The sequence below is a fragment of the Medicago truncatula genome, chromosome 2 (genome assembly GCF_003473485.1).
Source record: "Medicago truncatula cultivar Jemalong A17 chromosome 2, MtrunA17r5.0-ANR, whole genome shotgun sequence".
In the NCBI taxonomy this organism is placed as follows: Eukaryota; Viridiplantae; Streptophyta; class Magnoliopsida; order Fabales; family Fabaceae; genus Medicago; species Medicago truncatula.
Window position 1 is genome coordinate 10,531,834 of NC_053043.1, and position 71,362 is coordinate 10,603,195.

The 71,362-nt window shown below is 33.3% G+C and overlaps 5 protein-coding genes across 7 annotated transcripts in view; all 5 read right to left on the bottom strand.

The window, feature by feature from the left end:
- LOC11408019 (elongation factor G-2, mitochondrial) overlaps positions 1-1,944 on the bottom strand; it is an 8,710-nt gene extending 6,766 nt beyond the window's left edge. Inside the window, exons 1-5 of the mRNA XM_024776325.2 lie at positions 1,378-1,944; positions 999-1,220; positions 490-611; positions 267-417; positions 1-35 (exon numbers count right to left, since the gene is read on the bottom strand). The exon at positions 1-35 is cut by the window's left edge and continues 37 nt beyond it. Coding sequence (XP_024632093.1) covers positions 1-35; positions 267-417; positions 490-611; positions 999-1,220; positions 1,378-1,887 — 1,040 coding nt within the window. The 5' untranslated portion in view covers positions 1,888-1,944. The remainder of the gene's footprint in view (positions 36-266; positions 418-489; positions 612-998; positions 1,221-1,377) is intronic.
- A 1,376-nt stretch (positions 1,945-3,320) lies between these two features.
- LOC11416670 (elongation factor G-2, mitochondrial) lies at positions 3,321-13,377 on the bottom strand. The gene is made up of 16 exons (XM_024776190.2): positions 12,881-13,377; positions 12,277-12,498; positions 11,688-11,809; positions 11,463-11,613; positions 10,539-10,610; positions 7,694-7,789; positions 6,672-6,733; positions 6,035-6,101; positions 5,355-5,393; positions 5,054-5,092; positions 4,784-4,813; positions 4,527-4,565; positions 4,235-4,267; positions 4,036-4,096; positions 3,670-3,755; positions 3,321-3,576 (listed from the first exon to the last, which is right to left on the bottom strand). The coding sequence occupies exons 1-16, from the start codon at positions 13,238-13,240 to the stop codon at positions 3,562-3,564; spliced, it is 1,494 nt and encodes a 497-aa protein (XP_024631958.1). The 5' UTR covers positions 13,241-13,377; the 3' UTR covers positions 3,321-3,561.
- A 5,103-nt stretch (positions 13,378-18,480) lies between these two features.
- On the bottom strand, positions 18,481-31,765 carry LOC11416910 (elongation factor G-2, mitochondrial). Of its 2 annotated transcripts, XM_024776330.2 has the most exons (22): positions 31,330-31,765; positions 30,618-30,839; positions 30,016-30,137; positions 29,790-29,940; positions 29,171-29,242; positions 27,774-27,845; positions 26,547-26,771; positions 25,940-26,061; positions 25,717-25,867; positions 25,103-25,174; positions 23,302-23,397; positions 22,799-22,860; positions 22,015-22,081; positions 21,232-21,270; positions 20,931-20,969; positions 20,634-20,663; positions 20,330-20,368; positions 20,064-20,096; positions 19,866-19,926; positions 19,129-19,214; positions 18,858-18,939; positions 18,481-18,759 (listed from the first exon to the last, which is right to left on the bottom strand). In XM_024776330.2, the coding sequence occupies exons 1-21, from the start codon at positions 31,630-31,632 to the stop codon at positions 18,907-18,909; spliced, it is 2,097 nt and encodes a 698-aa protein (XP_024632098.1). In that variant the 5' UTR covers positions 31,633-31,765; the 3' UTR covers positions 18,481-18,759; positions 18,858-18,906. The 2 variants fall into 2 exon arrangements, with proteins under 2 accessions (XP_024632098.1, XP_039686319.1); XM_039830385.1 differs by lacking the exon at positions 18,858-18,939.
- A 5,216-nt stretch (positions 31,766-36,981) lies between these two features.
- Positions 36,982-45,951, bottom strand: LOC11409545 (elongation factor G-2, mitochondrial). The gene is made up of 16 exons (XM_003594367.4): positions 45,527-45,951; positions 45,227-45,448; positions 44,576-44,697; positions 44,350-44,500; positions 43,751-43,822; positions 41,870-41,965; positions 41,308-41,369; positions 39,918-39,984; positions 39,205-39,243; positions 38,910-38,948; positions 38,613-38,642; positions 38,309-38,347; positions 38,031-38,063; positions 37,833-37,893; positions 37,295-37,380; positions 36,982-37,199 (listed from the first exon to the last, which is right to left on the bottom strand). Exons 1-16 carry the CDS (start codon positions 45,836-45,838, stop codon positions 37,194-37,196), a joined length of 1,437 nt encoding a protein of 478 aa, XP_003594415.2. The 5' UTR covers positions 45,839-45,951; the 3' UTR covers positions 36,982-37,193.
- A 2,377-nt stretch (positions 45,952-48,328) lies between these two features.
- On the bottom strand, positions 48,329-56,965 carry LOC11408020 (elongation factor G-2, mitochondrial). 2 transcript variants are annotated; one of them, XM_003594369.4, is made up of 15 exons: positions 56,449-56,965; positions 55,896-56,117; positions 55,458-55,579; positions 55,233-55,383; positions 54,924-54,995; positions 53,012-53,107; positions 51,674-51,735; positions 50,926-50,992; positions 50,236-50,277; positions 49,951-49,989; positions 49,658-49,696; positions 49,367-49,399; positions 49,170-49,230; positions 48,654-48,739; positions 48,330-48,556 (listed from the first exon to the last, which is right to left on the bottom strand). In XM_003594369.4, exons 1-15 carry the CDS (start codon positions 56,833-56,835, stop codon positions 48,542-48,544), a joined length of 1,494 nt encoding a protein of 497 aa, XP_003594417.2. In that variant the 5' UTR covers positions 56,836-56,965; the 3' UTR covers positions 48,330-48,541. The 2 variants fall into 2 exon arrangements, 1 of the variants encoding a protein (XP_003594417.2); XR_005644079.1 differs by lacking the exon at positions 50,926-50,992 and having other exon boundaries at positions 48,329-48,556.
- Positions 56,966-71,362: the final 14,397 nt, after the last annotated feature.

Genomic DNA, 71,362 nt, shown 5'->3' on the forward strand with positions numbered 1-71,362 from the left:
AATTTCCGTGCTATCGTGGCTCTACGAATTGCTTCCTACAAACACAATAATAACAAAAAGAAAATTATTTACAAAATAAGATTTGGAAATGGGGGAGAAGTAACAGCTGGTTTTCGTATATCATGCTATATCTGAAAATGCATCTGCTGCTATGTTGATAAACTATTAGTCAAAACAAAAACATGAGAAAAACTTTGCTAAATGTAAAACCAAATAATTAGTATGAAAAAGTGCGATGAATAAACAAGACACTGTTACCCACACACCTGAAGATCAGCTGCTGATATGGGCTTGCCACTGCAAAAAGCCTCAGCAAGTTTATCATCCACGTCTGACACAGTTTTTATGAGTTCATGCCTTTTTTCTAACACCAAAGCTTCCATATCTGCAGGAACTTCTTCAATGACAACCATTATTCTGCAATAAGAAACAATTGAGTAATTTGAAGAATAAACACCGGCATAAAATGAAAAAGTTTCAGAAACAGACCCATTTGGACCATGAAAATAGTAGGACTTTAATTGCACGAGATCAACAAGTCCCTTAAAATTATATTCCAAGCCTATTGGAACTTGAACTGCAGCAATATGATGTTGAAGCTTTAATCTTGCCTGAAAAATGTAACAAAACGATCTATAGTTTAAAAACAAGTAAACAACAATTTAAATTTGAGTATTACAGTAACAATGAGAAATAATTATAAAATCACCAATGTCAATAATAATTAGATATTATAGGTTTCTAATTTCTAAATCTAAATTTGAATTCAATTTTTTGCTACAATGATGTTACTGAATTTCTCATTATAAACTAAAAAAAAATTGTTCAAGTAGCAATAAAACTACAAAAATCCATGTTAACGATAGCAGTATGAAGCAACATGCGATGCACAACACAAAATAGAAATAGAAACGGCTCAACTCTGCTCCACTATCCTAGATTGACAACATAGTACAAAACCTAGAATCTATCCAATCCATTAATCTAAGTAAGTTTACCTGATTCACAACTTCCCACGGATTTGCTCCCTTCTGGTCAAGATTGTTGATGAATACAAGTCTTGGAAGTTGATATGTTACCATTTGCTTATTGACAACAATGGAGTGGCTCTGCACCCCATCAACACTATCAAGAACAAATACAGCACCGTCAAAGGCACGCAGCGCATTCTGAACCTCAGGAGTGAAATCAACATGATCAGGTGTGTCAATTACAGTCATCTGCAAGGACAGACAAATATTAAATTTATATTCCATTTCATGAATAATGCAAACCAAGAACATTATTGAGTTTTGTATAAACAGCTTATAGTGTTTTTGCAGCTTATCATGATAAGTGCTTATGCAGAAGCTATTTTTATAGCAAATGATGCAGTACCTTATAGTTATCCCTCCAGTCAAAGAAAGTGAGATCTGCGGGGATAGAATCGGACTTGGGATTGAACACCCAGTTGAGAACTGTGCGGCTAATAACTCCTTTTCCCAAACCTAGCTTCAGCCATGACTCTTGTTTAATATAAGACTCAGTGTTGTTGTCTTTCTTCTCAATTTCACACCTAGCATCCTCCATCTTATCGATCTCACCAGTGTATAACAGTCTTCTCTCGGTTAAAAGAAGCTTGGAAGGGTCAAGGAGTCCTGAGATCCAGACATTGCGTAGCCGCTCAGGTGAGAGGCGGTGGAAAGTGGCAGTGGACGAACTCTTATAGGTATGACGAATCATGCACGGCATTAACTTCTCAGTCGGGTCGATGGACCCTGAAGTAACCCAGATGTTGCGCGGCAGCTCCGTTGAGAGGTGACGGAGGTGGAAAGACGGAGTGGAGTAGTAGAGGAGGCGCTGCATTGAAGACCTAGAGAAATGTGCCATGATCATGATCATGATCATGGTGGTAGCATGAGGGTTTTTGAGGCTAGCTAGCTAAAACCCTTGGGGGTTTAAATCGTATCATCATCTTCCGTACTGTACTACACTTTGATGATTCATTTTCCCGCTTCTTCTTCATTCTTTCTGTCGTTTTCTTCAAACGCTGCCGTATACAACACGCTTTGCAAAAGTTACTTCTTTATTTTTATTTTTTGTTGAGAGGTTTTATATATATTTCTCAATATAATAATTTATTTTCCTCTTTTATTTCTTACTTTATTAATTTAAATAACTGATTTCACATAGATTTATAAATTTTATTTTATTTTGTCGTCTCTGTTTTTTTTTAATATTATCAAATATTTAAATATTATGAGTTTTTTTTACTATGCGAACACAAAGTGGGTTCGTTCAACTGACTGTTTATATTAAGCAGAATATTTGACCACTTATTTAATATGTTCAAATCACATATATTTGTATTTTGCAATGATAATAAATAAAAATTATTATAGTCTTTTTCAAAGGTTTGTTTGTATCTACCATGACCGATATTTATAAAAGGTTTGATTTGATGTTGTTAATTTTAAAAGAGAGTAGTGATATATGTACATCTGTTTCAAGACAACTTTCATGACAACTTTGTTTTTCTCTTTTCTTATTAGTCAAAAACAATGGAGAGAGAAAAACGAAGAGAGAGGAAAAAAAACATCATGTAAATGAGAGTAAATGAGAGAGTAAGTTGTCCAAAAAGTTGTCACTAATGGCGTAATTTGTAGTGTTCATTAGTGTAGTTCTATATAATATAGGTTTTGATGCAACAAATAGCAAGTGACATTGCAGTGAATGATTATATCAAGTAGCAAATAACTTTTAGAAAGTTCAAAACCATTTTCCTCAATGCAGGTTCTATGACTTCGATTGATGATCCACACCATGTTATCCAATTTTGCAATTCCTTATGTAACTTGTTCTTATCTAATTTACCTTTTGGACTTGTGACACTAGTTTGGATGTTTATCCCACTGTCATATGTTCTGCTAATTACCAACAGCCATAAACTAAGATTGATGTACATGACTATATACGTAACATTAATACTGAACTTCTTGTAACTGTTTGACATTATTATCTGATGTCAAACGAAAAATCATAGTTTAATTTGGGGTCAATTTTGTTAATGAAGTGTGCAATGCTCAGTTTATTGGTTTTTTTACATAACTGGTTAATGAGTATTTATTTTTGTTTTGAGGTATTTAAGAAATGCGTCCCTTATGGAGGCCTAAAGCACATGATTGAGTCGCCTTATGCTTAGTCGGGTAAATCTTTCTAACTTTGTCACGGTCCAAAATCGCGAACTATTACATCCTAGTCTGGCAAGCCTAATGACCAAACTTCACAGACAATAAATAAGCAATTCCCAAACTAACTTTCAGTTCACAATAATATTTACTGAAATTTCAAGCGAGTGCCTTCTATAATTTCAACGTTTCCAAAATCATAATCATGTTCATAAACCTATATCATCAGCCAGAATCTAAAAAATGGCATATCTAGATTTTGTACAACTCAAAATATAACATTCCTAGACTCCCAAATATCTGCAGATACACCAACTCAACATATACATAAACAAAAGCCATCCATCAAGGAGGCCTATCAAAAGAGCAGTGACGCTGCCAAAACTCAAGTCTGCTAAACTTCTGAAACCTAAAGCAATGCACAAAACAAGACAGTTAGGAGATAAATTGCCATTAAAGCCAAGGTAGGGAAGTTAATTTGTCATATAAAGAAAATACTAACTTGCACTCCAGAATCTCTTGAGATCAGCTCAGAAACATCAACAGAAGACTTTGTATATCTTACCAACCCATCGGTAAAAGTATCACCTAATTAAATAATGAACACGAAAAAATAGGCCATCGCATTAACATTTGTTTCACCTAACCTATTTTATTTGAGAGGAATGCCCATAAATTTGTATGAGATGCAGTTTTCAGTATTTTCGAACCCTCATGAAGTTTACTCTCCAATAAAAAATAAAATAACCACAATTTCGAACAACAAAAACCACCAACAGATTCAAAAATAACTCAATCTTACAAAAAAGAGAGCTATGTAGAGTTCAGGAAATGTGGCATATGCTTTGAGAGTAGAGAAAAGTAGAACCTGGTGCACTAAGGGGATCATGTACAGCGACTATTTCTCCAGCACGAGCCACTTGGATCGCCTGTCGATTTTGGAGAAGAATCCCAATTAGAATTTAAAAAGAGATCTTGCAGAACAATTATATGAAGGTCCTCCAACAACATTCAATATAATGAGAAGACCCAGAAATCATGGTGAAAATCTAAAAACTGAGCCTTACCTCATGATAACTCAACCCAATCAAAAGAGGAACCTGCATTTGCAGAAAAGAAAGGCTTCAGCCACAGAATCACTAGTCTCAAATATGCAATAAATGAAGGCAGTGACAGGAAAATGATCTTAAGAGTGCACACCACCGCATAGTGTTCAATCATGTTTCATGCCTCATTAAACTAATAAAAGTAAAAATTAGATTTTAAATAGACAAGGCAGAACAATAATACAAAAGTTCCCCAAAGACATTCAATTTAATGGGAAGATCCAGAAATCACAATGAACATCTAAAAACTAACCCCCAAATCATCCTTCCGCGGCTCAGTTGAATAAGGAACCTGCATTCGAAGACAAGAAAGGCTTCAGCCACAAAATCACTAGTCTCAAAACAATATAAATGAAAACAGAGACATGAAAGTTATCTTATGAGTGCACACCACTGCATATTGTCATGCCTCATTAAACTAGTAAAAGCTGAAATTAGAATTTAAATAGATATGAAAGAACAATTATCCAAAAGTTCTCCAAAGACATTCGATTTAATGGAAATATCCACCTCATTACGCAACCCAATCACATAAGGAACCTGCATTTTCAAAGAAGAAAGACTTTAGCCACAAAATCACTAGTCTCAAAATGCAATAAATGAAAGCAGAGACTTGAAAATGATCTTATGAGTCCATTGTTTTCAATCATGTTTCATGCTTCGTTAAACTAGTAAAAGCTAAAATTAGAATTTAAATGGATATGGAAGAACATTTATACAAAAGTTCTCCAAAAACATTTAATTTAATGAGAAGTTCATGGTGAATATCTACAAACTAACCCCCTTCTTATCCACTCGCAGTTGAAGCGGATGAGGAACCTGCATTTGCAGAGAAAAAGGGCTTCAGTCACACAATCACTAGTCTCAATATGCAATAAGCGAAAGCAGAGAAGTGAAAATGATTTTATGAGGGCACACCACTGCATAATGTTTTCGGTCATTTTTCATGCCTCATTAAACTAGAAAATGCTAAAATAAGAATTTAGAAATAGATATGGCAGAACAATTAGACAAAAGTTCTCCATAGGAATTCGATTTAATGAGGATATCAACAAATCAAGGTGAAAATCTAAAAACTAACCCCGATCTCATCTTTTCGCATTTCAATTGAATCAGGAACCTGCATTTGCAGAGAAGAAAAGCTTCAACAACAAAATCACTAGTTTCAAATGCAATAAATTAAAGCAGAGACATGAAAATGATCTTATGAGTACACACCACTGCATATTGTTTTCAGTCATTTTCCATGCCTCTTTAAACTGGTAAAAGCAAAAACTAGTACTACTCTTTGTCGTAGCAATATTTTTAGAAAAAAGTACAAAATGAGGGGACAATACCTGGTAATGCAAGAGGATAATAATTCTTAGATATTTCTTTGTAGAATAAGTTTCTTGAAAAAAGAGTCAATATTGCTAGTAGGAAGTATCAATTAAGAAATTGAATATATGCACTGTTTAGAGACTTGAATCCATGGACTAGTAAGAAATGGATAATGTGAGGGTAAATAGTATTAAGAGATCCTATCATTTGGTATATCTTTTTTATTCCTTCATCGTAAGATAGAACTTAAATACAATAACTATAATTGTAGATTATCAAAAATGTCATCTTGAATTGAGTCATATATCTATAAAAAATGAACTACCCGAGTTGCAAAAAACCAAGATTGTAGCAAAAAATAAAAGTAGATCCACAACACAAAACACCATGCGCACAAGACCAATGCTATCAAAGTAGAACAGTGGCGAACCTTAAACTTACCTTGAACGTCTTGCCAGTGTCAACGTTTGTGATAAAATCCCCTTTCCTAACGATGCCGTCGTAGATTCTTCACACAATAAAAAAAGCAATACATATATTATAAATTATGAGTCAGGATCCATCAACACGATAAGTCAAATTTAACTTAAACCTTCAACATCTCTTTGTAGAAGGTGAATTAAATCAATCCAACCATTAAAGTAAAAATTCTAATTCTCGTTAAGTAGATATAACCTATAAAAATTCATAGATCTTTAAAACGATATGGCCATCACATCATCTTATATTATAAAAAAAATTGTCACAGTGATTAAGAATTTCAGTTAAGTGCGGCTAATTTTCTAGATTTCATGTTAAAATGTGAGTCAAATTTATTAAATTGTCCTTTTTGATAGTTAGTTGAAAAACTAAAGTTAAATACCCACGTTATTTTTTTTTAATTATATGAAGGGTATATTAGAAGTAATACCATTAAATAGTGTAAACGTAGTGAAATTGTACTATAATATTGACCAAGACAAAACAAACAAACAATTTTTTCTAGATTTCATGTTAATATACTTATGTATATTAGTATATATATAAGACAAAACAAACAATTTATAATAGGATTATCGACGTGTAAAGGTTACGGTACCTTAGATATGTTAGTAGATCATACTTTCTCTTTAAAGTGAAAGCCAGCGCCACAAGTGTACCCTGTTAAAATAGCCAAATAATATTCTTTTTTAGCATGTTAAAAAATAGCACAACACCACCATGTTTATCAAGATTTGTTGGAACAGTGTGGTCTTTGCTATTATGTGGTGCCTAGGATTAGAGAGTGAATTAGCTTATGTAGAATTGTGCAGTCTTTTTTACTAAGAACCTTATGTTTGTCTTTGAGATTAAAAAATTGAACATTTGTCATTGGCTTTGTGAGAATGCGATCAATCTAAGCCTGAGCAGGAATATAAGTCACAACTAGAAATTTGGCAAGGACTTTTTCTCGAACAAACAACAAATCAAGGTCTAGGTGTTTGGTTCTAGAATGCCAAATGTGATTATGACTCTAAGCGTAAGTGCTGCTACTAATGCAATAAATGATTGCCGTGGAGATGGGAACTTGCAGCTCATGAAGTAAGCATAACACCTTGAAGTAGCTAGGGCTATGAACAACCAAGTTAGGACAAAGACATGAGAATGCCTCAAAAGTAGACTTCACGTTATCTACATTAGAGGCTGAATCAACATCACAATATGCCATAACTGTTGCCCGAGCAACTGCAACTGTCCCCAGAACTTCAATCACCGGCAAGGCAATCGCAGAGGTCGGAGGGTCGACGCGAACTTCAGATACCTTATAAAGATTCTAGAGTAACTGAATTCATAGAGAAAATTGTAGAATTTCTAAACTGAATTTCTTTGATTATGAATTGTGATTACTATAAACAATGTGGAATCATCTATTTATACTGCATCCTATGACTGGCTACTGCCAGTTACACCTGGGCAGTGAGTTATGCTTGTAACTGATTCAATCGATTCGGTTAGAGGTGGTGTACTAATCGATTCAGTTAGCTAGCCTAGGTTCTTTCCTCTATTAATAACAAAGGCTAAGAGCATTTTCTCTCGAGCAATATAAATAATCTCATTCAATTGTTTCTTTGAATTTGGTACCTTTTCCTCATTCTTAGATTGGACGAGAGCATAATTACTAGCTTCAGTTGGACACGGCAAATAATTAAGTACACCATCCAAAAGTAGTTGTAGCCCCTGGATCAGAAACAACAAAATATAAAAATATAAGCTTGTATGTATTGTTTATGCCAAAATCAATGCTATCAAATGTGAAGGATGGTAGCACGATGGCGTTTTATGGTGGAAATAGCGGCTAAAAAATGGAGGATTTTAAGCCTTCTTTTATGGTTCACCATCCGTAATCATTAACTCCATCCAAAATAGCGTTAGCGCTTACAAAGAAGGGACCCTTAGTAAAGCTAGAAAGCTCCTTTGATTCTTTGTCAACAAACTAATGACACAACTATGTCCCTCACTCTCTCCCACTCCTAACTACCCATAGCGAGGCATAACTAACTGGCCAACCAACACAACCTAACAACTAACTCTCCACCCTAGCCGACCTTTCTCCGTTCTAGTATATATCTACCACATAAAAGGTATATTTAGGATTGAATCTAACATATGATCCAAGTCATGTTCAACCTCATTGTCTCACTTTGGCCAAGAGCATAGGATGGGTGCATCACATTGGGATTTTAAAAAGACTTGTCTGTGATAAAAAAAATTGTTAAGACTTTTAATTAAGTAAATAACCAAAGTACTGAGGTATTCAATCACAACAATTAGGAATTTTCAAACGGGCGTCTAAATCTAGTGGCATTCAAAGACTTTTTATAAAGAGTGGTGTTATTTGAATATCAATTTGTTTGACAACCAAATGAAAGTAAAAATATGTATTGGCATGAAAAACAAAGTAATAGAGAGAGAAAGTAAAAATATAATGTGAGTATGAGAGAGAAAGTTGTTAGAAAATGGTTATACAAATATATTTCTCTTTTACAAATTACAAAGAGTCGTGTGGTATTTAAAAACTTTTTAATATCAGTGATTTATTTTATAAATTAGATTATGTTGGACATTTGTAGTGACTTTTTAATTTCTTGTCATAAAAAAGTCTTACTTTATAACATGAAATTTCTTACGATTTTCGATTCTTATGGGTCATTTTTCGGAGACAAATTGTTGGTCTTAATCACAATAAATGGAATGAAATAAATAAACTTTCAAAATCATAACAAATTCATCACTATTTTAAAGCAAAATTTATTTAGTGAATAAATTTCATTCACAAGTTGTAAAATGGGCTGGTGAATAAGTTTCTTGATATAATTCATGTTCTTAATTGATCTAGAAAACCTGGCCAATATCTCTTTTACACAACCATTTGAAATCAAAATCCACCATTCTTTCTTTATGGCCTGGATCTGAATTGAATAAAAGAATTGAATATATCGGTTGACTCCTTTTGAAACAAACAAACCATAATCCTTTCATTAAATATTTTAGCCATTTGCATCAAAATGCACCAAATATATCCTCTCCAAGTTGAGTTGACCATATAAATATTACCAAAATAATGATTGAAACAATCAAAATCAATAAATACTAATAATGATTTTCCGCGGCAATAAACTACCGAAGGGGTATTTCGGTATTTTACTGGTGTGTTTCAGCTTAAACATATGTGAACAACAATTTTCTTACTTAAAAAATTCTTATAAAAGTGATAAGGATGCAATGATATTGGGCCAGCAAAGTGGGCCTAAGGCGTGGAATGTCTATGTGAGGAGAAACAGGAAGCAGCACTACTGATGTGGCAGCAGTGTCAGTATGAGAAAGTGTGGTTTAGTTATGATTTCTGTTATTAAGGAGTGATCCAAAAAAGGGGGGAGGTTATGCAGTAGTTTGTTTGCTGTTTGTTAGGCAGAGAATTGTAATCTCTCTGCGGAGCTCAACTCTAGGGTGGATTGGGAGTGTGTTCCCATCTGCATTTCCAATTTCTAACTCAATAATACCAACACCTTTTAGTCATTTGTCTTTATTGTTTGTTTTACTACTCTGTTTTGAGGTCTGCATCAATAAGGCATTACATTCAACAGTCGTTTAAAATTCACAAGACTTATTTTATGCCAAAATAGTCTTTTAAAATCACAATCAATACAATGAGCATGCATGAAATATAGAATGTTCAAGTTTGGATCATATTAGTGTTCGGGCATGCCCAAGTATGTGCACACATGTGAGAGAATATTATGAGAGATTGATGGCTAAAAAAATCATTATTAAGATAATTAATATCAAGAATATAAAGAATATAATGTTTCAGATTAGGAGTCCAAAGATCCCTTAAACTCTAAACTAATGGTTGGACAATTGTTCTTAATAGGATAGGATCCCATAAGTGCAAACCTCTTGGTGCTTTGTCTCCTAATATACGTGTCAGCCTAGTGTAACAAAGCCTAACAGTATAAAGTTTCCAACTTTTCAAAAGAATGGTAGATCATAAATTAGATTTCCCCCTACATAACAATAGTAAGGGAATGGAAAAGATATAAACAATACCAGTAGATAGCTTTTAGAACAGCAGGATTCTTACTAGATTTTATTAGACAGATATTGCTCATTTATTGTTTAATGAACAGCATTATTCTAAGTAGATTTATATGAGAATGATTGGTCTTTTATTAATTATATGACATAAGATTTGACCAGACCCAGAATTTATGTATAGTGTCATGTACCACTAGTAGCCATCATCCTACTAAGAATGCTACAAGTGAATTCAATTTCCAAAGTGAAGTGTCTGGAAAACCAAATCTAAATTAAATCATAATCATAGTAATGAGTCGAGATTAAAGAAAGTGAGTCTACCTAAGAAAGAAAGTGGAGAAATGAAGGTCAAGACCATACAACAAAGAATTCAAGTTAATTTAACACTTACCTTATACTTGAAAGCACTGCCCATGAATATTGGTATAAACTTCCGTGCTATGGTGGCCCTACGAACTGCTTCCTACACACACACACAATAATAACAAAAAGAAAACTGTTTACAAGATAAGATCTGTAGATGGGAGGTGGGGGCGAAGTAACAACTGGTTTTCGTATATCACACTATATCTAAAAATACATCTGGCTTCAAAGGCACCTGAACAAAAAGTGGGTTTTCCAATGGATCTAAGCCTAAAACGAAATACATGCATAAAATGGATTTGAATCAGGCATTTGTTTTTCAACTTCGTCTCAAAACAAAATGGATAATACTGACATATCCTCTCCATGAAAGAAAACAGCAGCAACTTTCGTCGATGAGTTTGCTCTTTCATGTTTTCCTTTTGGCAACATTGTCTGATACGATAAGAGGCACATTTTTTTTCTCCCATTTGTTGGGCCCTACTTGAAGCTTCTCTTCCAAGTGATAATATTGGTCAATATTAGAGTATACATGCCTCATCAGTGTTGTTGATTGTGAAATATGGCTGCGAGCCGAGAATCCTCCAGAAACATATGGCAATGTCATAATCACCTAACAACCACTTTTTATCCACTTTTTGTATTGGAAAACAATATGCGGATAAACTTCATTATATCTTAAAATATTTATATTATGTTTCACATACTATATTATGCTATCTTATTCGAGACCCATGCAACATTCTATACCATTAGAAAATGACATGTATGTGCTATTTTTAGTTGAGACACGTTTAGGATGCTCAAACTTCAACATCCTCAACACTTGAAGACAATATGTTGATAAACTATTTATCAAAACAAAAACATAGGACACATCTATGCTAAACGTAAAACCAAATAATTAGTATGCAAAACTGCGATGAAAAAAAGAAAGACATTGTTCCCACACCTCAAGATCAGCTGCTGAGATGGGCTTGTCACCACTGAAAGCTTCTGCAAGTTTATCGTCCACCTCGGACACAGTTTTTATAAGTTCACGCCTTTTCTGTGACACCAAGGCTTCCATATATCCAGGAACTTCTTCAACGAAAACCTTTTGTCTGCAATAAGAAACAACTCAGTAATATGAAGAATAATCACGGGCATAACCAATGCAAAAGTTTCAGAAACAGACCCATTTGAATCATGAAAAAAGTAGGCCTTTAAGTGCACAAGATCAACAAGTCCCTTAAAATTATATTCCAAGCCTATTGGAACTTGGACTGCAGCAATATGATGTTGAAGCTTGGATCTTGCCTGAAAAATAAAACAAAATGTTCTACAAATAAAAACAACAGTATGAATTTGAATTATAAGTAAAACTGAGAAATAATTATAAAAATGCCCAAGGTCGATAATAATTAAATATTATAAGTTTATAAATCTGAATTGAAGTTTTTTTTTTTGAAGAATCTGAATTGAAGTTAGACTCTATTTGTATAAAATATAGATAAACTCACTGAAGATTATTATTAAAGACAAGTAAGTAGCATTTGAAGAATTTTGAATTCAATTTTATTGTACTTGTTGAAGTTCTCTTTATCATCTAAACAGATTTGTTCAATTAAAACTACAAAAACCCATGTTATCGATAGCAGTGTGAAGCAACACAATCGCGATCTACGGCACAAAATAGAAACAACGCTCAACTCTGCTCCACTATCCTAGATTGACAACATAGTACGAAATTTAGAATCTATCCAATCCATTTAGCTCAAGTTTACCTGATATAAAACTCCCCATGGATTTGCTCCCTTATGGTCAAGATTGTTGATAAAAACAAGTCTTGGAAGTTCATATCCCATCATTTGTTTATCAACAGAAATGGAGTGGCTGTTCACCCCATCAACACCAGAAAGAACAAGAATGGCACCGTCAAAGGCACGCAGAGCATTCTGAACCTCAGCAGTGAAATCAACATTATCAGGTGTGTCAAGCACACTCATCTGCAATGACAAATTTTAAATAAAGTCAATAGTATATAAAACGTTAACTGAATAATATATGAGTTTAGTGCCATTCCATGAATAAATGCAAGCACGGAACTAAGAATATTACTGACTTTTGTATAAGCAGCTTATAGTGTTTTTGCAGCTTATCATGATAAGCGCTTATGTATATGTTAATATGTTGTTTTCATAAACTTAAACGAAAACTGTGATAAGTTATCCAAAACAGTCTTAGAAAACATATATGAGTAGATAAGTTGAAATAGGTTAATCCAAATCAGTTTATTACTACTAACATTCCATCCATATAATGATGCAATGAAAGAAAGAAACAAAAAACTGGATTAAACTTAAATATGATATGCAACATTATTACTACCTTATATTGTTTCCTCCAGTTGAAGAAAGTGAGATCTGCGGAAGTAGAATCGGAAGTTGGACCATTCATAAGCCATTTAAAATGTCTACGGCTATCTCGTTTTTTACCCTGATTCAACCACGACTCTTCTTTTACAATAGACTCATAGTACTTGTCTCTTTTCTCGGTTTCTTTCCTAGCTTCTATCATCTTATCAATATCCCCCGTGTATAACCAGTACCTCTCCGTCACCCTCACCTTGGAAGGGTCAAGGAGCCCCGAGATCCAGACGTTGCGCAGCTGCTGTTGCATTGAGTCGGACGAGAAGCGACGGGAAGTGGCGGTGGAGTAAAGGAGGACCGGCAAGGAGAAACGAGCCATGTGGTGGTGGTGGTGGTGGTTGCTATGTTTCTAGGATTTTTTATGATAGAGAAGGGAATGGCGATTATTATATATAGCGTGAAGCTAAATCGTACTATCATCATCGTCGTCATCATCTTCGTACTACACTACACTCACTCAATCGATCATTTTATATTCCCGCTTCTTCTTCATTCTTTCCGTCGTTTTCTGTCAAACGCTGCCGTATCCAACACGCTTTGCAAATTACTACACTACCTTTTTATTTTCCCAACAAATTACAATCAATAAAATAATAATGTTAATTTCCAAAAAATAAAAACTATTTTGAATTTAAAACTTTTTAAGTCATTTTTTATTCCTTAAAAAAAGTCATTTTTTTTATTAGAATTACATATTTGTTGTATCTTTTATTTTTTATCTTTTAAGGTAAATAACTGATTTCATATAAGAAAAAAAGTGATCCTTAAAAAAACTTATTTCATGTAAAAAAAAAAAGTTTAATACATGCTTTGCTTTGGTCTCTTAACTTATTTTTGGATTTCATTTTGGTCTCTTAATTATAAAGTGTCTCAATTTGGTCTCTTATATTTACTTCCGTCAATCAAATTAGTCATCTTCGTTAATTTTTTGCAAAATATGTTAAACACTTTCCACATATCATTTAGGATTTGTGATCAATGGCTGAATTTAAAAAACACACATGGTATACAATGGAGACACGAACATATGATAACTTCGTAAGGGACCAAAATAAAATTCAAAAATAAGTTAAGGGACCAAAACATGTATTAAGCCAAAAAAAATTATTACTTTAATCAAATTTTTCATTGGTTCTTTTTGTAATTTCATCGTCTCGGTGTGACATTGATTTGTATATTGTGTTGGTGTGCAGATGTCTAATATTTCTTCACGTCAACGTCCCAGATTTATGAGCATGAGAATTTCCGTCACTTTGATTTTTTCATATTACTAGCATAAGCATTTTACCGATTTATACTATTGACTTGAATGTTATGAATTTGTTCATAAATTCTTTCTTTTTGGTTTTTAGTGATGTTGAATTTATGTTTGCTTCAATAAATGAATATTGTTTGTAACAAAAAAAAAATGAATATTGTTTCTTATCGGGAAAATCCATCACAGTACCAAAAAAAACACCTATTTATACTATATAAAATACAAATGGAATTGTGATATTATATAATTTATTTTTCTTGTTTTCCTCCGTTATAAAATATAAGCAAAAAAATCTCATTTTTTTTGTCTCAAAATATAAGCAAAAAAAAAACCAATTTTTATGCTATTTTTATGTTTTTTTCAAACAAATGATCTTTTCCAATGTAAAATTAAATGCAAGTTGCATTTAATTTGTTCTCCTTTTTATTTTCTCCATAATTTTTAACCAATGAGAATTATTTTTACATCTTTCCATGAAACTTATTTCAAGGAGAACACAAAAAATTATATCTCAACTCACTAAGTGTTAGTTTTCTTAATAAGTGTGAATTAATGTTTTTTGCTTATAAATTAGGACGGAGGGAGTATGTTTACCCTCTTTTTGTCCAGTTTCCATATTATAGAAAAAAATTCCCTTCTCAACTGACTTTTTTCGATCCGCAAGTCAAAGTTCAAATCCTTGCACATTTGTTTAAGAGTTTTAAATCTCTAATCACTTGGACCAATATATTATAGGTGTTTAAATTTAAGTTTTAATATTCATATCCTGTGTTTTAAATTAGATTTAAATATGATAAAAAAAAAAAACGTGTTGTTAATAGTAAATTTGTACACATTGTTCGTTGACAAGGCCACGCTCTAAGACTTTGACGAGTTGCGCAAGAGAGCAACAAGCTACATCTTCATAGAAGAAATAGTATCTCCAAAGCAAAGGTGAATACATGGTCTCCCCCATGAACAACGATTGACATTGAGACGGGGGACTTGCTTTTAATTATCACACATGATGGTTTAATTCCCTCTTATGTTTGAGAGTTAATCTTCAGTTTCATTTACTTCCTATCTCTTTTTTTGTGATTCTAAGCGAATTTGCATTATGGCTTAAGGAGTTAAGGCTTAGCTTTTTTGGTAAACTGTTGTAACAGATATTTTTCTTTCTTGGTTATGCTTTGGCCCTTCTTGTGCTTGAGATGATGCTATGTGAATAATATTATAATTTTTTTTACCTTTCCTTCTATTATAAAAATAAAAAGTAATGCATAGGTTAATGAGCAAATAAAATTTCTATACGTTTATCGATTTGGCTTGTTAATTCTTTTTTTTGGTAGTGATTTGGCTTGTTAATTCTACTTAACGGTCATAAGCACATGGGACGCCTTCTTAAAAAATGAGTAATGTTTTTGAAGGAAAAAAATGAGTAATGTTATACCGCAAAATTGTGGAGCATGCACTTTTAAAAACCGGTTTTGTCTGATATACACAAGTAAAAATCCAATTTGGCATCATGTAAATTTATTGATTCAATTGTGAAAACTAACTTATGCATGATGTAAGTCTTATCCTTATCTACCATCGAATTGGCCTCAAGAAACACATGTGAAAATTTGAAAATTCTTAACTAATTCGATAGTTTATCACTGTTGTTGTTCACGATTCACCAGTGTTAATGCAGTAATCAAATGATAGAGGGATTAAGAGAAAAAGAATAGCATTTATTCGAGGTTGAAACTGATTATTTAATTGAGTTAAATGGTCTCAATACAACAATCTCATTTATACTAGTTAGCTGTATTAACAGTTTAACAAACTGACCCAAAAAATAGAAGTCTGTAATTTCATAATCGACTTCTATATTACCATGCTGAATTGTGCATTAACCACAATAACTAGTTGTTTTTGGAGAGATAGATAGTTCAACTGATTTGAGTTAAAAGATTAAAAGAGTGGAGGTGTTAATGTGTCCCGGGCTTAAGTCCTCGCAATGAGAAAAATACCAACATAATAATTAACGTACTAACATTTGTTTTTTTTAAAAAAAAAAGTTGTTTATGGATTATGAAAAAAATGTTTTGAAAAAGAATTTTCAAAACCGAATATATTATTGGATTAGGTCGTAGACTACGTGTTCACACTGATTTTTGGTAAACAACCGCTAGTTTAAAAATTAATTACTTGCAAGATCAACTAGTAAATCTTAAGGACATATTGTGTTTTTTTATTTTCCAGAAATTTATTATTGTTCTCGAAGAACATAGAAAAAGTATGAAGATAACTGTCGAATCTAACCCAGTTAAATATGTCGAAGTTACTTTCAAATAAGACTAAGAGTGTGTTTGGATGGGGGAATGTTTTGAGGGAATGTAATGTTACGAGGGAATTCAAATACTTTGAGGTGAATTCCATTGTTTGGATGGGAGAATGTAATGTAATGTTGAGGAAATGTAATGCTATGAGAGAATTCAAATACTTTGAGGTAAATTGCCTAGAATTTTAAATTCTTTAAAATTTTCAAATTACCTCATCCAAGCACACTCTAAAGGAAATTGCTCGAAATAAACAAGTAAATTGCAAAGACATTTAAGAAAACAAACTTAAATTGCATTGATTGAATGTAAATTGGTACACATGTTCATACATTGCAACTTGCGACTTGTTTCTCTCTTGAATGCGGATAGTTCGAGTGTAAGTTTTGTGTATGATTGGATTGTGACCCTTTTCCCCTAAGGAAAAACTACTATTTATACTAATAGAAATAACTACCTACATTAAGATTTGAAACTACAACTACTATAAACGGACATCAGATATCCGTTCGATTCGAAATTCAAACATCTGTCTCTTGAAAACATATGTTGCTTGACTTTATCCAGAAACGAACTGCTCTTCGATATTTTTTCCGTCTGTCGAACTGAAATCTACGTTTCGAGCATTTCCAGCAAGTCCAACCTTCGATCAAATATCTAGATATGAAAGCCTCATTATTTCTTTCAATTTATAAGGTCAACCTTAGTTTGATTTCATTTAAGATAGCCTTAAAAATATAGGCTAACACTACGTCACTCTCTTTAAAACGTTGTCGCACATGTGGTAATTAATTTTTGCGTGCATTAGCACCCGTTTCACAAAATTGGGTACTCAAAGACAAAATCTTGGAGTCCAACTTCTACTATATAAACACTAATAGTTGGTGCTAATTTTCTGATGCAGGACTTTCACTATTTTCAATTGACACAGTAGTTTAAAGTTTTAAGACTCGGTGTCTCCTCTTCAATTTCCCATCAATTCAAAGTGAAGTTCCAACACTAGTTCATTTGCACATTATTACATCTATAATTAATTGAAATGTTTGAAGAAGATAAAATAATTGAACGTCTTCAAAAAAAAGAAAAAACACGAATAAGAACTTTAAAAGGCTAAATGAGTCGATGCCCATCAATGTTTATCTTGTTTTGGTTGATATTTATGGTATTTCATATTCAAATGCAATTGAGTGCATAATCTGTAAAGGAAATCAAATCACTTGGACGAGGAGCTGCCACCACATGAAGAGAGTAATACAACCCAGTTTTTAGCTTTTAATTTTGTTTCTCTCTTTAATTCATTTAGTTGTACGTTTCTTTGTACTTTAATGCATTAAAGTATATGAAACTTATATATTGCTGAAATATTAGAGACCAACATAAATGCGGCAAAATATTAGAGACTATTAAGTACGAGAGAATAATACTTGGGAGACTAAACCTTTGAATCTTAAGAGATCCACCACCATGTTTGCGTTACCTGGCAGTCTTAAACAAAAATCAATCCTTTTCATTTTTCTGTTTGATTCTTTATTTATTTATGTTGGATAGACTTATCTACTAGTAGAAATAACACTTTCCTATTAAATGGCTATAAAAAATAACACTTGTTTACTCAAATAAATAATAACTATCGCTAGGTTCAAATAAATAGAGTATTGTTTTGTCCAACCAATATTGCTCCCCAAACTCGTTCGGGCAATGAAAACATAAATTCTTGTTGGGTAAATTGAGTTGCAAGCAAATCATACCAAATATCAACCCACTCTTTAGGTACAGTAAATATTTTTTCTGTTTAAAATTCTCTATGTCTTGAAGAAGTATCCTTTCGGAGGCATAGAGCACATGATTAGGCTGCATTCTGTTTGGTGGGGTAAATCCTTTTAACTTTGTCACGACCCAAAATTCTAATCGTGACCGACATACAAACTAATGCAACCTAGTCCAGCAAGCCTAATGACCAAATTTGACAAACACTAAATAAGCATTTTCTAAACTAACTGAGTTCACAATAATAATTACTGAAATTTCAACCAAATATCCTCTGTAATTTCAATGTTTCCAAAAGAAGAATTCTGTTTATAAACCTGTATCATCAGCAAGAATCTCAAAGGACATATCTAGATTTTGGACAACTGAAAATAAGACATTCATAGACTCCCAAATAGTTGTAGATACACCAACTCAACATATACATAGACAAAAGAGCCATCCATCAAGGAGGCCTACCGAAAGAGCAGCGACACTGCTGAAACTTCGAGTCTACTAAACTTTTGAAACCTAAATATCAATACACAGAACAAGACAGTTAAGTGATATAAACTGCCATTAAGCCAAGGCAGAGAAGTTAATTTGTCATATATAGAGAAACTACTCACTTGCACTCCAGAAACTCTTGAGACCAACTCAGAAACATCAACAGAAGTCTTAGATATTCATCATTGCAAGCATTGGTATCGGCTGATTAAATAATGAACATGAAAAAACAGATTGTCACATTAATATTTGGTTCACCTAGCATATTTTGTTCGAGAGGAATGCTCAAAATTTCCTAAGAGATAGGATTATGTTGTTTAATAGGATATAGAACTAGAGTATTGCTTTTTTCAAACACAAATCGGAGTATTGTCATATAAAGAAACTACTTACTTGCTCAGAATCTCTTGAGAGCAACTCAGAAATATCAATTGAAGAAGCCTCTGTATATCTTACTAACCCATCGGTAAAAGTATCACCTGATTAAACATGAAAAAATATACTGTCACATAAGCATTTGTTTCACCTAGCATATTTTGTTCGAGAGGAATGCCCATAAATTTGTACGAGACTGGATTGTGTTTTTAAATGGGATACAGAACTAGAGTGTTGGTTTTTTCACACACAAAAACTGGAGTCCTAATAAAAGATGTTACAAGGCAATTTGAACATCCATTGTTGAAGAGACTTGCAGAAGGACTTCACATTTGTTTCATCTAATGTGAACAGACTGTCACACTAACATTTGTTTCACCTAGCATATTTTGTTGGAATGCCCATAAACTCGTCAGACTGGATTGTGTTGTTTAATGGGATATTATATAGAACTAAACTATTGGTTTTTTCACACACAAACTGGAATTCCAATAAAGGATGTTACAAGGCAACTGAAGTGACACACAGAAAGACTTCAGTGTTAAGCATTTTTTTCAGCCGTTATGGCTCCTTTCTTCTTTATAGGTTTATCAGATGCAGTTTTCAGTATTTTCGAGCCCTCAAATGAAATTTACTCACCAATAAAAAAATATATTAACATTTTCAAACAACTTATACCACCAACAACAGATTCATGAAAAAGAGCAATTTAGAATTCAGGAAATGTGGCATATGCTATGAGAGAAGAGTAGAACCTGGTGCATTAATGACATCATGTATAGCGACTATTTCTCCAGCATGAGCTTCTTGAATTACCTGTCAATTTGGGAGAAGAATCCCGATTAGAATTTAAAAAGAGATATTGCAGAACAATCATACAAAAGTTCTCCAACAACATTCAATATTAATGAAGATCCACAAATCATGGTGAAAATCTAAAAACTGACCCCCACCTCATCACAAGTCATCCCGATCATATGAGGAACCTGCATTTGCAGAAAAGAAAGGCTTCAGCTACAAAATCACTAGCCTAAATGTGCAATAAATGAAGTGCACACCACTGCGTATTGTTTTCAATCAAGTTTCATGCCTCATTAAAGAAGTAAAAGCTAAAATTAGAATTTTGAAGAGTTATGGGACACAGTTATACAAAAGTTCTCCAAAGATATTCAATTTAATGGGAATATCCACAACTAGTGATGAAAATCTAAAAACAAACCCCCAAATCATCCTTTCGTGGCTCAGTCGAATAAGGAACCTGCATTTGCAGAGAAGAAATGCGTCAGGCATAAAATCACTAATGTAAAATCAATACAAATGAAAGCAGAGACATGAAAATGATTTTATGAGTGCACACCGCTGCACATTGTTTTCAATCATATTTCTTGCTTCATTAAATTAGTAAAAGCTAAAATTAGAATTTAAAGAGATATGGCAGAACAATTATATAAATGTTCTCCAAAGACATTCGGTTTAATGGGAAGATCCACAATTCATGGTGAAAATGTAAAAACTAACCCCACCTCATTATTCAACCCAATCACATAAGGAACCTGCATTTTCAAAGAAGAAAGGCTTCAGCCACAAAATCACCAGTCTCAAAATGCTATAAATGAAAGCAGAAATACAAAAATGATCTTATGAGTGCACCGAGCACACCACTGCTTATTGTTTTCAATCATGTTTCGTGCCTCATTAAATAAGTAAAAGCTAAAATTAAAATTTATATAGATATGGATGAACATTTATACAAAAGTTCTGCAAAGACATTTGATTTAATGGGAAGATCCACAAATCATGGTGAAAATCTAAAAACTAACCCCCATCTCATCCTCTTTGAGTTCATACGAATATGGAACCTGCATTTGCAGAGAAGAAGGGTTTCAGTCAAACAATGACTAGCTCAAAATGCAATAAGCGAAAACAGAGAAATGTAAATGATCTTATGCGTGCACAACACTGTATATTGTTTTCAATCATGTTTCATGCCTCATTAAAACTAGTAAAGTCTAAAATCAGAATTTAAAAAGCGACATGGCAGAACAGATATACAAAAGTTCTCCAAAGACATTCAATTTTATAGGAAGATCCACAAATCATGGCGAAAATCTAAAAACTAACCCCGATCTCATCTTTTCGCACCTCAATCGAATCAGGAACCTGCATTTGCAAAGAAGAAAGACTTCAGCAACAAAATCACAAGTCTCAAAATACAATAAATGAAAGAAGATACATGAAAATGATCTTATGAGTGCACACCACCGCATATCGTTTACAATTATTTTTCATACCTCATTAAACTGGTATAAGCTAAAACAAGTAGAAGATTTTGTTGTAGCAATATTTAAACTTACCGATTCACGCACCAAGCCCAAAGAGTGTTGCTGGGCGTGACGGCCGATTCACGCACCAAAGCCCAAAGAGTGCTGGGCGTGACAGGGGTGTATTGGGAAAAATCCATGTCCCACATCGGATAGATAAGACTCTTGATAAATAAGACTCTTGATGAGAGTTTATATAGAGGAGACAATCCTCACCTTACGAACCGGTTTTTAAGGATGAGTTAGGCCTCCAATTTCATTATAAACTCATACTGTGTCAGGGACTTGAATTCATGGAATAGTCAAAAATGGATAATCTGAGGTAAATTACTATTAAAAGATCCCATCATTTGGTATATCTTTGTTATTCATTCTTCCTAAGACAGAACTTAATTACAACAACTATAATTGTAGGTTATCATGAATGTCATCTTAAATTGAGCCATAATTTATAAAAAATGAACTAATTGAGTAACAGAAAACCAAGATTGTAGTAAAAAAGAAAAGCAGATCTACAACATAAAACACCATGTGCACAAAACCAATGCAATGAAAGTAGAATAGTGAAGAGCCTTAAACTTACCTTGAACGTCTTGCCAGTCTTAATGTTTGTAAGGAAATCTCCCTTCCGGAGCACACCCTCATAGATCCTTCACACAGTTAAAAAAAAGGAAGCAATACATATATGTATAAATTATGAGTCAGGATATACTAGGATATACTGACATCACGGATCAAATCTAAATTAAACCTTCAATATCTCTTTGTAGAAGGCTAATTAAATCAATAAAACCGTGGAATTGAAAATTCTCATGAAGTACATTAAACCTATAAAAATTCATAGATCTTTAAGTGATATGACCATCACATCATCTTATTTTAAACGTATAATACATACGTAAAAGATATGAAAATATCTATTATTAAAACATATATACCAACAAATGTCTAAATTGTTTGAATTTTAGTATACATGACCATAAACAAGATATAAGATGATTCAATTGTTGGATTGATTTAATTTGCCTTCTACCAATAATTTGCCTTCTAGATTTTATGTTAAAATGCTTGTCCAATTTACTAAATTGTCCTTATCCGTAGTTGGTGGAAAACTCAATCAAACACCTACGTTGAATTTTTTGGAATTGAATGAATTGTGTATTAGAAATAATAGCATTAAATAGTGTAAAAGTAGTGAAATTATATTTACAACAGTAACTAAGATTTCAAGCATTATTTTCGCTTATAATAATGTCCGTAGGTAGTGTATATATATATATATATATATATATATATATATATATATATATATATAAGACAACAAATAATTTGAAATAGGATTTAATCACATGCAAAGGTCACCGTACCTTAGATAAGTTATTACATCATACTTTCTCCTTAGTGTGAAAGCCAATGCCACAAGTGTATCCTGTTAAAATAGCCAGATAATATTCTTTTTTAGTATGTTAAAAAATAGCACAACACCATGTTTATCAAGAGTTAGTTGAACAGTGTGGTCTTTGCTATTATGAGGTGCCTAGGATTAGAGAGTGAATTAGTTTGATTGTAGAATTGTGCAGTTGTTTTTACTAAGAAGCGTAAGTTTGACCCTGAGATTACAAATTTGAACATTAGTCAATGGCTTTGTGAGAATGCCAGAGATTTGGCAAGAGTTTTTTTCTCAAAAACACAACAATTCAAGGTCCATGTGTTTGGTTCTAGAATGCCAAATCTGAATACGACTCAGTGAAAGTGCTTTGACTAATGCTATAAATGATTGGCGTATGGTTAGCTAGCCTAGGTTCTTTCCTCTATTAATAACACAGGCAATTCAAATAATCTCAATCAATTCTTTCTTTAAATCTGGTACCTTTTCCTCATTCTTAGATTGGATGGGATCAGAATTACTAGCTTCAATTGGACACGAACAATACTTACGCATACCATCCAAAAGTAGTTGCACCCCCTGTATTAGGAAAAACAAAAAGTAAAAAAAATATCTGACTGTTAAAATACAATATTAAGCGTTGGCTTGTATGTACTATTTAAGCCATCAAGCCAAAATCAATGTTATCAAGTAGTGGACATGGGGAGATTGCAATGAAGGATTTTCTGCAAACAGCCACGGCCAACTTGTGAAGGACGGCGGCCAATTTCATTCTATGGGGGAAATAGTGGCTGAGAAAGGAGGACACTGAGCCTTCTTCAATGGCTCACCATCTTCAATCGTTAACTAATGGTTCGACTATGGCCCTCACTCCTCCCAACTACCCATAGCTGGGCGTAACTAACTGGCCAACCAACCTAACCTAACAACTAACTCTCCTCCCTAACATACCTTTATTCCGTCTAGTATATTTCTAACACATCAAAGGTATATTTAGGCTTGAATCCAACATATGAACCAAGTCATGTTTAACCTCATTACCTCACTTAGGCCTAGAACTTAGGACACATGTATCGCATCGGTATTTTAAAAGACTTTTTTGCGATAAAAAATATTTGTGTGGTTTAAGCCAGCGAAGTGCACCTAAGCTGTGGAAAGTCTATATGTGACAAGAAATAGGTAGGAGCAGTGCTGACGTGGCAGTAGGCTCAGTATGAGAAGGTATGGTTTAGTTATGATAAATGTTATTAAGGAGTGCTATGAAAAAGGCGGGAGATTATGCAGAAGTTTGTTTGCTGTTTGTTAGGCAGAGAATTGTAATTTCTCTGTGGAGCTCAGCTCTTGGGTGAAATGGGCGTGTGTTCCCATCTACATTTTCAATTCCTAATTCAATAATAACAACACCTTCTCTACTCATGAAATATAGAATGTTCAAGTTTGTATCATATTGATAATCAACTAACTATAGAATGTTCAAGTTTGAATCATATTAGTGTTCAGACAGCCTAGGAGTGTGCTTGCATGTGAAAGAATATTACGAGGGTACAAAACATGATAGCAAGGAGGATGATATCCAAGTGGGATTGATGTCTAAAAAAATCATTATTAAGATAATTAATATCAAGAAGTTTAATAAAGTATAAAGAATATTAGGTCTCAAATTAGGAGTCCAAAGATCCCTTAAAGTCTAAACTAATTTTTGGACTATTGTTCTTAATTGGATTAACACAAATGATATGCTGTAGAAGTGCAAACCTCTAGGTGCTTTGTATCCTAATATACGTGTCAGCATTATAACAGAAGAAAGTTTCCAACATTTCAAAAGAATGGTAAAGCATAAATTAGATACCTACCGACATAACTATTACTATAGTAAGGGAATGGAAAAGCTTATAAAGTACCAGTAGCTTAGCTTTCAAAACAGCGGGATTCTTACTAGATTTTATCAGACAGATCTTGCTCATTTAGTATTAATTTTTTATTAAACATTATTCTAAGTAGATTTATATGACAATGATTACTCTTTTATTATTTATTTGACATAAGATTTGACCAGACCCAAATTTTTCAGTGTCATGGACCACTAGTAGTCATCATTCTCCTAAAAGAATCATACAAGTGAATTCAGTTTCCAAAGTGAAGTCTCTGGATGACCCAAACTAAATTAAATCATAATCATATTGATGAGTCAAGATTAAAAAAAAAAGAGTCTGCCTGAGTAAGAAATGGAGGGAATGATGGTAAAGAACATACAACGGAGAATTCAAGGCAGATCAATGGTTACCTCCTTTCCGGAAGTACTACCCATGAAGACCGGTATAAATTTCCTCGCTCTAGTTGCTCTACATATTGCTTCCTACACACAATAATAACAGAAAGAAAACTAGTTACAAAATAAGATTTGAAGATGTAGAGTGGGGGCAAATAACATGTTTTCGTATATCACACTATATCTGAAAATCCTTCCAGCACATACAATAATAACAAAAGGAAAACTATATACAAAATAAAATTTATAGATGAGGGGTGGGAGTGAAGTAACAACTTGTTTTCGTATATCACACTATCCGAAAATGCAAGTGCCTACAGTGGTGCAAGGACAAAAAATGGGTTTTCCAAATGATTTATATTATGTTTCACATACTATAATATGGTATCTTATTCAAGACACGTGCAACATTCTATACCATTACAAAAGGACATGTATGTGCTTTTTTTAGTTGAGACACATTTAGGATGCTCAAACTTCAACATCCTCAACACTTTAAGACAATATGTTGATAAACTATTTGTCAAAACAAAAACATATTTGAAATCTTCGCTAAATGTAAAGCCAAATAATTAGCATGCCAAACTCCGATGAAAAAAGAAAAGAAAAGACATTGTTACTCAACACACCTGAAGATCAGCTGCTGATATAGGCTTGTCACCATTGAAAGCTTCAGCAAGTTTATCGTCCACCTCGGACACAGTTTTTATAAGTTCATGCCTTTTTTCTGACACCAAGGCTTCCATATATCCAGGAACTAGCTCAGCGACAAGCTTTTCTCTGCAATAAGAAATAATTGAGTACTATGAAGAATAATCACAGGCATAACCAAAGCAAAAGTTAGAAACAGACCTATTTGAAGCATGAAAAAAATAGGCCTTTGATTGCACGAGATCAACAAGTCCCTTAAAACTATATCCCAAACCTATTGGAACTTGTAGGGCAGCACTATGATGCGGGAGCTTGGATCTTGCCTGAAAAATAAATCAAAATGTTCTACGGATAAGAACAACAATATGAATTTGAATTATAAGTAAAACTGAGAAATAATTATAAAAATGCCCAAGGTCAATAAAAATTAAATGTTACACGTTTCTAAATCTGAACTGAAGTTAGAAGCTCTGCATAGAATATAGACAAACTCACAGAAGATAATGTTACAGAAGTTCTCTAACTCTCTTTATGAAATAAACAAAATTGTTCAACTAGCAATAAAACTAGAAAACACATGATATCAATAGCATTGTGAAGCATCGCGATTGAGATGTATAAAACAAAATAGAAACAACAGCTCAACTCTGCTCCACTATCCTAGATTGACAATAGTGGCTTTCTCGCTATCTACTATACCGCTATAGCATTTTTGAAGTTCGGCGCTACAGGCCGCTTGCTATCTGGGATTAATAACATAATAATCATCTATGATGACCTCCAATCCATTAATCCTAAGTAAGTTTACCCGAATTACAACTTGCCACGGATTTGCTCCCGGCTGGTTAAGATTTCTGATGAATACGAGTCTTGGGATTTGATTTGTTAACTTTTGATTATCATCAGCAGTGGGGTGGCTCTGCAACCCATCAACAGCATCACTATCAAGAATAAGAACCGAACCAAAGGCAGGCAGAGCGCTCTGAACCTCAGCAGTGAAATCAACATGAGCAGGTTTACCAATTACGCTCATCTGAAATGACATATTTTAATGAAAGTAAATAGTATAAAAAAAAAAAATTAACTGAAGAATATGAGTTTATTGCCATGAATAATTCAAGCAAGAAAACCAAGAATATTATTGACTTTTGTATAAACAGCTTATAGCATTTTTGCAGTTTATAGTACAAGTGCTTATCATGACAAGCGCTTGTCATGATAAGCGCTTATGTGGAAGTTTTGATAAGCAATTTTGATAGCAAATGGTAAAATAACGTTAAATTGTTTCTGTATATGCTATAAGGTGTTTTCATAAGTCATCTTCGAAAAGTTATCAAAATAAGTTGAAAAAAGGCTTATGAAAATTATTATACCAACAGTCACACACAAAAGTTAACTCAAACAGTCTCAAAAGACTTATACCAGCAGACAAGGTAAAATAAGTCAATCCAAATAGGCTTATATATCAGTTTACTACTACTAATGCAGGCAAGAAACCCAGGAAAAATATGTGAGTTCTGTTGTTATGCTTGCATACTTGAAAAGACAATTTAGTTACTAAGTTATTACATCATACTTTCTCCTTAGTGTGAAAGTCAATGCCACAAGTGTATCCTGTTAAAATAGCCAAATAATATTCTTTTACAGTAGATTAAAAAATAGCACAACACCATGTTTATCAAGAGTTGGTGGAACAGTGTAGTCCTTGCCTAGGATTAGAGAGTGAATTAGTTTGAGTGTAGAATTGTGCAATTGTTTTTACTAAGAAGTGTAAGTTCGTCTCTGAGATTACAAAATTGAACATTAGTCAATGGCTTTGTGAGAATGCCAGAGATTTGGCAAGAGTTTTTTTTTCTCAAAAACACAACAAATCAAGGTCCATGTGTTTGGTTCTAGAATTTCAAATCTGGTTATGACTCAGAGCAAAATTGCTTTGACCAATTTCATAAATGATTAGCTAGCCTAGGTTCTTTCCTCTATTAATAATATAGGCAATTGAAATAATCTCATTCAATTCTTTCTTTGTATTTGATACCTTTTCCTCATTAATAGCTTCAGTTGGACACGGCAAATAGTTAAGCACACCATCCAAAAGTAGTTGCAGCCCCTGTACCAGAAAAAACAAAAAGTAAAAAATATCAGACTGTTAAAATACAAAATTAAGAGTTGGCTTGTATATATTATTCAAGCCAAAATCAATGTTATCAAATAGTAGACATGGGGAGATTGCAATGAAGGATTTTTTGCAAACAGCTACGACCAACTTGTGAAGGATGGCGGCAAGATGGAGTTTTATGGGGAAAATAGTGGCTACAAATGGAGGACATTAAGCCTTCTTCTAGGGTTCACCATCTGCAATCGTTAACTCCATCTAAAATAGCAGAAGCACTTACAAAGAAAGGAGCCTCAGTACAGACACAGAACCCCTCTCAATCTTTGTCAACAAACTAATGGCTCGACTATGGCCCTCACTCCACCCTACTCCCAACTACTCATAGCGGGGCGTAACTAACTGACCATTCAACCCAACCTAACAACTAACTCTCCTCCCTAGCATACCTTTATTCCGTCTAGTATATTTCTCACTTGGCAGTAGGCTCAGTATGAGAAGGTGTGATTTAGTTATGATTCCTGTTATTAAGGAGTGCTAAAAAGGGGGGAGGTTATGCAGGAGTTTGTTTGCTGTTTGTTAGGAAGAGAATTGTAATTTCTCTGTGGAGCTCAGCTCTTGGGTGGGTTGGGTGTGAGTTCCCATCTGCATTTGCAATTCCTAATTCAATAATACCAACACCTTTTCTACTCATTTTTGAGGCCTGCATCAATTAATCATTACATTTCAACAAGTCTTTTAAAATTCACATGACTTTTATATGCGAAAATAGTTTTTTAAAATCTCAATCCAATACAATGAGCATTGATGAAATATAGAATGTTCAAGTTTGTATCATATTAGTCTTCAGACATGCCTAAGAGTGTGCGTGCATGTGACAGAATATAACAGGGGTTCAAAACATGATAGCAAGTAGGATGATTACTAGTGGGATTGATGTCTAAAAAAATCATTATTAAGATAATTAATATCAAGAACTTTAATAAAATATAATGAATATTATGTCTCAAATTAGGAGTCCAAAGATCACTTAAAGTCTAAATTAATGTTTGATTATTGTTCTTCATAGTATTAACACAAATGACACGCTCTAGATTTGACCAGATCCAAATTTTTCAGCGTCATGGACCACTACTAGTCATCATTGTACAAAAAATGATCCAGGTGAATTCAGATTCCAAAGTGAAGTCTCTAGAAGACCGAAACTAAATAAAATTGTAATCATATTAATGAGTCAATTAAAACAGTTTTCCTCAGAAAGAAATGGGGGGAATGATGGTCAAGAACATATAACAAAGAATTCAAGGCAATTCAACGGTTACCTTATACTTGAATGCACTACCCATGAAAACCGGTACAAATTTATGTGCTATGGTTGCCCTACGAATTGCTTCCTACACAACAATAACAAAAAGAAAACTAGTTACCAAATAAGATTTGAAGATGGGGGGGGGGGGGGGGGCAAAGTAACAACTGGTTTTCGTATATCACACTATATTTGAAAATGCTTCCTACACACACAATAATAATAAAGAGAAAACCTATATACAAAATAAAATTTATAGATGGGAGTGAGAGCGAAGTAACAACAGGTTTTCGTATATCACACTATCTGAAAATGCACGTGCCTACAGTGGTGCAAGGACAAAAAGTTGGTTTTCCAAAGGATTTATATTATGTTTCACATGCTATATTATGGTATCTTAGTTGAGACCCATGCAACATTCCATTCCATTACAAAATGAAATGTATGTGCTTTTTTTAGTTGAGACACATTTAGGAAGTTCAAACTTCAACATCCTCACTTCAAGACAATATGTTGATAAACTATTTGTCAAAACAAAAACATCTGATAAATCTTTGCTAAATGTAAAACCAAATAATATGCATGCAAAACTCCAATGGAAAAAAAAAAAAAAAAGACATTGTTTTTCAACACACCTCAAGATCAGCTGCTGAGATGGGATTGTCACTGCTAAAAGCTTCAGCAAGTTTATCGTCCACCTCGGACACAGTTTTTATAAGGTCACGCCTTTTTCTTGACACCAAGGATTCCATATTTCTAGGAACTTCTTCAACAACAACCTTTTCACTGCAATAAGAAATGGATTGAGTAATTTGAAGAATGACCACAAGCATAACCAATGCAAGAGATTCAGAAACAGACCCATTTGAAGCATGAAAAAAGTAGGCCTTTGATTGCACGAGATCAACAAGTCCCTTAAAACTATCTCCCAAGCCTATTGGAACTTGTAGTGCAGCACTGTGATGCTGAAGCTTGGATCTTGTCTGCAAAATAAATAAAATGTTATATGGATAAGAACAACAATATGAATTTGAATTATAAGTAAAACTGATAAATTATTATAAAAATGCCCAAGGTCAATAAAAATTAAATATTATACGTTTCTAAATCTGAACTGAAGTTAGATGGTCTGTGTATTGAATATAGAGAAACACACACAAGATTATGTTATTGAAGTTCTCTTTAAAAATAAACAAAATTGTTCAACTAGCAATGAAACTACAAAACACATGTTATCAATAGCAGTGTGAAGCATAGGGAATGTGACGTAGGTATGACACAAAATAGAAATAATAGCTCAACTTTGCTTCACTATCCTAGATTGACAATAGTGGCTTTCTTGCTATCTACTATACCGCTATAGCATTTTTGGGGTTCGGCGCTACATGCCGCTTGCTATCTAGGATTAACAACATAATAGTCATCTATAATGACCTCAAATCCATTAATCTAAGTAAGTTTACCTGATCTACAACTTCCCACGGATCTGCTCTCTTATGGTCAAGATTGTTGATGAACACAAGTCTTGGAAGTTGAAATTCCATCATTTGCTTATCAACAGAAATGGACTGGGTTTTCACTCCACCAACACTAGAAAGAACAAGAACTGCACCGTCAAAGGCACACAGAGCATTCTTAACCTCAGTAGTGAAATCAACACGAGCAGGTGTGTCAATCACGGTCATCTGCAAGGAGGACATATTTTAAATAAAGTCAATAGTATAAAAAAACATCAACTGAAGAATATACGAGTTTACTACGTAAGCAAGAAAACCAACAATATTATTATTATGGACTTTTGTATAAACAGCTTATAGTGTTTTTGCAGTTTATAGCACAAGAGCTTACCCAGAACATAAGGTTTGATAAGCAATTTTTACAGCAAATGATAAAATAAAGTGAAATTGTTTTTGTTTATGGTATAAGTTGTTTTCATAAGTTATGAGAATAAGTTGAAAAAGGCTTATGAAAATTTTGAAAAGTTATATACATACCAAACAGTCTCACAGAAAAGTTAACCCAGACAGTCTCAAAAAAACACGTTTAAGTTATGAAAATAATTTTATGAAAATTGTGATAAGCTATTGTCTAACACCGAAACAGTGTGAGAAAGTTATAGAAGCAGAGAAAATGTGAACTAATGCAGGAAAAGAAAGTGTATGATTAAATTAGTACCTTATAGTTTTGTCTGTTGAAGAAGGTGATATCTGCAGGGATAGAATGGGAAATGGGATTAGACATCCAGTTCATTCGAACATGGTGTCGACCTCCCTGATTCTGATTGAAAAGATTCCGCCATGACTGATTTTTATGATAAGACTTATAGAACTTTTCAATTTTCTTTGTTTCTTTTTGAGCTTCCTTGCTCTTTTGAATATCACCGGCGTATAGCCAGTATCTCTCAGTCATCCTCATTTCGGAAGGATCCAAGAGACCAGATATCCAGACGTTGCGAATCTGCTCCATTGGTTCAGACATGGTTGCTGCTGCTGCGTTTCAACTTCTTTTGTTGATAGAAAACAATAGAATGAAATGGAATTGCGTGCTATGTAAAACCCTTTGGGTAAAACCCTTCCTTGGGGGTGCGTAGGTTTACAGTGTGTGAGGCTGATCTTCGTACTATACTCACACCTCATCGTTCGTTTCAATTCCCGCTTCTTCTTCATTCTCTCAGGTCTTTTTCTGTCGTCTAGCGTCAAACGCTGCCGTATGCAACACGCATTACAAATTACTTTACTACTTCATCCTTTTTATTTTCCCAATGATTACAATCATTAAATTAAGTAATAAAAATGTTACTACTATGTTTTTCCTCTCATCATTATTACTAAAAAATATCACTTTTATATTTATTGAATAACTAATTTAAACAATTTTTTTTTTTTTTATTATTATAGTGAGCAGATGAAGTATTGCGGTCGTGGTTTAAAACTCATACTCAATCTGATCACTGTTATAAGCAAAACTCCGTTTTTAGATACATTAAATATTCAATGTATCTAAAAAGTGAAATTTTGCTTATAATAGTGACCGGATGAAGTATATCTTACTTTTTTTTACTTACTTATTCATCTTAAGAGTTGAATTTCTAATCACAGAATTACTTATAGTGAATTTGAGTAAAAGAGCGATAACAACTACCTGAGAGGAAATCGTCGCGGAAAGTGCGAGGGAAAGAGCGATCAGCGCGACGACGATCAGCAACATTGGACTCATTAGAGTGTTCATCGTACTAGCGCATGGTGTTAGTGTTGAATGAACGGGAAACAGAAGAGGCAACGGGATAGAGAGACCTATAGAGGAGGCCGCGGGAGAAAATTCAACGTTGACGGTGGCGGTCGAGTCAACGACGGCCAATGAACTCAATCAAGTAGATGCGAGTCGAGTCGACAAAAGAATATCCCGTTCACCTTCAATCTAATTTTCCTCTTCCCTTTTTCTTCATCAGGTTTTGAGTTATTTTTTAAATCGGAATTATATTTTTATTTTTTATTTTTGCTCTTTTAATTTTACTAAGAGGTTTTCACATAAATAATATTTTTACTTTGTTCTTTTTGTGTTTCTATCATCTTAGCTAACGTTATTTTTGACTTGTTTAGATGATGGGATCAATTACATATTTAATCAATGATTGTATTATCAACACTGTAGATCATTATTCCAATTGTTTTGATTTTGTCATATTATTTATAAATATTTTACCATTTTGTGCTAGTAATTTTAATTTGGATATTGTGAGTTTTTTCGTGAGTTTTTTCTTTTTTCCATTTTTTGTAGGATGTAAAATTTATATTTGTTTAAATGAACGAATATTGTTTCTCTTAGGGGAAAACCGTCATTTAACCCAGAAGAAGAAAAAAATTATCCAAAAAAATCCTATTAATATTGTAAAAATACAAATGGAATTGTGAAGATGTTTAAAATTTTCTTGTTTCATTTCCATAATATTTATGTTTAAATTTTTTTTTTGTGGTTGCATATTGTAGGTACAAGGTTTCATTTCTCAACTAATATTTTTTTTACGAGCAACGGTTAGAGATCGAATCTCTGATTATTTATTTGAGAGGTAAGATCCTTTATCATTTGGATCAGTTCATTTGCTTATAGTTAAATTTAATTTTTAATATTCATATCATATGTTTTAAATTTAAATATGATAAAGAAATGGGTTGTTAAGTGAATTTGTACACACTAGAATACTTTTTTAAAAAAAATATTATATGCTTGGTTTTTATTTTATCTAGTCATTTGGATGTGATCCAACACAGGTTGAGTCTTTCTCGTGTATAATATGATAAATCAACTAGTAACGTCTTTCTTTCCATTGATTATGCAAAGTTTCCTCTTGTTTGCAAATGTTCTGCCTCATAATAAAAGCACCACTATGCGCGTACAGGTTCCATTAAGTCAGTTTGTCTTATAGTTAGTTGAAGGTAAAAATTTGAACTTTTATTTCTAGAATTCATTAAACACTTTATTATTTAACTTACTTTTAAAAATCTATCCAAACATAAAATCAATTCTTCTTCAATTCACTTATTGTCATAATCAATTTACTCAAATTAATGTGTCTCAATGTACAACCAAACATGCACTAACACAAAGCAAACCTTTTTTTCTATTTTGAGTGTAACCAATTTTTTATTTCCATGATCTCTGATTCATTTTTTCCCATTTTGCACAAAACACTGTTGAGCCACACATGTCTCTTTCGTTCTTGTACCCTCCTTTTCCCAATTAAGCTTTAGTCTTCACCAAAATTTCACTCCATAAAAAAGGAGAGCCTTGTAACAAACCCAAATAGCAGCCTAATTAATGAGCCTAATATGAAAACACAATATAATTATGGCCTAGGTAACTAGAGATCTATGAGTCATTGAGGAGAGAAGGAAGTAGCCAAATAAAGAGATTCAACAACAAAATAAAAAGGTCAAACAATATAAATGCTATATTCATCAATGTATCATGATTTATGTAACCCACATTACATCCACCACTATAATAATATTTCTTAACAACTCCACCTTGTTTAAATGAATTAATATCGTTTTTTAGGTAAAAACCATCATTGCACCGGAAAAAAAAAATTATACCCCCATTTATATTAAAATACAAATGGAATTGTGAAAATATTTAGTTTATTTTTCTTGGTTCGTTTTCATAATATTTATGTTTAAGTTTTCTCTTGATATAAAATTTTACCTTTTGAACTAACTTTTTTCGACATGCAATAGTCATAGATCAAACCGAGGTTCAAATCTTTTATCATTTGGATGAATCTATTATGAGTATTTAAATTTAAGTTTTAATATTCATATCCTATGTTTTAAATTTAAATATGATAAAAAAATGTGTTGTTAAAAGTAAATTTGTACACACTATTCGTCGGCAAGACAATATTTTGAAACCACGATAAATGACTTTGAATGATATTTTGAGACGCATATGATTCAAACATTATCAACTTACCTCGCGAAAGACTGCGCTCTATTGTGAGTACCATACAGGGGCAGACCTCTTCAAGGCACATTGTGGCAAGTGCCACACCGGCCTAGGTCCCCCCCTTTTTTTATATTTATATATGTGTCTATATTTTTACTTATATATTAATATAAAGACATATTTTTTTTTGTAATTTATACACGTGTCTATATTTTTACTCGTATATTAACAAGATGACCTATTTTTTAAATTTATACATGTGTCTATTTTAACTTATATATTTACACGAGGACCGATTTTTTTTTAATTTATACACGTCTCTATATTTTTACTCATATTTAATATGGAAATAAATTTTTGTACAATTTGTACATATGTCTATATTTTTATAATTTTTACGCAATTGCGACCTGCTTTAAAAAAAGAGCACAACGCGCTCACCCGCCCGTATACATGGGTATCATGCTAGAACATTCGATTCATCTCTTGCAACCTATATAGAAAGAGATGTTCTTAGAACAATTAGTAATGATATAATTTTAGTTCATTTTCAACAAATAAAAAATATATTATTTTCTTTATAATTTTCGTTGCTACAACTATTTTTAATATAACTTTTTATTAAATACAATATTATTTAATTATTTAACAACAAAAAAGTTGCCCCACTATTATTTTGAGTCCAGATCCGCCCCTAGTACCATAGGATACTTGGATAAGGAAGGAACACCCCAAGATGGGGAGCAACCTCACACCCAAAGAAGAAATGCTGGTTTGCATCTCTATAATTTTTTTTAGCTATTGAACTAGTACTATTTTTTTGGAGGCGCTTAATTATATACAGAAACCAACAACTGAGTTTCTCTTTGACAGACATGATAAAATGTGCCAAATGCGCATATTGAAAACCATATCTATGCAAATATGAACAATGTTATTATAATGGGATATGAAAATTGTCCCAATGATTTGGGACACCGTTTCAACAATATGCGAGGTTTGTTATCAATATAAAACAAGTATTGAATCATGACGAGAGTGTTTCTTTGTCTCATTTGGTATTTGGGTTAGGAGATGCTGAACTACATACAAAATCTTTTATGTTAGAGATGCCAGGGCAAGAGCTTCTTTTCTAATCATTATTTTCGTGGCATCAATCATTTGAAAAAGCTAACTTATAATTATTATGATGCTATTTAGCTTCAGAAGGTTATTTACAAATTTTATAATTTACCTTCATGGCGACGCTGCTATTCTAACTTACGTGTTTGTCTCATCTATATATGAACTCAGGGAAATATCTTTCTGGACAATGAGATGGGGATAGCAATAGAGCAAACGAGAGGCGTATAAAGGGTTCTTTCGTTGTTGCATATCTTGACAGATTTTATCATACTATTTTGTATATTATTTGCAACTTTAGAGATTTTGATCTTCCTTAGCCAAACCATCTTCGTTCATTTACTATGAGTTGGACCCATTCCTTTTTTTTTTTTTTTTTTTTGAAACCAGCTTGGTGATTGAGGTAAAGTGAGAAGCATTAAACTTTAGAGGATTGCTATTCTTTACGAACTAATGATGCACGAAAGCGAAGAAAAAGCCTGTTTCATTTTTATACAATTATTCGCTTCCTTGTGGTTTGTTTTCGTACAAACCAGCATTTTCCTAACTTTATTAGTAGACCAAAACTATTTCTTTCCCCTACATGAGAAATTAATCCAATTTTTTTTATTTTTATCAAGTAGTTTAGTGGTAAAAATTCATACATTTTAAATGTGTAAAAATGGTGAGTTAAGTTCAAGAAGACTAATACAAAACAATTTAATCAATATACTAATATTTTTTTCAATCGATTTTTTTTCTTTCTAATATTGAACCATGAATAATCAATCATACTGGCCATCCAATTGTCCTATTGATGCCAAATGTTGCATCCGAAATTCGATCATGGATTCAATGAAAAGATAAATTTGTGTCGGGCAAATTGAGTTGCACGCAAATCATACATGATTGAGCGGCATTATGCTTCGTGGGGTAAGTCCTTCTAACTTTATCACAATCCAAAATTCTAATTGTGACTAATACATTCCAGTCCGGCAAACATAATGAACAAACTAGAAACAATAAATAAACAATGGAAGGGCACATGTTAATATTTCCACTAATAAAAATTATGTATCGGAAATTGTGTTACTTTATTGCTCAAAATGTTGATATTAATTTTTTTCCAATAAATTCTTACCATTAATGGAATTACATTAATGCTTAACATGTGCCTTAACGGCACAAGTTAACATGACTCATAAACAATTTCATAATTAACTTCCAAATCACAATAATATTTATTTATTGAAATTTCAACAGAGTATCCTTGTAATTTCAACGTTTCCAAAATCAGAATCTTGTTTATAAACTTGAATCATCAACTAGAATTTCAAAACAACATATCCAGATATTTGTAAAACTCAATAAACATTCATAAACTCCCAAATAGTTGCAGATACACCAACTCAACATATAAATAAACAAAAGAGCCATCCACCAAGAAGGCCTACCAAAAGAGTGACATTGTTAAAACCTCATGTCTGCTAAACTTTTCAAACCTAAAAAGCAATACACAAAACACGACAATTAGGTGATATAAATTGCCATTAAAGCCAAGCTAGGGAAGTTAATGTCATATAAAGAAACTACTTACTTGCACTCCAGAAACTCCAGAAACCAACTCAGATACATCAGTAGAAGCCTTTGTATATCTTACTAAGCCATCAGTAAAAGTATCACCTGATTAATTGAAGACGAAAAAACAGACCGTCACATAAAGATTTGTTTCACCTAGCATATTTTGTTGAAGAGGAATGCCACTAAATTTGTATGAGACTGAATAGTGTTGTTGAATGGGAGATAGAACTAGATTGTTGGTTTTTTCACACAAAAAAACTGGAGTCCCAATAAAGGATGTTAAAAGCCAATGTGAGCATTCATTGCTCAAGTGAAACGTAGAAAGACTTCACATTGTTTAGCATTTTTTCAGCCGTTTTGGCTCAGTTTTCAGTATTTTCAAGCCCTCAAATGAAATTTACTCTCCAATAAAAAATATATTAACCACATTTTCAAACAACTTAAACCGCCAAACCCAGATTCATGAAAAACTCAAGATTACAAAAAAAAAAAAAAAGAGCAATGTAGAATTCAAGAAATGTGGCATATGCTTTGAGAGAAGACAAGAGTAGAACCTGGTGCACTCCTGACATCATGCACAGCGACTATTTCTCCAGCATGAGCCACTTGAATCGCCTGTCGATTTTGCAGAAGAATCCAGATTAGAATTTAAAAAAGAGATATTGCAGAACAATCATACAAAATTCTCCGACAACATTCAATACAATGAGAAGATCCACAAATCATGCTGAAAACTAAAAACTGACCCCTACCTCATCATAACTCACACCAGTCAAATAAGGAACCTGCATTTGGAGAGAAGAAGGGTTTCAGCCACAAAACTACTAGTCACAAAATGCAATAAACGAAGGCAGAGACATGAAAATGATCTTGTGAGTGCACACAGCTGCATATTGTTTTCAATCATGTTTCATGCCTCATTAAACTATTAAAAGCTAAAACTAGAATTTAAATAGACATGGCAGAACAATCATACAAAGAAAGGCTTTCACGAAGATCCACAAATCACAATGAAAATCTAAATACTAACCCCTAAATCAAGCTTTCGCGACTCAGTCGAATAAGGAACCTGCATTTGCAGGGAAGAAAGGCTTCAGCCACAAAATCACTAGTGTCAAAACAAAATAAATGAGAGCAGAGACGTGAAAATAATCGTATGAGTGCGCACCACTGCATACTGTTTTTAATCATGTTTCATGTCTCATTAAACTAGTAAAAGCTAAAATTAGAATTTAAATAGATATGGCAAAACAGTTATACAAAAGTTCTCCAAAGACAATCGATTTAATGGGAAGATCCACAAATCATGGTGAAAATGTAAAAACTAACCCCACCTTATTATTCAACCCAACCACATAAGGAACCTGCATTTTCAAAGAAGAAAGGCTTCAGCCACCAAATCACTAGTCTCATAATGCAATAAATTAAAGCAGAAACGTGAAAAGGATCGTATGAGTGCACTGTGCACACCGCTGCATATTCTTGTTATCCATGTTTCATGCCTCATTAATTTAGTAAAAGCTAAAATTAAAATATGCATAGCTATGGATGAACAATAATGCAAAAGTTCTCCAAAGACATTCGATTTAATGGGAAGATCCACAAATCATGGTGAAAATCTAAAAACTAACCCCCATCTCATCCTTTCGAGTTCGAAGCACATGAGGAACCTGCATTTGCAGAGATGGGCTTAGTAACACAATTACTGGTGTCAAAATGCAACAAGCAAAAGCAGACAAATGTAAATGATCTTATGAAGGCACACCACTTCATATTGTTTTCAATCATGTTTCATGCCTCATTAAACTAGTAAAAGCTAATATCAGAATTTAAAGAGAGATATGGCAGAACAAGTATACAAAAATTCTCAAGACATTCGATTTAAGATGAAGATCCACAAATCATGGTGAAAATCTAAAAACTAACCCCGATCTCATCTTTTCGCATCTCAATCGCATCAGGAATCTGCATTTGCAGAGAAGAATGGCTTCAGCAACAAAATCACGAGTATCAAAATGCAATAAATGAAAGCACAAACATGAAGATGATCTTACGAGTGCACACCACTACATATTGTTTACAATTATTTTTCATGCCTCATTAAACTGGTAAAAGCTAAAACTAGCACTAGTCTTTGTTGTAGCAATATTTTATAAATGTTGTAGCAATATTTAAGAAATAAAGTACAAAATGAGGGGACAAGACCTGGATATGCAAGAGGATAATATTAGACGTATAGTTAAATAGAAACTTCTAGTTTCTTGAAAAAAATAGTCAATATTGCTAGTGTGAAGTATCAGGTAAGAATTTGAATCCATGCACTGTGTTAGAGACTTGAATCCATGGACTAACTACAAAGGGATAAACCGAGGGTAAAACCCCTCGAAAAAAATTGGATAATCTGAGGTTAAATAAATATTAAGAGATCCCATCATTTGGTATATCTTTGTTCTTCATTCTTCCAAAGACAGAACTTAATTACAACAACTAAAATTGTCGGTTATTATAAATGTCATCATGAATTTAGTCATATACTTATAAAAAAAATGAACTAATTGAGTAACAAAAAACCAAGATCGTAGCAAAAAAGAAAAGCATATCCAGAACACAAAACACCATGTAAAGAGCCTTAAACTTACCTTGAATGTCTTGCCAGTGTTAGCGTTCATAACAAAATCTCCTCTCCGAATCACACCCTCATAGATCCTTCACGCAATAAAAGGAATCAGCACATATGTGTAAATTATGAGTCATGATCCATTGACACCATGAGTCAAGTATAACTTATAGGAAAATACTATTTATCACGAATTGCAACTTCGTGATTTTTCATGACTGTGTATTATTTACTCCTACTGCACCATTACCCTCTGTTTCCGTTATGTTAGAGTTGAAAGTTTGACTCTTTTTTTAGTAAAGCAACACGTAAGCATTCACATGATATTTGTGAAGATATCTTCGCTTGATTTAGCAAGGCTCTAACTTAAAACTTCAATATCTTTTTGTAGAAGGCGAATTAAATCAACCCTCCCGTAGTTGAAAATTCTCATTAAGTAGATCAAACCTATAAAAGTTCATAGATCTTTAAGCTGATATGATATTCCATCACATCATCTTACTTTAAACGTATAATACACTATTTAAAACATGTAAATATCTATTATTAAAGCATATATACCAAGGAATGTCAAATTTGACTTGCCTTCTACAAAGAGTTATTGGAGGTGTTAGTATGTTAAGTTTAACACCCCGATTTCAACAGACCATGACTGTTATAGCGACAACAACAAAAACACACTTTCGTGGTGATTAAGAAGTTCAGTTAAGTGCGATTTAAGTTCTATATTTCATATTAAAACATAAACCAAATTTACTAAATTGTCGTTTTGATAGTTAGTGGAATAAATCAATCAAATACCTGGGTTAATTTTTTTGAATTACATACAGGGTATATAAGAGATAATAGCATTAAATAGGTAAAAGTAATTAAATTTTACTTATAACAGTGACCAAGATTAGAAGCTTTTTTTCCCTTATAATAATGGCCAAAGGTAGTATATATATTAGACAAAACAAACAATTTGAAATAGGATTTAACCACATGTAAAGGTCATGGTACCTTAGATATGTTATTAGATAGGTTACGGTACCATACATACACAAACACACTCCCTCCGGTCACTATTATAGCAAAATAAAAAAACCCACTTTCATGGTGATTAAGAAATTCAGTTAGGTGTGATTAATTTTTTAGATTTCATGTTAAACATTTTGTCAAATTTACTAAATTCTCCTTTTTGAAAAGTGGAAAAACTCAATCAGATACCTGCATTATTTTTTTTAATAAATAAAGGGTATATTAGAAATAATAGCATTAAATAGTGTAACAGTAGTGAAATTTTACTTACAACAATGACCACAATTTCAAGCATTTTTTTTGTTTGTTTATAATAATGACTGGAGGTAGTATATATAAGTCAAAACAAACAATTTGAAGAAGGATTTAACCACATGTAAAGGTCACTGTACCTTAGATATGTTATGACATCATACTTTCTCTTCAATGTGAAAGCCAATGCCACAAGTGTATCCTGTTAAAATCGCCAAATAACATTAGTTTTTACCAGTAGGTTAGAATATAGCACCACAACATCATGTTTATCAAGATTTGGTGGAACAGTGTGACCTTAGCTATTATGATGTGCATAGGATTAGAGAGTGAATTAGTTTGAGTGTAGAGTTGTGCAGTTTTTTTAACTACGAACCCTAAGTTTTTCTGAGATTACAAAATTGAGCATTAGTCAATGGTTTTGTGAGCAGAAACATAAGTCCCAACTATTGATTTGGCAAGAGCTTTTTCTCAAACAAACAACAAATCAAGGTCCATGTGTGTGGTTCTAGAATGCCGAATCTGATTATGACTCAAAGCAAGTGTGCTTTGACTAATGTAATAAATGATTGGCGAGGAGATGGGAACCTGCAGCTCATGAAGTAAGGATAGCTAGCCTAGGTTCTTTCCTCTATTAATAACAAAGGCTAAGAGTAATTTTCTCACAAGCATATCATTCAGTTATTTCTTTAAATTTGGTACCTTTTCCTCACTCTTAGATGGGATGAGAGCATAATTACTAGCTTCAGTTGGACACGGCAAATAATTAAGCACACCATCCAAAAGTAGTTGCAACCCCTGTACCAGAAACAGCAAAATATAAAAAACATCAGACTGTTAAAATACAATACAAAAGAGTTGTTTGTATGTATTATTCAAGCCAAAATCAATGTTATCAAACAGTGGACATGGCAGATTGCATAGAAGGATTTTTTGCGAACAGCTACGGCCAACTTGTGAAGGATGGTGGCATGATGGCGTTTTATGGCGGAAATAATGGCTAAAAATGGAGGATTTTAGGCCTTCTTCTATGGTTCACCATCTGTAATCGTTAATTCCATCCAAATAGCAGAAGCACTTACAAAGACAGGAACCTCAGTAGACACAAAGCTCCTTTCAGTCTTCGTCAGCAAATTAATGACACAATTACGGCACTCACTCTCCCCCACTCCTAACTACGCCTAGCTAGGTGTAACTAACTGGCCAACCACACAACCTAACAACTAACTCTCCTCCCTAGCCCAGCTTTCTTCCTTCTTGTATATATTTAACACATAAAAAGTATATTTACGCTCGGATCCAACATATGATCCAAGTCAAGTTCTACCTAATTATCTCACTTAGGCCTAGAACTTGGGATGGGTGTCTCGCATTGGGATTTTAAAAGATTTGTTTAAGATAAAAAAAATTGTGGCATTCAATCATGAATTTTAATTGAATAAATATGTATTGTGGTATTCAATCACGACAATTAGGACTTTTCAAATGGGTGTCTAAATCAAGTGGCATTCAGTCAAGACTTTTACAAATTACAAAGAGTCATGTGATATTTACAAACTTTTTCATATCAGTGGATAGTTTTATAAATTATATTTGTTGGACATTGTAGTGACTTTAATTTATTATCATAAAAAGTTTTACCTTATAACATGAGATTTCTTGGGATTTTCCATTTTTATTCTTAGTTGTATGCCTTTACATATAGAATGTTCCGGCATAATTGATAAGTAACTAATTAGCTATAGAATGTTCAAGTTTGGATCATATATGTGTTCCGGCATGCTTAAGAGAGTGCATGCATATCCTAGAGAGGGTTCAAAACTTGATAGCAAGGAGGATGATATCCTAGAGGGGTTGATGTATAATAAAATCGTTATTAAGATAATTAATATCAAGAAGTTTAATAAAGTGTAGAGAATATTATGTCTCAAATTAGGAGTCCAAAGATCCCTTCAAGTCTAAACTAATCTTGGGACTATTGTTCTTAATAGGATTAACACTATTAACATGCTCTAGAAGTGGAAACCTCTTGGTGCTTTGTCTCCTAATATACGTGTCAGCCTTCTGTGACAGAGCATTATAACAGAAGAAAGTTTCTAACATTTCAAAAGAATGGTAGATCATAAATCAGATTCCCACCAACTTAACTATAGAAAGGGAATGGAAAAGCATAAAAAGCCCCATTAGCTAGCTTTTAAAACCTCAGGATTCTTACTAGATTTTATCAGACAGATCTAGCTCATTTATTATTTATCCTTTATTAATCAGCATTATTCTAAGTAGACTTATATGACAATGATTGCTCTTTTATTATTTATGACATAAGATTTGACCAGACCCAAATTTTTTGCAAAGTGTCATGGACCGCTATAGTCATCATTATACTAAGAATGCTACAAGTGAATTTGATTTCCAAAGTGAAGTCTTTGGAAGACCCCAAACAAAATTAGATCATAAACAAATTAATGTGTCAAGATTAAAAAAAAGTGTCTACCTAAGAAAGAAAGAAAGAAAGAAAGAGAGAAAGCGGGGAATGATGGTAAAGACCATACAACAGAGAATTCAAGGCAATTCAACGGGTACCTTGTATTTGAAAGCACTGCCCATGAATACGGGTATAAATTTCCGTGCTATGGTGGTCCGACGAACTGCTTCCTACACACACAATAATAACAACAAGAAAATAACTTACAAATTAAGATTTGAAAATGGGGGGTGGGGGAGAAGTAACAACTGGTTTTTATATATCATACTATCTGAAAATGCTTCCTACACATACAATAATAACAAAAAGAAACCTATATACAAAATAAGATTTATAGATGGGGGTTGGAGTGAAATAGCATCTGGTTTTCGTATATCACACTATCTGAATATGTCAAGAACCATAGACTTAATTGAAAGAAAATATTATTTTTCTCAATCGCAATGTCATAATTAACTAACAACCACTCCTTATCAAAGTCAAGACATCAATATAAAAACAAAGTTATAAAAAATCAATGCAAATATAAAAAATGCTCAAACTTCAACATCCTCTACACCTCAAGACAATATGTTGATAAACTATTTGTTAAAACAAAAACATATGAGAAATCTTTGCTAAATGTAAAACAAAATAATTAGTATGCAAAACTCCGATTAAAAAAAAAAAAAAAAACAAGACCTTGTTACTCACACACCTCAAGATCAGCTGCTGATATGGGCTTGTCACCACCGAAAGCTTCAGCAAGTTTATCGTCAACCTCGGACACAGTTTTTATAAGTTCACGCCTTTTTCCTGACACCAAGGCGTCCATATAGCCAGGAACTTCTCCAACGACAACCTTTTCTCTGCAATAAGAAACAAATTGAGTAATTTCAAGAAAGACCATAAGCATAACCATTGCAAAAGTTTCTGAAACGGACCCATTAGAACCATGAAAAAAGTAGGCCTTTAACTGCACGAGATCAACAAGTCCCTTAAAGTTATATTCCAAGCCTATTGGAACCTGCATTGCAGCACTATGATGCTGAAGCTTGGATCTTGCCTGAAAAAGAAAACCAAATGTTTTACAAATAAAAACAACAATAGGAATTTGAGTTATAAGTAAAACTTTGAAATAATTATAAAAGTGAAATTGTCAAGAACAATTAAATATTATACGTTTCTAAATGTGAACTGAAGTTAGATGCTCTGTGTATATAGAATATATAGACAAACACAGAAGATTATTATTAAAGACAGTTTTACATTTAAAGTAAGTAGCTCTAAAAGAATTTTGAATTCATTTTTTTTTCTACAACGATGTTACTGAAGTTCTCTTTATAAAATAAACTAAATTGTTCAAGTATAAATAAAACTACAAAACACATTTTATATGAAGCAACACAATTGTGATGTACAACCGCATAACTGTGCTCCACTATCCAAGATTGACAATAGTGACTTTGCAATAGTGGTTTTTCCGCTATCTACTATACCACTATAGTTTTGGGGTTTGGCGCAACAACCCACTCGCTATTTGGGATTAACAACATTAGAATCGATGACATCCAATCCATTAATCTAAAGTTTACCTGATTCACAACTTCCCACAGGTTGGCTCCCTTGTGGTCAAGATTGTCGATGAATACAAGTCTTGGAAGTTGATATGTTACCATTTGCTTATCAACAGCAATGGACTGGTCTTGCACCCCATCAACACCAGAAAGAACAAGAACGGCAGCGTCAAAGGCACGCAGAGCATTGTCAACCTCAGGAGTGAAATCAACACAAGCAGGTGTGTCAATTACGCTCATCTGCAAGGACAGAAAAATGATGAAGAATAGGCATGCTTGGATAAACAGCTTATAGCAAATGATAAAATAAAGTTATACCTTGTAGTGTTTCCTCCAGTTGAAGAAGGTAACATCAGCAGGGATAGAATCGGAAGTTGGATTGTAGATCCATTTACAGTGAGAATGGGAGTCACCTTCCTTCAAGTTCAAATCCCTACGAGTACTCTTCCATGACTCTTGTTTGACAAAAGATTCATAGTATTTTTCACTTTTCAGAACTTGTTTTCTAGCTTCCTCCATCTGTTCGAGATCACCGGTGTAGAGCCAGTATCTCTCAGTCATCCTCACCTTGGAAGGATCAAGGAGACCAGAGATCCAGATGTTTCGAATCTGCTTCATTGGCTCAGACATGGTTGCTGCTGCTGCGTTTCTTCAACTTCTAGGGTTTGTTTTTTGATAGAAAACAATAGAAATGAAATGGAAATTGTGCTATGTAAAACCCTTTGGGTAGTGCTTATGCCTTATAGCATGTGATATCATCGTCATCGTCATCTTCGTACTACACTTTGATGAATCATTTTCCCGCTTCTTCATTCTTTCTGTCGTTTTCTGTCAAACGCTGGCGTATCCAACACGCATTTTGCAAATTACTACACTACCTTTTTTTTTAAGACAGAAACTACACTCCCTTTTTATTTTCCCAATAATTACAATCAATGATTTAATTAAATAATTTTCCAAATAAAAAATATTAAGTAAAATCACTTCACATACCCTCTTCCTTTTTCTTCCTCCACCTTGCTGGTTGAGCCTTTTTTTAACTTGGAATTATATTTTTATTTTTTAATCTAAATAAGGGATTTTCATATAAATCAGATTTTTCTTTCATTCCTTAAATTTAATTTAAATTTAAATTTGAGCCTTGACCAAAAAAAATAATCAAATTTGAGAAGATAAAAGGGCTGTTAAGAACGAATTTGTACACACTATAACCTTATTTTATTTTATTTTTGGTAACTGAGAGGGCATTTATTTAGTTAATTATTAATTTATCTACTTATTTGGGTGTGATCCAAGACATAGAGTCCCTCTCAAAAAAAGAAAAAAGAAACAGAGTTTTTCTAGTGTGTATCCAGACCCTTATATCCAAGTCGGTTTGTTTTGTTCTTATGTTAAGTTAGATTTTGCCTTCAAAATTTATTCCACAAGTTAGAAATAGAAATTTTTTATTTTAAAATTTATAAGTTTATTATTCGACTCACTTTTATAAATTTAACAGACATAAATAATTTTACCTTCAATTCACTGTTTTTTAAATCAGTTTTACAAATTAATTGACTCAAAATTATGGTTTCTTAAAGCACAACCAAACATGCACTAACACAAAACAACCATTTTTCTATTTTGAGTGTAATACCAATTTTACTTTTGCATGATCACTGATTTTTTCTCATTTTGCAGGAAACACTGTTGAGCCATCACATGTCTCTTTCGTTCTTGTACCCTCCTTTTCCTAATAAAGCTTTAGTCTTCACCAAAATTTCACTCCATCAAAAAGGAGAGCCTTTTAACAGACCCAAATAGAAGTCTAATGAGCATCTCTCCATAAACAGATATGTAGCTAGTGCCAATACAAAACAAAAGTTGCGCCATATATGTGGAATTTATCCCCTTAATCCATTTGTTTTTTACTTGTCATTTCTAAATATGATGTTTTTCGTTTTTAGTTATTTAGCATTATGCATAGTGGCCAAGATGTGGCTAGTACATGTCTTTATTTGGTGCAACAAATTCGCAAGTTGTTGGAGCTAGATATTGGAAGATAAAAGTGTGTCATTTCTATTATAAATTAAATACCTGTGTTGATGTTTTAGCAAAAGAGTGCGTGCGATGGAGGTTTCACTTTGTTTATCTATGAGCATGTCTCTGCTCATGTTAGTTTATTACTTTCAAGTCCTACTAAAGAAGAAACTACTAACACACAATGAACATACTAACATTATCTAATAAAATTAAGAATTAAGATCCATTCACAACATGTGTCAACGGATCCGATGACACCAAATCTCATCCATTAAATTGGTTTAATCTAAAGATTATTAATTATTCACTTGAAACACACCAAATAATTTCTACTCTACGCTGCACTCTAACTCGTTCGTCTATCTCGTTTTTTAGGTCTTTGTATATACATCGGTGCTTTTCCTCCTCGTCTAAATCGTGGAAAATTGGTTCATCAATCATGAATCAACTAGACCTCAATTTGATTGCAACTTTTCCCCCCTTTGTTTCCTTGTTATAAATTTCTTCAATATTTTGTGTTACCCATTTTTCATATTCTGTTCTTTTCAGTTTTTTACCCTAAAAAGGTCCATTTTTTATGGTAGGCCCAAAGATTGACGATAAAGATCACCATTGATATCGTTAAGTTATAAACAATCTGATTGGAAGTGATAAGAAACTTATTTTGCTATATGGTTCTTGCTGATGCCAAACATGCACACCATCAAAATAAAAGACAATATTACCAAACAAAAATGTCATTCCTAAATATGATGTGTTTCGTTTTAGTTGTTTTATATTTGACGAATATCACACTAAGTGTTTAAAACAAATTAGTTGTACACTGATGGTGCAAGCAAGAATAGAGTGAGCAGGTGCGGTGGTCTGATTAGAGGTGCAAATGATGAATGGCTTTTCCAATTTTTTTTGAGAAATATGGTTCTTACATTGCTGAGTTGTAAGATGTGTTTGATGACGTTGGCCTAAAGTAGAGGTTGCGAGAAGGTAGAGTTACACTCAACAATACAACGGTGTTTACTGTTTAGCATTATGTGTAGCGGCCAAGCTTTCAGTTCAAAATAATATTTACTCAAATTTCGAGATGGTATCATTTGTAATTTCAACGTTTCCAAAATTAGAATCTTGTTTAAATAAATGTATCATCAATCAGATTCTGAAAATGACATATCTAGATATATGTACAACTCAAAATAAAACATTTGTAAACTCCCAAATAGTGGCAAATACACCACCTCAACATATACATAATCAAAAGAGTTGTCCACCAAGGAGGCCTATCAAAAGAGTGACATTACTGAAACTTCGAGTCTGCTAAACTTTCGAAACCTAAAAAGCAATACACAGAACAAGACAATTAGGTTATATAAATTGCCATTAAAGCCAAGGTAGGGAAGTTAATTTGTCATATTTAGAAACTACTTACTTGCACTCCAGAAACTCTTGAAACCAACTCAGAAACATCAACAGAAGCCTTTCTATATCTTACTAATCCATCAGTAAAAGTATCGCCTGATTAAATAATGAACACGAAAAAACAGATTGTCAAATTAACATTTGTTTCACTGTCATATTTTGTTCGAGTGGAATGCCCATAAATTCGTATGAGATTGGATTGTGTTGTTTAATGGATTATAGAGCTAGAGTATTGGTTTTTTCACATACAAAAACTGGAGTCCCAATCAAGGATGTTACAAGGCAGTGTTAACTGTGAACATCCATTGCTGAAGTGACACGTATAAAGACTTACCGTGTTTAGCATTTTTTCAGTATTTTCAAGCACTCAATGAAATTCACTCTCCACTAAAAATAATAATAACCACATTTTCAAACAGCTTAAACCACCAACAATATATTAATGAAAAACTCATTCTAACATAAAAAGAGCGATGTAGAATTCAATAAATGTAGCATATGCTTTGAGAGAAGAGAAAAGTAGAACCTGCTGCATTAATAACATCATGTACAGCGACGATTTCTCCAGCATGTGCCACTCCAAACACCTGTTGATTTGGGAGAAGAATCCCGATTAGAATTTAAAGAGATATAGCAGAACAATTATACAAAAGTTCTCCAATGACATTCAATATATTGAAAAGATCCATAAATCATGGTGAAAATTTAAAAACTAATCCCCACCTCATCATTACGCACCCAAAACAAACAAGGAGCCTGCATTTGCAAACAAAGTCTTCAGCCAAAAAATCACTAGTCTCAAAATGCAATAAATAAAGGCAGAGACATGAATATGATCTTATGAGTGCACACAACTGCATATTCGTTTTCAATCATGTGCCATGCCTCTTTAGACTACTAAGAGCTAAAATTAGAATTTAAATAGATATGGCAAAAAAATAATACAAAATTTCTCCCAAGACATTCAATTTAATGGGATGATTCACTAATCAAGGTGAAAATCTAAAAACTAACCCCCAAGTCATCCTTCCGCGGCTCAGTCGTATAAGGAACCTGCATTTGAAAAGAAGGCTTCAGCCGCAAAATCACTAGTTTAAAAAAAATAATGAAAGCAGAGACATGAAAGAAAATGATTATGAGTGCACACCCTTGCATATTGTTTTCGATAATTTTTCATGCCTCATTAAACTAGTTAAAGCTAAAATTAGAATTTAAAGAGATCCGGCAGAACAATTATGCAAGAGTTCACCATAACATTTGATTTAATGAGAAGATCCAAAGATCATTATGAAAATCTAAGAACTAACCTTAGTCTCATCCTCTCTCGCCTCAATCGAATGAGGAACCTGCATTTAGAGTGAAGAAAAGCTTCAGTCACAAAACTACATGTCTCAAAGCAGAAACATAAAAAGGATCTTATTAGTGCACACCGCAGCATATTGTTTTGAATCATTTTTCATGCCTCGTCAAACTAGTATAAGCTAATATTAAAATTTAAAAAGAGATATGGCAGAACAATCATACAAAAGTTCTCCAAAGACATTTGTTTAATGGGAGGATCCACAAAACTGGAAGAAAATTTAAAAACTAACCCCCATCTTATCCTTTTGCACTGCCTCAAAGAAATGAGGAACCTGCATTTGCAGAGAAGAAAGGCTTCAGCAACAAGATAACAAGTGTCAAAATGCAATAAATGAAAGCAGAAACAGGAAAATGATCTTATGACTGCACACCACTGCATATTGTTTTTAATCGTTTTTCATGCCTCATTAAACTGGTAAAAGCTAAAACTAGTAGTTGTCTTTGCTATAGCAATATTTTTAGAAAAAAAGGTGCAAAACGAGGGGACAAGACCTGGATATGCAAGAGGGTAATATTAGAAGTATGGTTAAATAGATACTTCTCGCTAGGAAAAGTTTCTTGAAAAATAGTCAATATTGCCAGCAGTATCAAGCAAGAAATTGAATCCATGCACTGTTAGAGACTTGAATCCATGGACTAGTAATAAATGGATAATCTGAGGACAAATTAATATTAAAAGATCCCATCATTTTTGGTATATCTTTGTTATGCATTCTTAGCAAGACAGAACTTAATTACACCTACTACAATTGTAGGTTATCATAAATGTCATCTTGAATTGAGTCGTATATTTATAAAAAATGAACTAATTGAGTAACAAAAAACAAAGATTGTAGAAACAAAGCAGATCCACAACACAAAACACCATGTGCACAAGACAAATGCAATCAAAGTAGAACAATGAAGAGCCTTAAACTTACCTTGAACGTCTTGCCAGTATTAACGTTCGTAATAAATTCTCCTTTACGGATGGCACCATCATAGATTCTTCACACAATAAAAAAGCAACACGTGTATGTAAAAATTATGAGTCAGGATCCACACCATGAGTCAAATTTAACTTAAACCTTAATATCTCTTTGTAGGAGGTGAATTAAATCAATCCAACCTTTGAATTGAAATTTTTTGTTCAGTAGATCAAACATATAAAATTCATATATCTTTAAACCGATATGATATTCCATCCCAACATCTTACTTTAAACGTATATAATACACTATTTAAAATATATGTAAATATCTATTATTATTAAAACATATAAATCGCTTCCAATCAGTCTTTGTAGAAGGAGAATCAAATGACATACATACATGCACACCCTTCCTCCGGTCACAATTATAGCAAAAACAAAAATCGCTTTCATGGTGATTAAGAATTTCAGTTAAGTGCATTAATTTTCTAGTTTTCATGATAAAACATAAGTCAAATTTACTAAATTGTCCTTTTGATAGTTAGCGGAAAAAATAAAGCAAATGCTCACGTTAATTTTTTTTTTTTATTTACATGAGTATATTAGTTAAATTTTACTTCTAACAATGACCAAGATTTGAAGTTTTTTTTTTTTTGCCGATAATAATGACCGTAGGTAGTGTGTGTGTTTGTCTATATATATATAAGACAACAAACAATTTGAAAATAGGATTTAACCACATATAAAGGTTACGGTACCTTAAATATGTTATTGCATCGTACTTCCTCTTCAATGTGAAAGCCAATGCCACAAGTGTATCCTGTTAAAATAGCCAATAATATTCTTTTTTAGCAGTATAAAAAAATAACATAACAACACCATGTTTATCAAGTTTTGGTGGAACAGTGTGGTCTTTGCTATTATGTGATGCATATGATTAGAGAGTGAATTAGTTTGAGTGTAGAATTGTGCAGTCTTTTTTACTAAGAATCCCATGTTTGTCTCCGACATTGGGAAATGATGCAGTAGAGACATAGCAGTTGTGTGAATTTGGGGACGATACAGAAAAGCCGGGAGGAACGGAGGGAGTGACAAGAGGGAAACCAATGATAGGTATGGAAGGTGAGAGATATCAGGAGTGGAGGCAGAATGAGTTGTGTTAGACTTGGGAGGCAACAAATCAAGATAAGGGAACCTATGTTCATTGAAGATAACTTTAGAAACATAGAGATGACCATTAGAGGCCAAGCACCTGTATCCTTTATGAGAAGTGAATAGCCAAGAGAGACACACTCTTGAGACAAAATTGGAGTTTGTGTTTGTTGTAAGGTCTGAGAAGAGGGAAACATGAGCAACCCAAACATTGGAGGAAACTATAGTCAGGTGGCTGAGCAAAGAGCTTGGTATAAGGAACATCAAAGTTCAGGGAGGATGTGAGGAGTCTATTAATAAGATAGACAGTAGTAAGAAAAGCACAGTCCCAGAATTTGTAGGTATGGAAGCCTGAGCCAAAAGAGTGAGTTCTAACTCAACAATATGCCTATGTTTCCTTTTCACAACACCGTTTTGGTGACGTGTGTGAGGGAAAATCACACGATGAGAGATGCCAAATGAAATGATATGCCTATGTTTCCTCTCCTTTAGTAAATAGATCCATGTGAACCAAGTGTAGGCATCCACAAATGAAATTTAGTAGGAATAGCAACTACTGGAAATAAAGGGAGCAGGGCCCAACAAATCAGTGTAAATAAGTTTGAAAGGATGTGAATAAGTATTTTTAAGACAAATGAGAGGGCAGCCATGTGCCTTTCCCATGCAACAAGATGAACAAAAATCAAGCTCAGTTTTATTGACAAATCAAATTTTACAATGGTTCAGTACACGTCTTTGAACATCAATGCTAGGGCAACCAAGCCTAGCATGCCACAGAGAAAAAAACTTATTTATAAAGCTACTAGCAGAATTTACATAAGCTACAGTAGTAGACCACAGTTACCTAGCCTAGGTTCTTTCCTTTATTAGTAACAAAGGCTAGGAGTAATTTTCTCCCAAGCAATTCAAATAATCTCATTCAATTGTTTCTTTGAACTTGGTACCTTTTCCTCATTGTTTGATTGTATGATAGCAGAATTACTAGCTTCAGTTGGACACGGCAAATAATTAAGTAGACCATCCAAAAGTAATTGTAGCCCCTGTACCAGAAACAACAAAAAACAAAAAAATATAAGCTTGTAAGGTATTACAACAACAACCAAGCCTTATCCCACTAAGTGAGATCAGCTACATGGATCAAATTACGCCATAATATTTTATCATAAATCATAAGCTTGTATGTATTGTTCAACCCAAAATCAAAGTTATCAAATAGTGGCCATGGCAGAATGCAGTGAAGGATTTTTTTGCAACAGCTATGGCCAATTTGTGAAGTATGGCGGCAGATGGCATTTTATGGCGGAAATAGCGGGGCTAAAAATGGAGGATTTTTGGCCTTCTTCTATGGTTCACCAAATGTAATCGTTAACTCCATCCAAAATAGCAGAAGTTCTTACATAGAGAGGACCCTCAGAAGAGCCACTGTCCCCCACTCCTTCGATTCTTTGTCAACAAACTAATGACACAACTATGGCCCTCATTCTCCCCCACTCCTACGTACCCATAGCTAGGCTTAACTAACTGTCCAACTAACCCAGCCTAACCACTAACTCTCTTCCCTGGGCCACTATTCTTCCTTTTTGCACTAATAGCAAGCCAACCAGAACCAGCTTCAACGCTGGTAATTCACATCACAAATCCAATGTGAACTAGGAAGTAAAACTGACCACTTTATGTCAAAAATCTTTGGTAGCTACCACAGTGGACTTGGGCAATGGAGGGCTAGCATAGCTTTAGATATGTGGATGGATCTTACTTACAAGGCATGTTCATATTATATAAATCCATAAAGTTCTTTAAAATCAAATAAATTCTTATGATATAGATAAGTCTATTGATTAAAAAAATCTTATAAGTGATAGGGATGTAACGATATTGGGCCAGCAATGCGGGCCTAAGGTGTGGAAAGTCTGCGAGGAGAAATAGGAAGTATCACTACTGATGTGGCAGTAGGGTCAGTGTGAGAAGGTGTGGTTTGATTATAATTTCTGTTATCAAGGAGAATCCGAAAAAGGGGGAGGTTATGCAGAAGTTTGTTTTCTGTTTGTGAGGCATAGAATTGTAATCTCTCTGCGGAGCTCAGCTCCAGGGTGGATTGGGAGTGTGTTCCCATCTGTATTTGCAATTTCTAATTCAATAATACCAACACCTATCGAGGATGCAAGTAATATAGAATGTTCAAGTTTGTATCATATTGATTATTAGCTAAATATTGAATGTTCAAGTTTGGATCAGATTAGTGTTCAGGCATGCCTAAGTGTGTGCATGCATGTGAGAGAATATTATAAGGGTTCAAAACATGATAGCAAGGATGATATCCTCCTACAGGGATTGATGTTTAAAAAAATTATTAAGATGATTAATATAAAAAAAGTTTAATAAAGTGTAAAGTATATTATGTCTCAAGTTAGGAGTCCAAAGATCCCTTAAAGTCTAAACTAATGTTTAGATTATTGTTCTTAATAGGATTAACACTAATGACATGCTCCGGAAGCGCATTCCTCTTGGTGCTTTGTCACAGTAGAAAGCTACAAACTTTCCAAAAGAATGGTAGATCATAAATCAGATTTCCACCAACATAACATAAGTATAGCAAGGGAATGGAAAATCTTAAAAAGTAGCAGTAGCCAGCTTTTAAAACAGCAGGATTCTTACTAAATTTTATCAGACAGATATTGCTCATTTATTATCTATTAAACAGCATTATTCTAAGTAGATTTATTCATATGACATAAGATTTGACAGACCCAAAAAGTTTGCATAGTGGCATGGACGTACTACGAATGTTACAAGTGAATTCAATTTCCAAAGTGAAGTCTTTGAACAACATTAAATTCAAGGCAATTCAACGGTTACCTTATATTTGAATGCACTGCCCATGAGAAATGGTATAAATTTCCGTGCTATGGTGGCCCGACGAACTGCTTCCTACACACACAATAATAACAAAAAGAAAATAATTTACAAAATAAGATTTGAAAATGGGGGGTGGGGGCGAAGTAACAACTGGTTTTCATATATCACACTATATTTGAAAATGCACATCTGCCTTCAGTGGTACATGGACAAAAAGTGGGTTTTCCTTCAGTGGTGCATATTAAAACCAAATAATTAATATGCAAAACTCAAATGAAAAAAAGTATATATACACTGTTGATCACACACCTTAAGATCAGCAGCTGATATGGGCTTGCCAATGCAAAAAGCTTCAGCAAGTTTACCGTCCACCTCGGACACAGTTTTTATGAGTTCATGCCTTTTTTCTGACACCAAGGCTTCCATATATGTGGGAACTTCTTCAACGACAACCTTTTTTCTGCAATAAGAAACATTTGAGTGATTTGAAGAATAACCACAGGCAGAACCAATGAAAAAGTTTCAGAAACAGACCCATTTGAATCATGAAAAAAGTAGGCCTTTAACTGCACGAGATCAACAAGTCCCTTAAAATTATATTCCAAGCCTATTGGAACTTGGACTGCAGCACAATGATGTTGAAGTTTCGATCTTGCCTGAAAAATGTAACAAAATGGTCTACAAATTAAATAAAAACAAGAAGTTAAATTTGAATTTTATATAAAAATGTCCAATGTCAATAATAATTAAATAGCATAGGCTTTTAATTTCTAAATCTAACCTTAAATCTACAATGAAGTTACTGAAGTTGTCTTTATAAATTAAACAAAATTGTTCAAGTAGCAATAAACTACAAAACCCATGTTATCAATATCAGTGTGAAGCAACATGATTGCAATGTACGACATAGAACAGAAACAACTGCACAATTTGCTCCACCATCCTAGCTAGATTGACAACGTGGAAGTTTACCTGATTTAAAACTTGCCACGGATTTGCTCCCTTTTGGTCAAGATCATTGACGAATACAAGTCTTGGAAGTTGATATGTTATCATTTGCTTATCCACAGCAATGGACTGGTCCTGCACCCCATCAACGCTAGAAAGAACAAGAACAGCACTGTCAAAGGCACCCAGAGCATTCTTAACTTCAGAGGTGAAATCAAAACAATTAGTTGTGTCCATTATGCTCATCTGCAAGAAGGTACAAATTTTAAAGAAATTAAATAATATAAAAAACATTAACTGAAGAATATGGGCATGTTTGGATAAACAGCTTATTGCACAAAAACGCTTATGTATAAGCTTACAAAAGATATTTTTATAGCTAAACATAACCTTAAATTGTTTTTATAAGCTAGTTCTCCCAAACAGACTGAAGAGCTTATAGCAGTAGATAAGCTCAAAAAAGTTAATCCAAAATCGGTTTACTACTGTTACTGCTACTACCATTTCATCCATGAATAATGCAATGCATGCAAGAAAGTGAGAAAAATATGTGATTATAGATTATGATTATTAGTACCTTATGTTTCCTCCAGTTGAAGAAAGTGAGATCAGCAGTGATAGAATCTGCAGTGGGAGCATTAATGAGCCATTTGAGATGGGTAAAGCTACCTGGTTGTTTTTTCAAGGCACGAACTTCACTGACCCATGACTCTTGTTTAATATAAGACTCATGCTCCTTATCACGCTTAATAATATCCTTTCTAGCATCCTCCATCAAATCGACATGACCCGAATAAAGCATCTCCCTCAATGTGAGAGTCACCTTAGAAGGGTCCAGAAGCCCCGAAATCCAGACATTGCGCAGCCGCGCCGGTGAGAAGTGAGTGGGGTGGGAAGAATGAGAAGTGGTGGAGGTGTAGTAGTAGCGGAGGCGCTGTAAGGAGCATTTCGAGAAACGAGCCATGTTTGAAGGTGGAAGATGGATGGGTAAAACCCTTGGGGGTGGGTTTATAGATTTGATGCTAAATCGTCATCATCATCATCATCGTTATTTTCCGTACTACACTCATTTTCCCGCTTCTTCTTCATTCTTTCTGTCGTCTTCTGTCAAACGCTGCCGTATCCAACACGCTTTGCAAATTACTACACAGCCTTTTTATTTTCCCAACAAATTACAATCAATTAAATAATAAATGTTATTTTCCAAATAAATTAAAAGGGAATTGTTTTGAATTTAAAATCACTCCGCCTCTTCTATCTAATTTCCTCTTCCATTTTTTAGTTCAGAAATTCATATGTATCTTTAATTTTGTAGGCAAAATTACGCATTATTTTTTTAAGCAATTCGTGCTTTAACTTAATTTTAAACAACATTTGTCGTCTTTTATCTTTTTTATTTCAATTTAGTCCTTTATATTATAAAATGACAATATCTTATCATTTGCAATGAGATTTTATTTCAATGAAATATGAGTTTCATAGTTTGTATGGTGCATATTTGGGTTTGTTTATGAGTTTGATGATTTTTTTTTTACAAAAAAGGATAATTTTGTTGACATTTTATAATATAAAGGACTAAATCGGGACAAAAAAATATAAAGGACGAAAATGTTACCTGAATTAACTTAAGAGATAAATTGTGTAATTTTTACTATTTTTTATCTTTCAATTTAAATAAGTGATTTTCACGTAAAGAAATGATGTTTTGACAACTATTTCGTGACAATTTTTGGACAATTTTCTATGTCATATACTCATATTTATATTGTATTCTTACTCTTTGTCTTTCTATTTTCCTCTATGTTGTTTGACAAAATTATCCTTCTATAAAATTTAATTTTCAGAAATGATATATAGACACAAAAATCAAAGCAATAGATGGAGAAGGTAAAAACATAATGTGATAATGAGAAAAAATTATCAAAAAAGTTGGTAAAAAATAGTTGTACAAATATCATTTATCTTGTTGTTTTTGAGCAATATAAAAAGAGATAAATAAAATTGTCTTAAAGGTTTAGTTCTTTAAACATCATTACTCTTTCACATAAATCATATTTTTCTTTCCTTGTACGTTGTTTTATTTGTTGTCTTCGTACAATATTGTCTAATTTTCTATCTTATTGTTGTGATGTTTGTTTTGTTTAGATTGAAATATTAATGACTTGTCAGAAAATATTTAATATTAATGAGTAGGTGTCGTTGCAATTTATAGTAATTCTAAAAGAGTTTCTAATTACATCCTGTACATATACTTAAACTCAGTTTAAGTAGGTCGTGTAAACCGAGTTTAAGTGTACATTTAAAAGTTCAACCTTGTTCAATGATTATACGTAATCTCAGTTTAAGTATGTACATGTAAACTTATTTTAAGTAGGTCATGTAAACTAAGTTTAAGTGTACATACTTAAACTCAGTTTAAGTAGATCATGTAAACTTAGTTTAAGTAGCTCATGTAAACTGAGTTTAAGTATAAGTAGGTCATGTAAACTCGGTTTAAGTAGGTCATGTAAACTGAGTTTAAGTGTACATCTAAAAGTTCAACCTTATTCAATGATTATACGTAATATCAGTTTAAGTATGTACATGTAAACTTAGTTTAAGTAGGTCATGTAAATTGAGTTTAAGTGTACATACTTAAACTCAGTTTAAGTAGGTTATGTAAACTAAGTTTAACTAGATTATGTAAACTAAGTTTACATGAACCTACTTAAACTGAATTTAAGTTAACTTCAACAATGTAAAACTGAAACTGTCGTACAGCGCAGTTGAACAAGAAGAAGAAAATAGAAACCAACGTTATTGAAAAAGAAGAAAAAATTCACTTATTTATATGCAATCGAGTATGAATGAAAGATGTTTTGATTCACTCTTTAATCTTCCATAGAGATTAATTGAACATCAGGATTGTTGATCGTTGGCGGGTGAAAGAGAGTGGAATTTTAGAGTGACAATGAATGAAATCAAGATTTTAAGAAAATTTATTTAAAAGGATAATTTTGGTATTATCAAAAACTTTTTAAAAAAATTAGGTGTAACCAGAAATGTATAGGGTGTGAATAGAAAAACTCATCCTAAAAACGGATATGTTTCCTTTTTCATGATGCTAATAACTTGAATGTTGAGAGATTGTTAGCATATGTTTTCTTTTTGGCTTAATGGCAGTTTATGTTTTCTTTTTGGCTTAATAGCAGTTTTTGGTCCTTAAGTATCAAGAAGTTGTGATTTTGGTCCACTAATAAAATAAAATACAATGCAGCCCCTAATACTTAGGAGTTCAAAGCTGCTATTAAGCCTTCCTTTTTCACTGAAACCGTGTTTATATAGAAATCAACAATTTTTTTACAAACAATTTTTTTACTTTTGAAAAGTTAAATTCACAACTTTTCACCATTTTCCAATACAATTTTTCTATTTTTTTCTCTCTTAATCAATTCCTAAGGGCACTTTTTAACATTTCTCATGTTAAATTTAATGTTCTTGTTTCGTTTTCATAATATTTATGTTTAAGTTTTTATTTTTGGGTTAAAGAGTCTCGCATCGAATAAAAGATGATCTGACAATGTGTTTATAAATGGTGACAATCTTCACCTCGCAAGCCATTTTTGTGGGATTGTGTTAGGCCCAACCACGATTTCTAAAATGGTATTAGCCTCCTCCAAGATCTGTTGGGTCACCTGCTATCAAGTTTCCGTTATCGAGCCACCCACCATTTATGTCCACGCTTCAGATGTCCAATCCTGAGCGTGAGGGAGTGTGTTAAAGAGTCCCACATCGGATAAGAGATGGTCTGACAATGTGTTTTTAAGTAGGAACATTCCTCACCTCACAAGCTAGTTTTGTGGGGTTGCATTAGACCCAACCACTGTTTCTAAATGCCACATTAATTATAGATACAAAGTTTTGCCTTATGAATTGAATTTTTTGATTCAAATCATCAATCCATTGTTGGTCAAATTTAACTTTTAATATTCATATCATATGCATTAATTTAAATATGATAAAAAATGTGTTGTTAAGAGTAAATTTGTGTACACTATTTATTGGCAAAGCGACCATGTGAGACCCTTGACGAGTTGTGTACACTATTTTTGCTTTGTCCTGGCTTTTTTATGTTACTCGATATGGTGCTTAGACTTATGATTATTAAGGTAGTGTCTGTGTTTAAGGCAAGCTTTTTGTTTCATTAGGATCACTTGGCTTGCTGCATTGCTTGTTTGTAGTGGGATGTACAGTCCTTTTCCTTTCCAATAAGGCTTAATATCCTTTTCTTTTGTCCCACTAAATAACTTGTGACCAGTGGCCACTCTATTTATGTGATATAAATATTCAAGTAATGATTGAGGATACATGGATACATGTTCGTCGTCACTAGCTCTTGTTTGTGCTTTTCGGGTGGTTTAGGTGTTTACGGAGTTTGTAGGGTGCGTGTCACGTTGTGTTGAGCCTTTTCTTTTTGATTTGTTTGTTGTTCAAATTTCGCATGCCATGTCTTTCATCTTACATATTGTGTGCTGGTTTTCGGTGGACCGGTTCATTTGGCTTCGAGATCGGGAGTCGGGCTCTAGTTGCAATCTTTGTTTGACTTGATTTGGTTTTTCTCTGGTCTACTGGGGGCGAGAGGTGCCCTGCCAATTTGGTGCTATAGTCTGGTGGGCCGATCACTTTTGATTCGAGATCGGGAGTCAATATATTCTTTGACTCAAGTTGGTTTTTGGGCTTTGTGTTGTGCTCTTTCGGTGTTCGGAGGTCGCGAGGTTTGTGATAGCTGCATGATCCTTCGGTTAGGTGCTCTTCGATATGTGGCTCAGCTTGGGTGTTGGGGTTTGGGAGTTTTATTTGGAGGGTGTTCTTTGTGGGTGAGTAGTGACGATGGGCGGTGGTGGATACCGTGTTTACGGTGCTTGTTTTTTGGAGTTTGTTTTAGACGGTGACGTGTTTTGGTGGGTTTATCTTCAGGGGTGTTTTTAGGTGGTTATGGTGTACCATCTATATGCTGCACCATTTGTATATTGTTTCGTCCATACCTTGCGTCTTGCAGGGTGGCGTTTAATAATATTTGCCGATTAAAAAAAAATAATAATAATGTTATTCAACCTTCCCTTCACCTGTAAATACCAAAACATGTTATTTCAAATAGGAAAATTTTCAGCTGGTTCATCATTATGATACAACAACTGCATCTGTGATTACTGTAACAAACAAGATTTAACAATTCTACGCACGTAATTCTAGCAATAAAATTCATTCAAGGTTTGGAATGAAAGTTTTCATATCCAGAAAGACAATAATGATAGATTACACAGACCTCCTGTATCTTCCAAGGTAACCTTAAAACGGAAAGAATATTAGAGAAATAAAAATCCAAAGAGTAGGAATATAACCGTCTTGTTTCATATATGTAATGTCTCATCATGAATAGAATTTAAACACTACTGAGCTATGTTACAATTAAAAAACATAAATCACAATACCTTTCGCAAGCTTGGCAAGCATGAATTGTTTACAATTCTGGTTGCAGACTCCACTAAATTTTCAACACTAACAGGACAAGAAGGAAAAAATGTGTGAGGTTAAGTCCCTTAATTGTGTGCTTGAATTCATTTAAATTCTCTAAATAAGGGGGAAATTTTGTTTTTGTAAAAAATAAAAAAGGGTTGGTTTAGAGGTTTTAATTTTTCACCACCAGAAAGTTCAAATTTATGTCATCATCACGGATTTTACTTTGGACAGTGAGTATTGTTGCTCACCATTTCTACTTCCACCCTGTTGCAACATTTAAAATAACCAAAACCAAACTTGGTAGCCTCGTTTAACCGATAAAACCACAAGTTCAGTCTTCGATCCTTGCAAGGAATTATGGTTTAGTTATCGAATCATGACCAAGAAGTCTTGCCGATTCGATTTCCAATTTAAATTTCAAAACATTGCCATGCATGTATGCAAATCATACTGATAATAAAGAAATGTAAAACATAAACTTATATATAAATGCCGCTAAATTGTTCAGTAACACAGCCACAAAATAGAGCTAACCATCCAATTTGCTAGCTATCCGACATGAAAAATATTTAGTATGATCCTATAATGATAACTCATGCACCAGAATAAAAGCCAATGTTGTAATGTTTACAAACATCAAAGCTATCTCAAGATGTAATTCACAATGTATTGACTAATTGTCCTATTAATTAATCTGAGAATAAAGCTGACATAAACAGCTCTTGAGCAAACGAAGCCTTGTTACTTCTCTCTTTAACATCGTCTTCACGGCCGGTGTCCGGTACTTCTGTTCCGCCAGAGCTGCAAACATAAAACCATCACCAGAATTTCAGCATTGGGTGTGTTAAGGAAGATACTTTTCATAAACCTTAAAAACTATTTGAAAAAACACTAAAGCAAAGTCAAAATTCAATGCACTAGATATTTAATACAAAAATGTGTGGAATGTACTACAGGTTAGATATTGCTCCAAATTTTGCAAGTAACTGAATAAGCATAGTCAAAGAGAAAAAATATATGTAACTGTAAACCATATCGCAGGAATATAATAACCACTGTCACACCACATTAACAGTCAAGTAATTCTAGCAACAGAAATTTATTCATGTTTTGGAATGAGAGTTTTCATATTCAGAAAGACAATAATGATAGATTATTTAGTAAATCTCTTGTTACGTGATCCTTTTAAATATCTGAGAGTAGGATATCATATACACACACCTCCCGTATCTTTTAAAGCAACCTTAAAACGGAAAAAACTACTATTTGAGAAATAAAAATCCGAAAAACGGGAATATAATTGTCTTGTTTCTTATATGTAATGTCTCATCATGAACAGAATTTAGATACTATTGATAATCTGCCACTGAATAAACTCTCAGTGATATCTTGTAGATCTGCAGATAACTGAGAAATGTATTGTAAAGTACAATAATTTGGAAATCTATGGTATCACCATCAGGTGCATAATTTTCCAGACCACAAGAAGCAATATTTTTATTAAATGCAGAGAACAATGGATGAGTTACAATAATATTAACTTCAGATAGATATTTTCACTCATGAGTACAGTTGATATTTATAGCTTATCAAAAAGCAGGATCATACCTTTTTCCAATGGGAATGTCATTTGCATCGGTAATGTCTGAGGCGTCACTGAAGGTATCTTCATCTGAGAAAAACTCGTTGGAGCTTGGAACATATACATTGTCCCGAGATGGTGAGAAATGTGAATCAGAAGTTGGATTGTGTTTGGTTTCTCCCCAAGAAGCATTTATCTTGTCATACAATTCCCAATTAATAGAGACGCCATCTTTCCACAGGTTCCGAATGTGCTGAAACTAAGACGAATCAAATACTCCTACACTGAAACTCTATGTTACAATTTAAGCACATAAATCACAAGACAAGTAACAGATACCTTTGGCGATGTTGGGAGTCTTGAACTCTGCACCATCCTGATTACATCCTCCCTTAAATTTTTATCACACACAGGACAAATCTGATAGGAACAGTAAAACAGCCATTCAGATATCAAATTTCAATTATAATGGTTGCTTCATGCTCGTCTTTTTATTAAGATCAGGACAGTGCATTATATAACAGGCACCTAAATCAAAATTTTGTTCAATTTCATGACAATCTAAGCAAAGACGTCAATTTATAAAAACAAAATCATCAGTCCAGTTATCAAATCTATCAAACCAAATCTTAAAGAAACGGATATACTTTATCAGTATGAATTATAAAATATCGGAGGTCAGACCATAGTATGTGAGTTGTATGTTGGATCTTCCAAATAGTCGCGTAATGAAGACACCTTGACGTCAAAATCGCATCCAGGACACTTTATAACTGGTGGAGAATCCAGATCAATTGGATTAAAGACTGAAGTACCATCTGTTCAGTTCAAAATGGATCAGCATCAGCAAGTTATTTCTAGAACAAGAACTTCATTTTGCATGACATACAAAGTACATCTCAAAATAAAAGAGCAGTTGAAAAAATAAATTAATTGATTTTATGTCTTAGACTGATATAGATGCAAAAGCTCACATATTACCAACGTGAAAGAAAAAAAAGTGTGAGGTTAAGTCCCTTATTTGTGTGCTTGAAATCATTTAAATATACAACACACCTTCATGGGCCATTCAATCAATACTCAGAAAATCCTGAGCTAAATTAAAGACTTGACGTATGATCAAATCTATTCAGCAAAATACATACAAGCACAATAAAATGTATAGATCAAACATAACTTATTGATCTGGCTTCATTTCTAATGTATCAACATTTATTTTTAATTTTTGTTATGGCACTATTAAGAAAAAGAACAGTTTTTCACACACAAAGATTATTAAAATCAAATTAAAAAAAAAAAAAAAAAACACCTTTTTCATCCCCAAAAGAAGAACTGTCAGCATCAAACTCATTCCCAACAAGATTTTTTCTTCGGCCATGAGTTCTGATCCTTCTCAATGACCTCATGCGTTCATAGATATCAGAAAGTTTAAGCTTCATCGAATCAAAATTGTCAAAAACAGAAGAACCTTGGGGCACCTCAGTAGGTGTTGCTGGAGATGAAGTGCGCATGTTGTTTTCCTCTGTGTAGTTCGTCATTGTCACTCAACCTTTTGTCAAACAACGAGGCGTAAGAAACTAAACAGTGTTTTTTATTTGATGGGTTATAACAAAAACCTCTGAATGAGGGTGTGTGTGTGTGTAATTTGTGATAAGCACAAATGGAAAACAATTATTAGTTATTATATTAAATTCTAATTTTCCATAAACTGAACAATGTGATTAAAATAAGCTAAGAAATTGTGATCAGCCTTGAAGTCAAGAAGGCCTTTTTGAAAAAGTACTGATTTCAAAGGAAACGGTTACTTGTATAGATGATGAACACTTGGAACACATTCATTGGTCGAATTTACACTAAAGTTTATGCAAATTTGAGTAGCAGACAAATAATAATAACATCAAAAACCCTGAACTTTGGCTTTATTGGACTAAACATTGTTGAATGAACTAAACCAATTTACTCAAGAGTTTATATATACTATTGCAAAATGTAAGTCTAAAGATTTTGTTTTGTTTTGTTTCCCTGGCCTAGAGTAAAGCAGAAATTGAAAAAGCATAGGAATAAGAAAAGCCATGATTCAAGCTCAAAGGGAAGATGGAAACAAAAAAGTGAAATCGCAAGAGGGAGAGAGAAACAAATACTATAGTAAGACAAGCGAGTTTTGTGAATGAGTTCTTCTTCTAACATCACCATGCATGTACCACCCATCATCATAATTTCTTCTTCTTCTTCTTCTTCGTCATCGCAAGACAATGGTGTATTGATTAAAGTAGATTAAAGCAGAGGGGTCGTAATTCAAGCATTCCATAGGAGAGGAGCGTAAAAAATTTACTTTTCAACCGAGGGGAGTGTATATTTTTACATAAAGAGTGATGTGATTGTAATTTCAACTTCTCTTAGGGAGGAGAGTGTAATTTACTTTATATTATATGAACGCATGTTTCTCATAACTAGAAACCTGACACCAACTATCGGAAAATGCTGAATCTCACGACAGATTTTATAGGGAAAGTATCACGAGCGTGTATTTTCTGTTTCTCTCTCTCCTGTTAAAATTTCTCTCTCATCCGTGTATTGTGGGAAACCCATCGTTTTAATTGGTCAATTGCTTGTTCTTAATGAATTCGGGACAAAATCTTTCCCTTTAAATAGCATTGCTGCCAACTATCTCAAGCAAATGTCATGTTGGGTGTGTTGTTGGGAAAATATTTTCCTTTAACAAATGAACTCGAAAGGTCAACTTAGGATTCAAGTTAGATTCTTTAAAGGTTTCTAATTGATAGGTTTAAGGTTACAAGCGCACAATCATGGATCAAAGAAATGCAGGGACTTGAAATGGTAAAGAAAGAAAAACAAAGGCACAAAGTGTGCATAAGAGAAATATATATACACACACACACACACACTAAGATATTTGAGTTTCATATATTGTTCTTTCAACTTTACAGTAAGAATGTTATTATGTGAGGGCGGGTATCTTACCTATTTTTTAGGGAAACAAATCCTAGATACTTTTGATTTTTTTTTTTTTGTAATAATTTAACCTTTTTTTTTTTGTGGTGTGTAAAAAATTTAACTCAATATATTTAATTTTTTTATTATTTTCTAAACTAAATCAATTTAAAACCAAATAAATAAATAAATCAAATTTATTACAAATCAATCTCCCTCTCCAAATTTTATTACCTCGCTCCTCCAAATCCAATCTTTTCAATTGAACAAATCTTAAATATTATTTTGGGGTGGTTATGATGAGTATCTTCTGCAGCAAGTTACAATAGTTATCGTGTTTTAAACTTTAGAGGTAAGCTATCCCTCTGTCTTGACAGTATGGACTTTTTTTTTTGTTAGAATTTTTATGAAATGGAAAGGTTATGCAACTTATGCAAATTTAACTAGCATAGTTTTGCGAGTAGCAAACAGTAAATTATATGATGAATTTAGATAGAAATTAAAAATTGCTAGAAAAGAAAATAAAAATCAATAGGTTGCCTCTATTCATCGCTAGTTTAACGTCATTAGCTCGACACTTCAACCATTGTTAGGGTGGCTAATATGAAAGAAAAAACACATCCTCCTTCCTCTTCCTCTTGTTTGGTTGGAATTCTATGAATTTGACATAGAGAAGTCAATGTTCGCTTGTTCCCTCAATAAACTTTTGGAATTTGTGATCTCACTTCTTATAGAAAATGAGACTCTTGCTGTAATTTACTCTTCCTTTGAATCTCCAATGTCAAGAAATTTAAAGAACAAAAAAGCTTGATTGTTTGAGCCCCCACGTCCTCCACTACTCCACATGGTTTTTTTTGTCTTTGTCTTAGGCTCTTAGCCTTTTTATGTTACTCGGTGATGAAACTTATTTACCGAAAAAAGTACTAATCTTCCTTCAGGTGGTGAAGTTACTGCTGTTGAAGTAGATCGAGTCTATGCTTTTCCTGGTCTAGCCCCATGCTCTCTTTTCAAAGTAGTAAGCGCAGGAGCTGCTGTCGATTCTTCTATCATTCGAATTGTTTCAGTCTTGTAGCGAGGGCCTGTCGATCGAGTCAATGTCTTTCCGGTTGTGTAAGGGCAGTCACTGCAATCAAGAAAACAAAAAAAATTCCTAGCTTGGGGTCAGGAGTTATAAAGTCTAAAGAAAAAGGAAAAGGGTGATGCTTAGACTTGCTTACCATTAATAATTTATTCTATACTTCTATGTAGCCTGATTCTAAAATTCATATACATTAAGAAGGTTGTTTAAAAGTGAATTTTATACTCTAAATTATAGAATTAATAACAATATTTATTTCTCTTAAATAAACATCACATCAACAAATAGGAAAACAGATTAATATACGTTGAAATCAATGGAGCTATTTAATAGGTAAATTTTCAGCTGGTTCATCATTATGATAGAACAACTGCATCTGTGATTAATGTAACAAACAAGATTTAACGATTCTACGAAAGTAATTCTAGCAATAAAATTAATTCAAGATTTGGAATGAAAGTTTTCATATCCAGAAAGACAATAATGATAGATTGCACATACCTCCCGTATCTTCCAAAGTAACCTTAAAATGGAAAGAATATTAGAGAAATAAAAATCCAAAGAGTAGGAATATACCCGTCTTGTTTCTTATATGTAATGTCTCATCATGAATAGAATTTAAACACTGCTGAGCTATGTTACAATTAAAGAACATAAATCACAATACCTTTCGCAAGCATGAATTGTTCGTAATTCTGGTTGCAGACTCCGCTAAATTTTCATCACAAACAGGATAGTGAAGCAGTCATTCAGATACCGAATTTCAATTATAACTAAGTAACTGTGTTAAATGTTGAGAAATGTATTATTTAATTTTCTTAGTTTTTGACTAAAATGGTTGTTTTATGCTCATGGTATTTTAAAGATCAGGACGTGCACTACATCAAGCAGATAGATAAAACTTTTATTCAAATTCATTATAGAAGCTAAGCAAAGAAATCCGTTTATAGAAGAAACAAAGTCATTAGTCCAGTTATCAAATCTGTCAAACCAAACAGTCGTGTAACACAGACACTTCTATGTCAAAATCGCATCGAGGACACTTTATAACCGATGAAGAATCACCATCCAGATCAACTGGATTAAAGACTGAAATATATTCTGTTAGGTTCAAAATGGATCAGCATCAGCAAGTTTTTCTAGCACTGAACTCCATTTTACATGCCATACAAAGTACATCTCAAAATAAAAGAACAATAGAAAAACTTATACATACCAATGCACAAGCTCACATAATACAAACAAGAAGGAAAAAATGTGTGAGGTTAAGTCCCTTATTTGTGTGCTTGAAATCATCTAAATTTTCTTAATAAGGGGGAAATTTTGTTTTTGCAAATAATTAAAAAGGGTTAGTTTAGAGCTTTAATTTTTCACCACCCTTATGCCCTCATTGAAATCAGAAAGTTCAACTTTATGTCATCATCACGGATTTTACTTTGGACAGTGAGACGTTGCTCACCATTTCTATTTCCACCCTGTTGCAACATTTAAAATAACCAAAACCAAACTTGGTAGCCTCTTTTAACCGATAAAACCACAAGTTCTGTCTTCTATCCTTTTAAGGATATCTGGTTAGTTATCGACCAAAAAGTCTTGCCGATTTGATTTCCAATTTAAATTTCAAAACATTGCCATGAAAGTATGCAAATCATACTGATAATAAAGAAATGCAAAACAAAAACTTATATATAAATGTCACCAAATTGTTCAGTAACACATGGCCACAAAATAGAGCTAACTATCCAATTTGCTAGCTATCCGATATGTAAAATATTTAGTATGATCCTATAATGATAACTCATGCACCAGAATAAAAGCCAATGTTGTAATGTTTACAAGCATCACAGCTATCTCAAGATGTAATTCACAATGTATTGACTAATTGTCCTATTAATTACTCTGAGAATAAAGCTGACATGAACAACTCTTGAGCAAAAGCAGCCTTGTTGCTTCTCTCTTGAACATCTTCTTCATGTCTGGTGTTCAGTACTTCTGCTCCGCCAGAGCTGCAAACATAAAACCATCACATGAATTTCAGCATTGGATGTGTTTAGGAAGATACTTTTCATAAATCTTATTTCAATAATTAATTTGAAAAAACACTAAAGCAAAGTCAAAATTCAATGCGCCGGATATTTAATACATAAATGTATTGAATGTACGACAGGTTAGATATTGCTCCACAATTTGCAAGTAACTGAATAAGCATAGTCAAAGAGAAAAAATATATGTAACTGTAAACCATATCGCAGGAACATAATAACCACTGTCACACCACATTAACAGTCAAGTAATTCTAGCAACAGAAATTTATTCATGTTTTGGAATGAGAGTTTTCATATTCAGAAAGACAATAATGATAAATTATTGAGTAAATCTCTTGTTACGTGATCCTTTTAAATATCCGAGAGTAGGATATCATATACACACACCTCCCGTATCTTTTAAAGCAACCTTAAAACGGAAAAAAATATTAGAGAAATAAAAATCCGAAAAGCGGGAATATAATTGTCTTGTTTCTTATATGTAATGTCTCATCATGAACAGAATTTAGATACTATATGGATAATCTGCCACTGATTAAACTCTCAGTGATATCTTGTAGATCCGCAGATAACCGAGAAATGTACTGTAAAGTACAATAATTTGGAAATCTATCGTAACGCCATCAGGTGCCTAATTTTCCATACCACAAGAAGCAATATTTTTATTAAATGCAGAGTTACAATGATATTAACTTCAGATAGACATTTTCACTCGTGAGTACAGTTGATATTTATAACTTATCCAAAAGCAGGATCATACCTTTTTCCAATGGGAATGTCATTTGCATCGCTGATGTCTGAGGCATCACTGATGGTATCTTCATCTGAGAAAAACTCGTTGGAGCTTGGTACATATACATTGTCCCGAGATGGTGAGAAATGTGAATCAGAAGTTGGATTGTGTTTGGTTTCTCCCCAAGAAGCATTTATCTTGTCATACAATTCCCAATCATTAATAGAGACGCCATCTTTCCACCGGTTCCGAATGTGCTGAAACTAAGAAGAATCAGATACTCCTACACTGAAACTAACCTATGTTACAATTTAAGCACATAAATCACAAGACAAGTAACAGATACCTTTGGCGATGTTGGGAGTCTTGAACTCTGCACCATCCTGATTACATCCTCCCCTAAGTTTTTATCACACACAGGACAAATCTGATAGGAACAGTAAAACAGCCATTCAGATATCAAATTTCAATTATAATGTTTGCTTCTTGCTCGTCTTTTTATTAAGATCAGGACAGTGCACTATAACAGGCAGCTAAATCAAAATTTTGTTCAATTTCATGACAATCTAAGAAAAGACATCCATTTATAAAAACAAAGTCATTACTCCAGTTATCAAATCTATCAAACCAAATCTTAAAGAAATGAATATACTTTATCAGTATGAATTATAAAATACAAGAGGTCTACCATAGTATCTGAGTTGTATGTTGGATCTTCCAAGTAGTCGCGTAATGAAGACACTTTGATGTCAAAATCGCATCCAGGACACTTTATAACTGGTGGAAAGTCCAGATTAATTGGATTAAAGACTGAAGTACCATCTGTTCAGTTCAAAATGGATCAGCATCAGCAAGTTATTTCTAGAACAAGAACTTCATTTTGCATGACATACAAAGTACATCTCAAAATAAAAGAGCAGTTGAAAAAATAAATTAATTGATTGTATGTCTTACACTGATACAGATGCAAAAGCTCACATATTACCAACATGAAAGGAAAAAAGTGCGAGGTTAAGTCCCTTATTTGTGTGCTTGATATCATGTAAATTCTCTAAATTAAGGGGAGAATTTTGTTTTTGCAAAAATTTTAGAAGGGTTGGTTTAGAGGCTTTAATTTTTCATCACCTTTGTCTACCATCCAAATATACAACACACCTTCATGGGCCATTCAATCAATACTCAGAAAATCCTGAGCTAAATTAAAGACTTGACATATGATCAAATCTATTTAGCAAAATACATCCAAGCACAATAAAGTGTATAGATCAAACATAACTTATTGATCTGGCTTCATTTCTAATGTATCAACATTTATTTTTAATTTTTGTTATGCCACTATTAAGCAAAAGAACAGTTTTTCACACACATAAAAATAATTAAAATCAAATTAAAAAAAAAAACCTTTTTCATCCCCAGAAGAAGAACTGTCAGCATCAAACTTATTCCCATCAAGTTTTTTCCCTGGCCCATGAGTTCTGATCTTTCTCAATGCCATCATGCGCTCATAGAGATCAGAAAGTTTAAGCTTCATCGAATCAAAATTGTTAAAAACAGAAGAACCTTGTGTCACCTCAGTAGGTGTTGGTGGAGATGAAGAGCTCA

Bases quoted from the DNA above. Each gene is read 5' to 3' on its own strand.
- LOC11416670 (XM_024776190.2), bottom strand. From the start codon at position 13,240: ATGGCTCGTTTCTCCTTGCCGGTCCTCCTTTACTCCACCGCCACTTCC. The intron at 4,097-4,234 runs GTAAGGCTCAGT...CAAAATCGACAG, and splicing joins TTGGGTTGAGTTATCATGAG to GCGATCCAAGTGGCTCGTGC. The intron at 3,756-4,035 runs GTTCTACTTTTC...TTATTTAATTAG, and splicing joins TGATCCCCTTAGTGCACCAG to GTGATACTTTTACCGATGGG.
- LOC11416910 (XM_024776330.2), bottom strand. From the start codon at position 31,632: ATGTCTGAACCAATGGAGCAGATTCGCAACGTCTGGATATCTGGTCTC. The intron at 27,846-29,170 runs GTAACCGTTGAA...TTTCTGGTACAG, and splicing joins GTAGTGCATTCAAGTATAAG to GGGCTGCAACTACTTTTGGA. The intron at 22,082-22,798 runs GTACGGTGACCT...AACTGTGTGAAG, and splicing joins GATGTAATAACTTATCTAAG to GATCTATGAGGGTGTGCTCC.
- LOC11409545 (XM_003594367.4), bottom strand. From the start codon at position 45,838: ATGTCTGAGCCAATGAAGCAGATTCGAAACATCTGGATCTCTGGTCTC. The intron at 43,823-44,349 runs GTGTGTGAGTAA...TTGTGTGTGTAG, and splicing joins TATCAGCAGCTGATCTTGAG to GAAGCAGTTCGTCGGACCAC. The intron at 38,064-38,308 runs GTTAGTATTTAG...CTCCAAATGCAG, and splicing joins CGCGAAAGCTTGATTTAGGG to GTTCCTTATTTGACTGGTGT.
- LOC11408020 (XM_003594369.4), bottom strand. From the start codon at position 56,835: ATGGCTCGTTTCTCGAAATGCTCCTTACAGCGCCTCCGCTACTACTAC. The intron at 49,697-49,950 runs GTTAGTTCTTAG...TTTCAAATGCAG, and splicing joins CGAGAGAGGATGAGACTAAG to GTTCCTTATACGACTGAGCC. The intron at 49,231-49,366 runs GTGGGGATTAGT...CCAAATCAACAG, and splicing joins TTTGGGTGCGTAATGATGAG to GTGTTTGGAGTGGCACATGC.